The sequence below is a fragment of the Amphibalanus amphitrite genome, unplaced genomic scaffold, assembly GCF_019059575.1.
Source record: "Amphibalanus amphitrite isolate SeventyFive unplaced genomic scaffold, NRLGWU_Aamphi_draft 001032F_arrow, whole genome shotgun sequence".
Classification (NCBI taxonomy): Eukaryota; Metazoa; Arthropoda; class Thecostraca; order Balanomorpha; family Balanidae; genus Amphibalanus; species Amphibalanus amphitrite.
The window spans coordinates 113,447-165,128 of NW_024882526.1; the positions used below are offsets into that span (position 1 = coordinate 113,447).

The following is a 51,682-nucleotide window of genomic DNA, read 5'->3' on the forward strand; positions in this document are numbered from 1 at the left end:
TTTTTGCTGGCGTTACCTTAGCTGCCACGCTGAAAGGACAAACAGTTGAGCATTTTATTGTGAATAATTTAGCCGGAAACGGGGTGGCCGGGCTTCCCCCGCGCCCGGGCTTCCCCCGGCTTCCCCTACCTCAGAATTTTGATATCAGTGACATAAAGTCAGGTCAATTTTGCGAGCTCTTTATTAGTATAAATCAATGGGAGCAAATTTAAGAAGATTTAAGAAAATCTATTTTCGATTTTCGATTATCGTTCCGCATTTTCCAAGATCTTGAACTGAAGCTTGGCAATTTCTCGTGACTACTTCACCACCATGATACATGCATTTCTTAAATTGAACTTTTTGAACCAAACACGTACACATATGATAAAATGAATGTCACCATCTTGTTCCGCGCCCAAAATTACCCATAAAACATGTGTCACAGGCTGCGAATATCAGTTTTGATTTTCGGGGATATGTGCCTACCCGGTTGACCTGACCTTGACCCTGACCTATGCTTGACTGACCCCTACATGGATCTGATACTTTTGTAGGCCTTATATGAAGGATTGTGCACCGTTTTGACAGAGTTTATGACGAGAGGCGCCCATTGCGAAGTCCTGAAGTCCATGCCACCTAAAGCCCGATTTCAGATGTTTGACCTGACCTTGACCCGACCTGTGACCTCAAAATTCAACTTTAAAGTACTCATCTGAAGCGTTTCATCGCGTTCTTTCGTTTGCCGCCTCGTGTGTTTCGCTGCGCCTATTGGTTCTCGAGTTATCGGCTGGGGGCGTTAGTTAGAGTGGGCGCTTTACCCTACCCTAACCTGTATGATGGATTATCATCCGCTGCACATAAATCTGGCATTCATTTTGCTCTAAGCAATAAGCATTCATTTAGAGCCTCGGGACGGCAAAAAAAAATGACTCAATTGTTATGGCTGACTTGAATCAGAGAAGTAGGCTCTAGCAAGGATACTCCTCCGTGACACCAAATTCGCACAGGGGTCAATTTTTCTATGGGTCCACCTACCCTCTAAATTTGATGTTTCAAAATTGTCAGAAGCCGATCGCCAGTGGGATATACCAACCCCTCCCTCCCCTGACCTTCCGAGTTATGAATTAGGCCCTGGCCTGGGGCGGGTTAACGCGTATAGAAGCTATTTGCAAAAAAAAACGGGAGGAGAGGACTTTCCCTCACCCTCCCCAGCGGGTTGCGGGTGAACCACCCAGAAGTGTAAAATATTGCCCTAGGGGTGTATTTACATTACAATCGCTTACCTTTTAGATATTGTTGCAAAGCCAGTAAGGATGCTATCGCGCTGCTTGCCAACCGCTGCACACTTTTATTTCAGCTGCTCATTTTTGTAATCGTACAGCCAATTTCATTTATCTCGGTCCGGACAGGCCCGGTCCATGAGGCTGCCGACCCCAGCGTGTCCAGTGACATTTGATCCTCCATATATAAGCGTCCTCCGGGTGCTGATGAGCAACTATTGTAGCCGCTGCAGCAGCCGCGGTGGATTGCCTCCTGACTCAGCAGCCATGAACATACGCCGCAGGAGCTCCGTGCTGATACTGACGGTAAGAAGGCGGTATCTACACTTTTGTTGAGTGGTGGCCTATATCTGGGTACGTTTTAGCTCTATATTAAAGTATTTGTAACTTATTTTCCTTTTTGTCAACTTCGAAAATTGTTTCATTAAGGACAATTGGACAATTACTTTGTCAATGTTGGTAAGAACTTCAAAAAGAATCATAATTACGAGTAAATCTGGCAATCTATATCAAAGGGACAGAAAAAATAACAACAAATCGGAAGCAAACGCCATGAAAACAAAGCTGATTTTCTTGCATGGCTGATTGGTAGCTTTGCACATGTTGAAGGATGCACGCACGTAAGTTCGATGTACAGTAAATGAATGAAATATGAATGCTTTTCACGTTCATCTCCTCGCTGGACCTATTGGTTTTATACGTACGGGGACGGGTGAGCGCGGGTACGAACCCTATCGCCGTTTCGCCCCTAATTGAGCTAGGGCCTCGCAAAAAAAGAAACGAGCGTGTCCGCGGTTACGATACGCAGCGATTGATTCCCGATTTTAAGATCTCGGGTCAGCCGGTGACCTCTGAGGTCAGGTCAAGTGTCCTAACCCTCGCCGGGTCAGGGGGTTTGATGCAATTCCCTCCCCAGTAGTCAGGAGCCTGCCACTAATGGGCTTTAGGTTTTTCGCACATGGCGTAAGAACGTCGGAGCGTAGCACCGCCAAATATGTCAAACCCTCTGGAACATCCTCTCGGTATCTTCTCTGAAAATTTCAGGTCTCAGTCATTTAAGGTCATGTCACCAGGTAAAAAAAAAACGGTAAAAGGTTAGGGTAAAATTGGACTAGTTTAGCGGGAACAGAAGCACTGAGTATTTCGTTAACCCGCACCGGGCCGGGGGGGGGGGTGTTTGAACACCCCCCCCCCTGCGGTTTTTCGCAGATATCTCGCCGTTTTTGGCACACCTGTTCGGGCATCTTTTTCGCACACGTTGTGAAAATTTCAGACCCAGGTCACCTTAGGTCAGGTCACCAGGTCACGCCAAGTGACCTCACCTCAGAAAAAAATAAGAATGCTCGTCATAGCTACACCAATTGATCGATTGCCTTGAAACTTTCAGCGATTGATAAGAGCAACAATATCTATAAAATTTATATCTCGGAATTTTGATATCGGTGACCTAAGGTCAGGTCAATTTGCGACCTCTCCATTATAAGTCAAGAGGAGAAAATTGAAAAGCGTCTGTTTTGCACGAACGCTATTCTAGACACTCTCAAACATCAAGATGTAGGTAAAATTGACACACTGAACCGGAAAATGGCAACTGTAACCCCTGGTTATGTCACCGAGGTCATCTCAGGTCACGAAAAGAATCTAACAGTTTTTCGCTAATAACTTCTGAATTAGGCATGCTAGAGCACTGAAAACGCCTTAGATGTGTTCGGCTCGACGTTGCGGATCGACTGATATGCAACATGACCTTTTCCGGTCAGGTCATGACCTTGACCTGAGGTCAAATTTTCAAGTTAACCTTTCAAGGTTAAATTATAGTTCATTCGACGCGTCTCGACGAGAGGAACACGATGCTGGCAAAAGTAATGTCATGGCACTTTTGAGTCAAAAGTTATTGCTGAAAAAAAACGTTTTTCGTAAAAACGGCTATTTTTGGAGTTTTTGCCCTCTGGAGGCTAAACCGTTGACCTGAGGTCAAATCTGAGAACATTACTCAGAAAGGCCCTGTAAAAGGGCTATCGAATGCGCTTTTCTGCGGCGCTGTAGCTCTATCGGTTTCCGAGATAGCCGTTGGCAGTTTCCAAAATGTTGAAATAGTCAACATTTTTCCTTTGGTGACCTCTGGTGACCTGACCTTTGACCTGACCCAAAAATGATCGAAGTGTTTTCGTCCTTATTTTGGACGTTCTTTCGATTGCCGCTTACCGCGTGTCGCTACGTGGCCCAGGAGCCGAGTTAGAAGGGGGGGGGGTGTTCAGACACCCCCCCCGGCCCGGCGCGGAATCTCAGAGCACCGGCCCGGCGCGGGTTAAAATGTAGGGTGAGCACCGTGGCACGTAGCGCCTTCAAATTTCAGACACGGTTTGGGGCATTCATTTGACACGTGTCCTGTGACTTGTGAGGGAGGGTTCCTGTGAGGCACCCGCCCCGTCCCCTCGGCGGGCGAGGGTTAGGCAAGCTATAGTGCGTAAAAACTCCTCAGGATCACAGTTCGATGCTCAAAAGGCACCGCCCGAAAGGACTGAGTTGCTGGGCCGAAACTAGCCGGTGCGGTAAAAGCCCGTTTTGAGCTGGTTCGACACTCGTTGGATAGGTATTGGATAGGTATTGGATAGGTACGACACTCGTTGGATAGGTATTAGCTCCTGGCAGTAACGGTTGCGGCGAGTGGCATCGGTTGTAATGCAGACGATGTGATGCTGATAAGCATTTTAATTAGGAAGTTCACAGACATCACTGACAAATAGCAGCCGGTTTCATCGTTTTATTGGCATCGGCTCCATCCGTTTTTCGTGTTTATTGCTACTTTATAGGAATTGGGAATCTTTAACCCAGCGCAACAAGCACCGTGTGTCGTAGTTTCTTGTCAAGAAATAAAGACATTCACAACATTTAAATCAAATTGCTGCAAAACGCTGTGACGATTATACACGTATTGGTGCTTTTGTGTTTCAGAATCTGAAGCTAAACCAATATCTCAGAACTAGGTATATGCTATCAAAGGCCATTTCTTCATTTTATTTGTTGTTCCTAAAATGAGATTTGGGTCCAGGTTTCTGACTGATGCACCGTCCGTATTCGACAAAGGCTTAGAATGTTTTCAGTGGGAGAACACAATTTTAACGGATGGCGCTGTTCTTTTCAACAAATGAGCATTGGCTGATAAAAATGAAGCTGTTGGCGGCGCTCGCGGTCGGTTTCTCATTACCCGTCACCATTTAACCTAACGCCATGTCTGTTAGGTGCTGGCAGGGGCCGCCCTGGCCGCGCCGCCCTCAGACCCCGTGACCTCAGTCGACGGTGACACGGTGGTGACCTCGGCCGCTGAGCCCGGGGACACTCCCGCCGTCGACACACCGCTGGATGTCGAGCAGCGCGCTGTCGTGAAGGTGAGAAACGCTCCGGGGTCCACTTCCGAGTGATGGGATGTAAGCTGGCTACAGACTACCAATCACTAATTGTCATACCTGTTTGCTCTCTGTGAGAAATGTAAACGTCATCGCTCGATCTTATCTGTCTAAGCTGAAATTTGCCGAACGCCGTAACGCGTTTTACACATTCAAACTGATAAACCTGCACACCTTTACGAGAGGCTTTCATCAATTTGTTTACACTGACGTATCCGTGACAGAGACACGCTGCTCTATTCACAGGACGGTGAGGCTGAAATTGAGACGGAAGAGTCTGCTGACACTGCCCAGCCCTCGGACGAGCGCAGCAGCGGATGGAAGGCCCCCGGCTGGCCTCCGTCGTCCTCGTTTCCTCCTCTCCTGCAGCTTTCCACCGACACGCTGCGCCAGTGCACGGCCCAGAACGGCGACGGCGGCTCTGACATCGACAGGAACGGTCGCGGCAGCAGCAACAAGCCGGTGCTGCGCGCCGTGGGCTGTACGCAGGCTGTGCTGCGCGACGGCCAGCAGACCATCCTGGGCCGCCTGGAGCACCTGCAGACGGCGCTCTGGCAAAAGGTCGAGACGCTCAAAGATGCCGTTGAGGACATCCGACAGAAGGTGGACGGGAGTGGCAAGAAGGGCGCCCTGGACGACATCCAGCGCGGAGTTGACGATCTAGTCAGGTGGCAAAGGAGGCAAGATACCTACCTAGAAGACCTCAAAAGAGATTTACTGGAAGAACTTGATGCAGGGAAGAAAGGTCAAGGAGTAGCGCTTAGGAAGCTGACAGACATTCTAAGGGAGACAGAACAGCTGAATGATGATACCTCGTCGCTGAAAAAGGCCGTGGATGATATTTTGAGTGGGATAGACAGAAATACAGGTAAGCTGGTTGATGGACAAGCTGACCTGGCAAAGGCTTTCGCTTCGATTAAAGACAATATCAATGAACGCCTTGGCAACATAGAAGCAGAAGTAGCGAAACTAGTTCCTGATAATGGTGGCGATGGCAAAGACTTTAAAGCAGCCCTTCGGGAACTTAAAGCTTTTATCCGTAATTCAAATAGTGAAATCTCAGCAGCAATGAGATCCGCGTTGGCAGATTTCGCGCAGGAAAATACCCGAAAACAATCGGAGATAATCCAAAAAATTGCCGAGAAAGATAGCTTCTTGGAGAAAAGCGTCAAGGACTTGAAGAGAAGCCAGGAAGACCTGAGTTCCTCCCTTAGTAAGGTATCAGATGACTTTAAATCAGATGTAAGATTGCTTAAAAATGAGCTATTGAATGAGATTCGACCACAGCAAAGCAGTCTGGCAGAAATAAAAAACCAACTTGATGGTCTTATAGTAGGCGACCCATCTAGTGTCGTTAAAGCTGTAGAGGAGAATGGAGCAGCCATTGCCAACGTTGCATCAGAAGTAGATAAGCTTAAGGAAAACGTTGGATCTGTAAGCTCTTCTCAGCTCATGCTCAAGGAACAGATCGCAGGCCTGAACAGAAAAATGGACCGTCTATTTGACAAGGTAAATTCCATCGGCGATGGCGCCGATAGGTCCAAATGTCGGGAGAACGAGGTGCTGATCGGTTCCAAGTGCCGCCGGTGTGCCAGGGGCTACATGGGGAACTCTGACTCACGCTGCTATCGCCTCGTCTCGGAGAAGAAGACATTCGATCAGGCCAAGAGGTCCTGTGAAGCTGATCGCGCCTACCTGGCTGTGGTCGATGAATCCAACCGACAGCTCATCTCTGACTTCGCCTCAGACCTAGATGATAACCAGTTCTGGGTAGGGTCATCACCGAGCTCCCCTTCCCCCGCTATTCAAGAATCAGGAGAAGCGGATGACGTTAATGGAGCCGCCAAATGTAATGTTGCATTTTTCAAGAATGGAGAAGTGAATTTCACAGACAGGCCATGCAACTCGCGCAAGAGTTTCTGCTGTCAATCGGCATTTTTACAGCCAGTCAATGAGTAAGGGAGGTACACATGAAGACTGGGAGCAGATGGGGTTTCACGCCAGTTTTCAGTACATTCGTGTTTCTGGATTTCGCCGAAACTTTGAAGCATTCGGTGGTCACTGAGCAGAATCCTGGCTAAACAAGCCTAGCGACTTGATGTGCAAGCTTACAGCTTGCTAAACACAACATTGGTCGACAGTTTTTGTAGCTTAAATGCGATATAGCTGCTTATGAACCCGTTGACCGGTGCCTTTTTATATTATTTTGTGTATAGGAGCAGTAATACCTGTTGGTTCTCAAACTAAACGGAACGAGAAAGGCGTCCTGTTTACATAAAAAGCTGTTATTGTTGGGGCATTCCATGTCAACCGGGACAGCCAAAATCGGTCACCTCTGCGATTTTGTTCAAACTTGGTATACTTATTGCCTATTGGGTGAAACCTTTGAGGGTGAAAGGATTTTGTCATATGCCCTCGAGTTACAGAGATACAAGCCGCTAAACTTCTGCTTTTTTAGCAGAATTGGGCGTGTATCGCAATCTTGAAAGATCCATAGCTTCAACATTTTTGAAGCTATTAATATCAAACAAAGTGGAACGTATACATAAAGAGTTATACTAGCAAAATTTGGAAGTTTTTACATATTTTGAAAATTTTGAATTCATTTTATTTTGAATTAATTTCTTAGAATATAATTTGTGAAAAATGGGTACCCTTCGATTTTGCTCAAATTTAGATATTGTCTTCAACTACACGTAAGGCACACCTGCTGAGAAAATTAGAGTGGGCCAACGATAACTTTGGGTGATATAGCAACAAGAAGTGCAACGTACACGCGCAGTGGAAGGGGGCGGATTTCGCCAACCCCACCTGTTTTTCGCCAATAGCTCACGCCGTATTCATTATATTAACGTCAAATTGATAATACCTGTCCAGAATCGAATTGCAAATCTTCTGGTGCAAGCAATAGGTAAATCGGTCCACAACTTTTCTAGTAATAGCGGTGCAAAATCAAACATCCTGCCGGCGCGGCGCGGCGGCCGACGCCGGCCGATATTCGCCGCCTGAATGGTAGACTGTGCCGGCACGGGACGGTTCCATCTTTGCACTGCGTTTCTTACCGCTGATTATGATCGATTCGCGTCAAATCTTGTGTGAAGGCTTATAAATGTACAGGCAATCTTATGGTAAAAAACGAAACTAAATTGGTAAAAGTTGAATTATTAGGTTGCAAACACAATATTGTGACTGAAACGTTTCCCGCATCGGCCGACCCACGACTCTGCCGGCGACAGCTTACTCTTAGCAGGTCACTAACTGCCAAATTTATTGTTAGATTAACTAGAGATTCTCTTAACATGCTAAAACATCGAATAAATAAAACATAGGAAAATCGGCCGGTAACTCTTAGAGCTATGGGTGTATAAACGCAAAATAGTCACTATGGTAAATTTGATCACGTTTAGCCTCACTTGAGCTTGAATGTATTTATCTAGGGTCATTAAATTGGCACACGATAAAGTTCCCCACCGCCCCACCAACAAATCAAATTCCGTTTTTTTAAATACTTCTTTGGCTAAACCGGGCCTTTCTCCCCTAGCGCTGGGAGAGTCAGGCGTATTTCCTTTTTACAACCAAAGAGAGGCGCTGCCCGGATAATGCCCAATTGCATCATTAAAAAAAAACTGGCTTACATCTCAGCGATGACCAACTATCTTCGTGGCTTAGTAGTTTGTGTGCCGAATGTACCCACCTCGTAATCTATAGGTCGCTGGCTTGCGGCCGGTCAGCCTCAAATGTTCTTTTTCGCATTCGTTTTTTAAGTACCTAGCATCTGGCCGGCCGGAAACTGTCGTGAGGGCTAGTGTTAGTATCTAAGTAGCATTTGGCCAGCCGGCAACTGCCGTGAGGGCTTAACATATTTAAGCGTGTTAGATTAGGTCAGGTCAAGTCAGGTTAGGTTTGCTTTGGTGTGGGGTAGAAAGAAGCATCTCCGGGTAGCGCCTCTCCTTGGTTGCTAAAACGAAACTCGCGAATGCCAGACATTACGAAGTCCAAAAGACAGTTACGGAGACGTCGGCCCATTCTGAATTTTTCATATGATGTAGCTAATGTATGGGAGAATAAAATATGTAAAAATCAGCAAAATCGATGGGTACCCATTTTTCAGAAATTCAAAATTTATTTTTTGAATTACAATTATGTTCACTAATTAGTTAATGACGTCAATATGTTATCCTCAAATTAAAGCCTGATCTATTCCCTCCGTTTCAAACTTTGTCGCATGGTGACATGTCAAAAACTTTAAAGGTTATGACGCTTCAAAGATGGTAATGTGCCTTGCCTAAGTCAATGTTTGATGACGTGTATCTCGGAAACGTGACGTCATATCTTGACAAAAAAATGTCTCCTTTCTTTTCACATATAGATGAGTAGTTTCACAAAGTTTCGAAAAAATCGGAGGAGGTGAGGTTCAAAATAGTCATTTTTTGTCCCACTTGACGTGGAATGCCCCTGTTGTAGGTATAGATGTAGGCTGGGACAATCGGTCTATCTCATGCCTGACGTCTCTTAGTTCTGAGTGATGTTTATGCGACTCGTGTGTCTATTATCTAGGGATATTTATTACTCTATAGTTTTGTGAACGTGGTGAATGGTGTCTGCTAGTGATGTCAGTTACGGAAAATCGGAATACCGATACCAAACCAAATACCAATCAAAACCGTGGAGAAATACCGAAACCAAACCAACTTGGGAACATGAGGGAAATACCAACTTTTTACCGATTTCTTAGCCTCTTATACATTAGTGAGGGTTCATGATACCAACAAAATACCAAACACATTAGGATTGAAATACCAAATACCAAGTTGGTATCGGTTTGGTATCGGTATACCAAAAAGTCGGTATCCGATTGACATCTCTAGTGTCTACTGTGTATAGGCATTACACTGTAGTGAAATAAACGGTACGCTATTTAATCAACGAACAGAATGGCTCATTAAACCACGCAAAGCAGTAAAATCTGAACGATTGCGACTGCAGTTTCAGGCAAATAGATGGAACACACTGCCGCACGAAAGACAATACCGTCACACGAAAGACACGAAAAAACATTTTATCGTATAGCTGCAGCAGTTCTAATGTTGACAGGAGCAGCTGCTTGGTACGGTGCCAGGCCATCTCACCTAGTTCATGAGATGCTGTTCGAACGGGCTCCCTTCTCAACTGATATTCAGTTGGTTTCGGCGCACCCCCGAAGGTTATTGTATTTCCGGGCACGATGCCTACTGACTGCTACTGGTTTATTTTTGTCCTCGGTATAGTCAGAAACAGGCATGTCGTAGCAGGTCAGATGTTCGCACGAAAGGCAATACACGCAGACCTGCACGCAAACACTTTTTGAAAACAGGCACAATAGATCACAGCGAGATTAGTGTTGACGCTAAGGCAGTCGTACATGGTCACTTCGCGTGAGGCATTGAACACTAAACGGTGAACACACAATAAATGTTATCGGGTTTTTCACACGTGCACCAAAAACATGTGCAGGGCCGCACTGGTGCGGCTGATCTGAATGCTAAGTAAAAACAAGAATAAATGGTGAGGGAACTGCTGCATACCCGCATTTAGAGTTGCTTACCTACCTACTCGCCTGGCGGAGTTATATGGGTTCTCGGCGAGCGAGGGCAAACTTTATGGTACGATGCACTGCAAGAGTCCTACAACTGCAGCCACACAATTTAACAAATTTGAGCGTCGTCATCAACTGACAATGGATATGGCACAACTCAGTCTGCCTTTCTCTCTGGCATGTATAGTCGACTACAGAATGATGCTCCACTTTTCACAGGCAATTATTTGCCTGGAGTGGTAGGCTGTGCCGCATCACACGGGCTGAGTTCACAAATTATAGCTTTGTAAATGCTCACAATTGACACGCTTTTAATTGCGTGATAAACGGCACAACTTAGCGCTCCGGTCAACTGATAGCTTCTGAGGAGTGGAACATCATTCTGTAGTCAACTATACCTAACTAGGCATATCGTTTTATCTAAATGGGATCGGTCTTACATATACCTATCTGTCATTGCTTGATCGCACTCAGTGACACAGAAGGCGTTCTTCACTGCCTCACAACCACCACGGCACAAGAAAGCACACGATGTTCGATGACCAGTGATCACTGCACTGCAGGCACTGCACTGCATTGCACTGAGTGGCGCGTCGCGTTGCCATGGAGACCCAAGCTGCATTGTTTCTCGTTACCATGGCGACCCAAGTGGCGGCGCCTCTGGACAGCTATCGCCAAAGATGGCTGCGCACAACGTGAGCACTTGGCCAGTTAGCTGTCGAAGATATTTGTGCGTTGTTCTGTCAATCACTGACGGCTTCTTTTTGCACTCGAAGCCTCCCATTTCACATATTCGGTAGTGATGAACTAAGCCATAGTGTTCTCCCACGGACATGGCTTTGAAACCTGAAAATAGGGGAAAGTGGGGTAAGACGGTCAGGGTAGGTAAGACGGGCACCCCTTCTGCAGACCAAACCAATAGCGCTCCGAGCGAGAAAAATTAGGACCAGAATTGCCTCTCCCACTACACACCACCATTGAAGTCTGGGGAATTTGTGTTCAGTCAATAATCTTTTATTTTGATTTCTTTAAAACACTCATTTCATTGAGAACATCAATAATGTATTGTGCAAGCTTTTGTGTGCAGCACTATAGAGTTAAAAACTCGCAATCACTTGTGGTACACTCATAAGCCAGTTGCCACCAGTGTTCATTTACCGCGGATTTGCTTTGTCTGCATCAAATTGTCCACGCAAAAAAATCGTGCTGAACTTCTGACATTGAGTTTGGGGTTAGACGGGCAACTATGAATCCAATGGGTCTGTAATGGTGAAAATATTTTTGCTGCTGTAGGAAAAAAGGAAGCATTTCTAATAAGAATGTGTTCGATTCCGATACTCACAGACATGTTAGCAATATTCCTTCGGCACAGTTTATTCTCGAATAATGAATGTGAAAAACGATTCTACAAGACAGCGGGGCAGCGCTGCAATGTCCATGTGACAGGGAGGCAACGGCGGTTGCTTACGAATGTTGTGCTAAGAGGGATCAGACGGAATTTAGCATGATATGACTGAGGAATGAGACGAGGCTGCCTGCTGAGTGCTGACATATAGTCATTCAAGAAGAGCAGAAAAGAAAAATGACAGAGGATCTATCCTCAACAATACAACAAAAGTAGCCCATATTGATACGTTTCATGACTCGCGTCTATGGTAACACGCCCCAGCGCGGCGGTTGCTTATAAACTATTTACGAGGGACAGGGTTCACCCGCGGCTCATATCCGAGCCATTACCATCAGATCGGACAGTGATACGGACACGTTCCGCTTTCCACGGTCAGCAGCGGAATGACAGGGGACCGCGGGAATTGCTATTGATCGAGGTCAATGTTTAACGACTCTGCGACCACGTACATGACCTATTAACAACGTCCGTGCATCGGTTCTAGTGGCCATTGCCGTATACTGGCCGAAGTCGTAGCGTCTGTCTATAACTAAACTAGACATCACACCATTTAGCAAAAAAGATGTCGCAGTAATGAGTTAACATTCACTTACAAGAGTAGGTAAATGTAAATACATTTGGTATACCTATTTCTTTCTGAGATAACTTCTACTGTATGTTTAACAAATAACATTAGGCTTTGGATGTAAAAAGTTATTCAATAAATTATCCCTGTATAGCGCTACCACCCACAGACCGATGCCACCGCCCCCCCCCCCCCCCGTGCGGAGTGGGTGCTGTACCGCCGGTGACCCCCCCCCCCCACCAGCCGACGCTGCTGATGCTCTCACCTGGCACGTGCTGCCAGACCTGGTGGTTGCCCACCTCCACGGCCCGCTCGGGCGCCACAAAGTACTTGGAGCGCGAGAAGAAGCGGAACGGGTCGCGCATGCGGCGCGTCTTGAACAGGGTGATAAGGTAGGGGAAGCGGCGCTCGCCGGCTTGAGAGAGCTGCAGCTGCTCCGCCACTGCGGTGTCGTTCTCCCAGTATAGGTAGAAGAAACAGTTCTGCAAAGACAAAAGCAGGATATTTTAGAGCAGGTCTTCAGCGGCACAGGTTGGAAGTTGTCTAATGTCTTCCAATCAGTTCACCCATGTTCATCAATCTGCCTTAAAGTGGCTCGGTACCTATGCATTCCATCCCTCTCCCTCCCTCTCCCTCCCTCCCCTCCCTCCCTCCCTCCCTCCCTCCCTCTCTCTCTCTCTCTCTCTCTCTCTCTCTCTCTCTCTCTCTCTCTCTCTCTCTCTCTCTCTCTCTCTCTCTCTCTCTCTCTCTCCCTACCTTGAACACAAAAGAGCCGTAGTTAGCTCGCCGCCGGCTATCCAGCAGCTCAAACATATCCCCATAGCCGAGGTGCTGTCGCGGTACAATGTACTCGTCTACGTCCACGAGCAGCGCGTACCGGTACCGGTACATGGAGCGGTACACGCAGTCGTTGAGCGCTGCGAACATGTTCTCGGTCCGAATCTCCTTCTGTGACCTGGCGAGAGAGGGGAAAGAGGGCAGATGGTAACGGGACCAGATCAGCGAGCGGCCGATGGGGTGCTTTTGCTAACTATCATGACATTGTGTGCGTGGACCGTGGGCACTGCCTACATTTGCATTGCAAAATTCATCAAAAATGTCGATATGCGGATCTTAAGTACGTACCTCTCAAAGTCAAATGTAAGGAGGGAAGCAAGGCGTGACGCGTTACTTATGTGGTACCTACCAGCAATGTCCTTAAAAGGAAAAATAAACAGAAGTAATACGCTTAAGTGCACCCCTGCCGAGAGTATGGCCTCTCCCACCCATCCACCCTCCCCCCCCCCCCCACCCCTCACCTGAGCTGCATCTCCCACTGAATCACGGTGGCCACGCCGCGGCTCTCGTAGAAGCGCAGCACCCTCTCCACATCAGTGCCAACCGTGTGGTTGTAGAACACAAAGTGGTTGACGCCCAGCAGCCGGTGGAACTCGATAAACTCCACCAGCCACACGGCACGGTTGAACTGGTAGTGGAACGGCTTGACGCACACGGCGAAATTGCCCAGCCGCTCCACAGACGGGTCCAGGTCGGACACTGCCACCTGGTGGCGGTCACAGGAAACTGGATGAAAGGTAGCGCCGAGAGATGGCGTCTACACGCATTTTGAACGAGCGGGAAATCCGAAATGAAGTTGGCGGAAATTTTTAGTTTTATCATTTTTGATGATATTAATCAAATCTTAAAGATTTTAGCTTTTTAAAGCAAGCATCAACGCAATGGTCTGCTAGCTTTTTTAAAAGTAGGACCTGTGCATTTGGTGGACATCTAAATTTGATAGGTATGCCTGAATAAAAGAATGCGCTTATCATGTTCTGTCGGTTAACCCTCGCCCATGTAGGGGGGGGGTTGGTGTAACCCCCCCCCCTGAGGTTTTTCTTAGCTACACGCCGAACCGTTTCAGATAGCCTGCTCAAATTTTCAGTACCCTTTGGGGCATCCTTTGCGCAACTTTTGGTATTTTTTTTGTAAAGGTCATGTCAGGTCACGGAGTTATGACGTCATAAAGGGAACAACCTCCGGCCAGATTTACGCTAAATTGGACATTGCTTTACATTGGTATAAATGCCGACTGACCTGACACACTGATGGATTGTTTTAGAATCACAACTGGCTGATTTGACATTGGCACAATGTCCGTTGACATTTTGAAGGTTACTAAAGGTCAAGGTAAGGTCAGTGACCTCGGTTGACCTGTAATGACTTCTTGCACTTGTATGCCTTTTCGGGGTATTTTGATGCCCTGAATTCGAATTTGCTATCCATTTCAGGCATCGTCGGTTGTTTCTTGTAGTTCATTTTAGGTCAGGGTAAGGTCAGTGACGTCACACGCCTGACGTGACCCAATGCACAAATGACCATGCAGACTTCCGATGCTCCCAACGCATCATTTTTAGAGTTATGACCTCGAAATACACACCAAACGATAGAGAATTGATCAAGGATCACGATAGTGAAGGTTTCAAGTCGATATCTCTTACCGTTTTGCCGCAATCGGCGCGGAAATCTGAAAAAGTTAGTTTTTTCCGAAAATTTGACCTTTGACCGGTCATAAGTAGGTCAAATGTTGACCTAGGACCAAAAAATATACCACCAATCGCGAGATTTCGTTGAGAGCAATCCGTTGGTCTTTTCCGCTAAGTTCTACGACGCTCCGTTTTCAAACGCCAGGGGGGATCGCACCAACCCCCCCCTGCATGGGCGAAGGTGGCAAAACACCGTTTACGGGCGAGGGTTAAGTGACTTGAACTTGTAAATACAAAGCTGTTCTTTTAACCCTCGCCCGCACATGGGGGGGTTGCCCCCCCCCCCCCCCAGGTAGTCTTTCTGCTCTGCACTCAACATTATTAGAGCTAGAAGGCTGATTTTTCGTATAGCTGCTCCTCTATCCTTTCTTGATGTCCACTGAAAATTTCAAGTTTCTGTGGTTTTTGGTTTCGGAGATATGACCTTGTTTTTCAGGGCATGTCATGACCCAAATGGCCAATTCTCAACATCTTGCGTTGGCTATGGGCCTTGTGAGCTTTTGACACCTTGATTTCGGCCTTTTTTGCCAGTCTTACCTCCCACCTATCATGGAACATGTTGTTCGACGATGTACAGAGGTCAAGGTCAGGGTCAAGGTCAACCTAGGTCATCTAAGATAATTGCGTTTTAGGCAAGCGGAATTTACTTTTTGTGAAGTTTTTTGACTGCATTTTTGGTAAAAGCTTCTCAGATCATGATTTCATGTAATATGGACACATAAACAATCGGTGCACACATCAGTATACACACAGACACACACAGACATACAAACACATATAATTGACCTTGACCTAACTTGACCTGAAATGACCTCAGCAGCAAAAACCTGGTCGGGTAGTGTGACAAAGAGGTTCTAGCTGGCTTGACACCAGAAAACGGCATCGTCATCGGTATATGATAAGCAGCGCACTTGATATCCAACGGTGACCCAAAACAGCAACATTTGTTTAGTTTGACCTGACCTGGAAGGTCAATGACTGACCTGAGAAGGTAAAACTGGGTATCATTGGATTCGTCTCTTCCCAAAGAATCGTTTTGGTCTTTACCGCTAAGATCTATCTCCAACAGGAACGAAATGGCGCGGGGGGTGGCAACCACCCCCCATGTGCGTTCTAGGATGGGAAAATGGCATGTGCGGGCGAGGGTTAAGGACAGGGTTCACCCGAGCTCTTTGATTTGGTATGTGCACGTTATTTTCGATCTACGGTCTTTCAGTAGGTGCGACTAGCTCTGATTGTTTGTAACTGACAAGAGTCATGCCACAACCAAAGACTCACCGTGGCCGGGTTGGGATCGTCCAGTTTCTCCACCAGTGACACCCTGAGCGGGAGTCGGTCGGTGTTACAGAGCACGAACCGGGCCGTGTAGGCCAGGCCCCAGTTCTCCCGGATCACCTTGTGTTCGGCGGTTACCGTCTCCTACCAAGAGAGAGATAGAACAGATCATGTAGCCTGCTTAGACGGAGGACACTGTAATTTTGTGAGCTTCTGAGGCAGAGAACGTGCCCTGAGTGGAGAGAGAACAAACCTGCCCAGACGGAGAGGAAAGTGTCAACAGCCGAGACAAAAAATTGACCATCAGTTGCCGAAATGTAGAACAGACTGTTCACTGGCGAGAAAAAAATAGACGTTATCTACCAAGAGTAGCCTATCTACTGTCTCGGGTCCAGGGACAGTGCGAGAAACGGACGCCTACCTATAAAATTATGTGCCAAGAGAGAACAGGGAATGTGATCTGCCGAGACAGAACAGACTGTTGAATGTCCTGAGACGGCTGACAATCTAAACTTAAGAGAGAGAGAGACGGCACATCTACCTCATCTCTCCTTGAACTACTATCCACTGCCCTCACGGCTGTAAGGAGCTAACCTTCGCCCCAGTGGGGGCGGGGGGGGGGCATATGCTACCACCCTGTCGCGTTTTTTGCGTGTGAATAAAAAACCGCGGCCCGTAGCGCCGCGCCGCTTGGAATAGCTTTTTGTACGTCAATTTTAGACAACGTGTGAAATTTTTAACCCCAGGTCATGTCAGGTCAGGTCACCAGGTCAAGTTAACTGACCAAGCCTAAAAAAGTTTGCAATCATGTCCAGCCTGCAGTGTTTGTTAGAAAGGTTTTAAACTTGGTGGATTGCATGATGTTATGGGCGCCTACAATTTGAATATCTCGGATTTTTTATATCCGTGACCTAAGGTCAGGCCAGTGGCGTGACCTTACCATTGTAAGTCAATGGAGAAAAATGAAAATGCCTCTAGATCCGTGTGTACGCATAGGAACAGTCCAATTATTTCAGAATCACAATGATTTTGGTCCACCCGTGACGACCAAAGTGTCTTTTTTGCTGATAGCCTCTAGAAAGGTCATCCGAGGTCATTTGAGGCTACAAAACAGATTTTTGCCAATAACTCTCGATTGGAAAGAGATAGGACGCTGGGGATGGCCTCAGTGTGTTTGCCTTGTTGAGACGCATCGACTGATATGCAACATGACCTTTTCCGGTCAGGTCATGACCTTGACCTTAGGTCAAATTTTCAAGTTGACCTTTCAAGGTCAACTTATGGTTCATTCGACGCGTCTCGGCGAGAGGAACACGATTCTGGCAATAGAAACGCCGTGGCTTTTTTATTCAAAAGTTATTGTCGAAAAACACTTTTCGTAAAAACAGATATTTTTTAGGTTTTTGCCCTCTGGAGGCTGTACCGTTGACCTGAGGTCAATTTGACCTTATCAAAAGAAGAATTCAAAAGCTATCGATAGCTTTTCCATGCGTTTTTCTAGCTAGCAAAGTTCCTGAGATAAATGCATGTTTTCTGAAAAATGTAATGACATTTGGCAAATATTGACCTTTGATGACCTGCAGTGACCCCAATATTGCTCTAAGATGAAAAATGACCGGAATGCTTCCAAACGTACGCATTGAGAGCTATCGACTGTTTTTTACCGCGTCTTTCTAGCCCTCTAAATTTTTTAGTTAGAGGTGGGTGGTAACATATGCCCCCCCCCCCCCCCCACTAGGGCGAAGTTGGCTGAGACCGCCACTGGGGCGCGGGCTAATCAGGCCCACTCAGTTTTTTTTTTGCAGCTAGAGGAGCATTGAAACACATTTCGCTTTTATAAAAATTGCCTGTAAAGGAACGAAGAAGGCAGCATTGAATAAGTCTACAGTCTGTCTTGTGTCTACCGTCTATCAACTGTATCGCTTAGATCACTGATTGCATTCCATTGAATTTATTTATCCTTGAAAGATAAATCAATATCAACGTGTCGGTGATTCACCTCAGTACGATTCCAATTCAATTCAGATCAATGAACCCATCGATCCACAAAATCAAGTTAGATGGAAATGTAATTCAGTTGCTTGTTCTAGAACATTATACTTATTTTGTAAATAAATAAAAGCGCGCGATGCAGCACTACAAAGAACAAACAGATACTGTGATTGGCATATTTATATGAACCGGCGGGGGAACTACCGTTTTGAGTCACTGTGATATATCAAGCGGGTTCCCTCGCAGGAGGCGACTCGGTCCCCACACATGTGAAGTCCCTCACCTTCGAGCCGTCGCTGTAGTGCAGGACGCACTGCAGCGCGCGGATTGTACGGGGAAGACGTAGCCGACCCGTGGCGATAATACGTACGAACTTCTTATCCAGCCTCCTATCGAAGTAGGCGGAGAATATGAAAAACTTTCCCTGTAGGTGAGCAGAGAGCACACAATATCTGTGAATGAAGTGACGTGGCTTTGCCCAGCAAGGTAAAACGTTATCCATATCACGTCGTCCAACAATGGGTGCAGTTAATTATTGCAAGTTTCACCACACTCTTCGACAAAGTATTGTCATTTAGGTACAACTTTAACTCAATGCGTCCCTCCTGCACTTCAAAAATTTTGCAACGAAAAATGCATCTTTTTTATGTCTTTTTTCAGTCGAAATATGTGCTGATGCCCTATAGATAAGCAGATGACGTGCCATAGAGGATGCACGACCCTCACTACAGAGTAGGTGACGCTCTGCACCAGTCTAAGTGACGTCACCAACTCACCACCGAGTATGTAACGTTCTGCCACGTGCTGCGCAGCCCCAGATAGGGTCGCACGGCCTCATCAGCCGGCAGTTGACCGCTGGGCAGCGCTCGCGCCGCCAGCACGGCCCCTCTGCTCTGCCTCTCAGGGGATGGCGCGGGCTCCACCCTGACAGCGTGCACGCGGCTCCGCCCTCCCGATACTAAAATTGCCGGGGGAGTGATGAACTGGGGCTCATCCTGCCAAAAAAGGAAGGAGTCAGTCAGAAAGCTAGACGGGTGAAGACGTGGAGTTTGGAGAAAAAAGGACCCAGGAAAATCTATAGATAATAAACAAGATGATTATACAAAGTTACCATTACTCAACGAGATCATATTTTTGAGATAGGATAATACTTGTATTTGTATTTTGTGTAATATATTTACCCAGCAGACGGCAGTTGCAGTTGCTGCCACGTTTCGTCACTCACCAGTTAGAACGGGGGGGGGGGGGCGGGGTGTTAAATGTTCGGAAATTCAATTACTCGGAAACTCGGAAATCAATTACCTACCCCAGCGAGACGGACAAACATAGGCGGCGGAACGTGGAGGGCAACGGGGCACCGTGCCCCCCCCCCTTTGACTTTTGTCATTTTAATTAACATTAGCCCTATGGGCGTTGCATGGAAAGAATGGGGCCAAAAGTCGGCAGTGCCCCCCTCCCCTCTTAATTGAACGTGTTCCGCCGCTACTGTGGGAAAAAAACCTCAATTGCCCTCGGCTACGCCTCGGACATCATGCAACATTTTTTACTATTGCCCGCTACCCCGCAAAGTATTCGTTTATTATTATTATTTTTATGTGACCTCGCAAAAAAAGTTGGCCGATGGCGATAGTGACCTCTGGAGAGCTGAGCTACTATGAGATAGCTTATCGGCGCCAATTTAGTGGGTAATTGCTACCGGTCGTACTGTGGCGGGCGGTCCAGTGTGGCAATAGCTGTCGCAACACACTGGTTGCTTTGAGGCAGTGGAGTCCGCTACGTTGTAACCATCTCAACCGTCGTATATACTGGATAAACATCAAGGGTGGCGTAAGATGCCGATTCGAGTACTGCCTGCAGGTGCACAGTGTGGACCCTGAAGGACCTGACATTAGATATCCTCACCAAACACGAGAAAACTCGAGCCTCACCAAATCCCTGTCATGCAACAAGCCTGACAACATTTAAATGGGTTACACATCCATTATGAATCCGAGCAAAATCAATACAAATTCGATACCAAATCGAGGCTGAAGAGGTGGCTCATGTTTGGATTAAATTCATGTTTAGAATTGTATAACGTTAGCTTTACAATGCAATAACAATACCACTAAATAGTCACTAAACATACCAATGTGCACGTAACAATAACATGAACGCCCGTATAGCTACTAAAATCACTGAGCGCTGTTGGCGACGCTGCGGTCCCTGAAGTGGGGTCATATTTCAATACCCTCCCTTGTGTTGGAATTGCACCGTTCCTTACAGCATGTGCTCGTTATCGACCGTGGAAGGCTCACTAGGCAACACGGTGACACCTTATGACGGGCAGCCACGCCGGTGGCTGACACGGGTGCCAGCGCAGTGGTTACGCGGAGACGCGGGTGCATGCGAGCCTGAATGTGAGCCCGCAGTCGCGGCAGCGGCGGTCGAGCCCGCGACTGATGCGGAGGTCAAGTTGTGACCTCATGTGTCACTGAGCCAGCGACTGATGCGGAGGTTGACGCTGGCAGCGATGATGCCGATGGTATTGTGGGTGACATTGCTGCCACAGACGATTCGTCGGCCATCAGCGACCTGCACGCCAGAGCGGGACACCCCGGTGATCGGCGAACTCTGTACTTTGCCCGCCGTAACATTTCGCCGAATATCACGCGGAACCAGGTGCACAGTGCGGTTTCAAACTGTGATGTGCGCCACGCAAAGGACCCGGCACCCATTAAGTGGCATGGCGGGGAGCTGTGGAAGTGAGGGAGACTTGATCAGACTCGCCATTGAGATTATACACACTACCGCGATCAGTCGTAAGTGCTTATCTGTCACCGATTGCGATCCGTCGCGGTGTTGCGTGTGGCGCCCACTGCGCGGGTCGGACTAAGGCAATGTGACGGCGCAACTGCAGTATGTAGATATTTTTAGAGCGCATGGCTCCCGCAGTCGAACTGCTGACGGAAAACGGCACTTCATTCCGTAGCCGGGAATTTGCAGTGCTAACTGCGCGATGGGGGGTTAGCTGCGCTTCAGAGCCGTGCACCGGCCAACTGGGAACTCGATTGTGGAGCGGAACCACCAGTCGGTGAAGGTCATCGCTGGTCGCACCCAGTGCCCTGCGTCCCGGGCTGCACAGGTGTACAATGCTTCCCCTCATGATGGTGCATCGACGGCGTCATCCTCAGGAAGTCAGACTCTGGACTGTAATCGCCACGCCCCGTGTGGATTGTCCATGACGGTAATACAATACAATACAATACAATACAATACAATACAATACAAGTGTTGCGTGCACCTATCCTGCGCGCGACCGAGTTCGCCCAACTGTCGGGAACTGGGAGGAGGGCGGGTCGAAATTGTCCGTCACGATCTGCACCGTACCGTGATGGGGACGCAGTGCGAGTCGGAAGCCCTGGACAAGGTGCACCCTCCCTGTGCAGAAGCTAGCGGTGGTGCTCATAGTGATCCTTGATGATCAGGATTCAGCAGGGGGATTGTAGCTTAGTCAATATAACTAGTTAGTCAGTGTTCAATATACTTTGTTCGTCCAGGTACGGGACAATGGGGTGTCTAATTCAGGGCCGCTGGCAAATTAGAAGTAAGTTTTATAGGTAAAGACAAAGTACGAGCACATTTGTGTAGCTTTTGACATAGGAAAAAATACAAAATTTAATTTTGGTGACCTAAGATAGGTCAGGTCAACGACCCCGAGCTGTTTTTTTTAACCCGCGCCCTGCTGGGGGGGTGTTTGAACACCCCCCCTTGTGGTTTTTCGCAAATATCTCAAAAACGGCGGCGCGGAGCGCCGCCGTTTTTGGTACACCTTATCATACATTAATTCTACACATGTTGTGAAAATTTCAGACCAAGGTCATTCAAGGTCAGGTCACCAGGTCACTTGAAGTGACCTCACCTTATAAAAAGTTTCAATGTCTGTCATAGCTACACCGAGTGACCGATCGCTTTGAAACTTTCAGCGATTGCTAAGAGCAATAGCACGTACAAAATGTATATCTCAGAATTTTGATATCGATGACCTAAGGTCAGGTCAATTTTGCGACCTTCCCATTATAAGTCAAAGGGAGAAAATTGAAATGCGCCTCTTTTGGACGAAATACGTTGTTAACACTCCCAAACACTGAATTACAAGTGGTTTAGACACACTGAACATGAAAATGGTGTCCGTGACCCCTGTTTATGCCCTGAGGTCATCTTAGGTCACGAATGGTATCGAACAGTTTTTCGCAAATAACTTTTGATAGAGGCATGCTAGAGCGATGAAAACGCATTAGATGTGTTCAGCTAGACGATACGGATGACTGATATGCAACATGACCCTTTCAGGTCAGGTCATGACCTTGACCTGAGTTCAAATTTTCAAGTTGACCTTTCAAGGTCAAGTTATAGTTCATTCGATGCGTCTTGACGAGAGGAACACGATGCCGGTAAAAGTAAGCTCGTGCAAGGCTTGGATCAAAAGTTATTGCAGAAAAACTGTTTCCGAAAAAATCGGCTATTTTTGCAGTTTTTGCCCCCTGCAGGCAAAACCGTTGACGCTAGGTCAAATCTGAGAGAAATTACTCAGAAAGGGCGTTAATAGGGCTATCGAATGCGCTTTTCCGCGGCGCTGTAGCTCTATTGGTTCCCGAGTTATGCGTTGGCATCTTGGAAATTGTCGACATTCGACCTGGAAATCGGCGAAATTTTGCCTTCAATGACCTCTGGTGACCTGACCTTTGACCTGACCAAAAAATTGACCGAAGTGATTTCGTCATTATTTTTGACGCTCTTTCGAACGCCGCCTTCCGCGTATCGCTACGTGGCCCAGGAGCCGAGTTAGAAGGGGGGGTGTTCAGACACCCCCCCCCCCAGCAGGGCGTGGAAATCCAGGACCCCCAGCCGGGCGCGGGTTAATACCTACCTTCAACAAAAATAGGCAGTGGTGCCAACGCATTCGTATTGTCAAGCCGTCGACTAACATAATTGTTTGGAAAAATTCAGGTTTATGTTGACCTTATGCGACGTCGAATGACCTTTAGTTGACCTTGGCAGATCAATGGTCGTACTTATCCTAATGGATTCTTCAAGCTTCTGATCAAGAATCTGGCATCCATTTTGCTCTAAGCATTCATTTAGAGCCTCCGGATAACAAATTTGTCTCAATTTTTATTACTAACTTGAATCAGTGAAATAGCCTCCAGCAAGGATTCATACTTTTCCGTGACCTTAACCCGGCACCGCCTGGGCTATTTCCGTACCCACGACAGCCTGGGGGGGTCGGATCCGACCCCCCCCCTGTTATCTCGAGAACCAATGGTCGTATCGAGCCCCGCGAGGCGGCGTTCGAAAGGTCTCTACGAGACCTTCCCAAAGCACTCTTAAAATTTTAAGATTGAGGTTAACTTTCGGGTCAAGGTCAGGTCAAAGGTCAAATTCAGGGGTTTTGCATGATTAGGCTTACGGACAGCGGAATCGATAGCTGCTGCTCGAAACTCACCACAAATGACCTCAAAGACCTAGTGAAGGTACCATGTGCGTATAGGGGTCATACTAAGTACGGGTCAAGGTCAGGTCAGGTCACGAAAGGTCACGGTTTTCACTTTCTGCTACATGGGCGTGCAACACATGTTTTATGGCTTATTTTTCACGCCAAATCCGATGGTAATGGTTATATGTGACCCCAAGTCACTGTGCTGGTGATAAGTGTGCATTGATAGCATAAGAAATCGTTTATACCATACATAACTAAACGAGGGCTACAGGGTTGGGCAGATAAATTGGGACAAAATACATATTTGCATTCAGAACGCCGTAGCTTTGAAATTTGTAAACATAGGCATTTAAAATTTGGATCACATATTGTCACGCCAATTTTACACATTTATCACCAAATATGGTCACCGTGGTCCACCTGCATCAGTCCTTATCGGTGCCTGGACTGGCCGCACGCGCGGCGAGATCTCCCGTCTGAAATGGCTCGTAATTGTAGCCAACTGGCACTGCTGAGGCTCACCACAGTCACATGGGGACGTTCGTTAGACTCACCCGCAAAAACGCCCCAGCAACCAGAACTTGTTTGGGCTGAGGTTTAATGAGGAAGGGGGCATTTTTCCTTGGGTACAGTTTGCGGGATCCTCCGTTTCAGGAGATTTTGTATTTAATTTACTGTATGCCGGGGAGCTGACTCCTCGAAGAGCATCACTCCATGCAGGATGTTGCCTTCTTCCATCTTGTTGATTCAAACTGCCGGAATAATGGTTAGGTACGCTGTAATGGCGAACCCCCTCCCGATTCCGTAAAATAAGGGGGCCACACGTGACCGTCAGAAGTCACCGAGTGGAATGCCATCACCGATGTCTGCTGCATGCTTTTTGGAACTAAGATCACGTCTTCTGGGCTAGTTGCGATGTTTCATGGTGTTTGCGGTTGTTCATATGTTCGGTTATGGGGATACCATCGTCGAAAAAGACCTGCACGTGCTTGCTCGCTTCTCCAAGCCCTTCAAGAGGAAACAATCTTTTTAACGTCACAGCTGCTTCAACATCTATGTTAACAGGTTGATATGCATCAATGCATAAGAGTACATGTTTGAGGTGTGGGTATATCGCTTTCTCATGGCGCGGCTACCTTCGTTGTAAGCTCGCGCCACTGTTTTCGCGAGGATCCTCTGATTTAACTGAACTTTGCCTTTTAGCCCCCCTGGAAAACCGGGGGAGCGGCCGGTGTCAATGCAATAAGTATGTAAGGATGAGTCAATATCATCTCTTCCTCCAACGGTTACGTCTGTTCGATACATTCTACTTTCAGCCATTTGATAGTGCATAATTAGAGCATTGGCATGCATGTGCGCGCGGACGAAGTTGATAGTGGCTTGCTTAAGCCCACGTTCTGTGACCAGCCGACTCAAAATTACAACGCAACCTGCATAACATGGAAAAGTATTCATTAGCCTATATTTATGTTCAAAAATTATCTTTATCACTAAAAAATAGTCGTTTTAGAGGAAGTTGAAATTTGTCCCAATTTATCTGCCCAACCCTGTAAGAAAAAAAGTCAATTTTTCAACTTTTTATTTTTGACATAAAATGCACTTTTCTAGACGAGCTTTGTCCAAGGAATCTAGTGGTGCCATTTGTTTTCACATGCGATGTTCAGAAGTGCCTCTAATTCGCGAAAATGCTTATGACGTCACCATGCCCTATGCATGTTGGAGGTATTTTTTTTACAATTTGGGGGTCAAAAATCAAGATAGAAAGCTGAAATTTGGGACATCTAATGTTCTAATAGAGCTCTATAACATATATTCCGGTTTTTTGACAATTCTCAAAATTTTGGATTTTATTAGCTGTTTTCCAAAAAATATAGTTTTTTGAATTTTTAGAGGTAAAAAACGCATTTTATGGAAAATCCGAGATAGCCATTTTAAAGAACTCGTTGAGCTGCGTCTTTTCATGTCCTTAATTTGCAATTTCCTCAAAACCTCGATTTTTGGCGATTTTTTAAACATTTACTATTTTTTGACTGAAAACGCCATGTAGTTACATCACTAAAATCGCTATATCTCAAAAAATTGTTGAAAAATTTTTTTCTTGAAAATTGCACAGGAGACATCAAATTGATGGGGGAGAAGGTATGCCAAGTTTCAAGTTGATTACGGAGCGAGCGAAGCGAGCGTAGTCTTTCCTTAGATTAACGGAAATTTCTGAGTATGAGCGGCCGGCCGGCCGGCCGGCCGTGGTCACGCTTTTGCGAGGCTTATATCTCAGCAACCACTTGACCGATTTACATGCGGTAATTTTTGTAGGGTAGCTTCATTCCTTCTACCAAGTATTGCACTATTCCCGATGCATGTGGGTGACCCCTTATGCACGTGCCACGTGCAAAACGAAGAGGTGTCACTTTTGTAATTGTTGCAATATCTCGGTAACTACTGGGCCGATTGCGCTGAGAGTTGGCATGTAGGTAGGCACCCACTAGGCAATACATATCCATGTGCCAGAGTTGGGGTGCTGCTGCACGTGCGCACGTGCAGGGGTCGTTTCCAGATCTCGAGAACGGCTGGACCGATTGCGCTCAAATTTGGTACACGGTTACGGAGCAGTTAGTAGGGTGCCGTGCACAAGTCAGTTGGGACCCATTTTGCACGTGCGCACGTGCAGGGTGCCGCTTCCAGATCTCGAGAACGGCTGGGCCGATTGTGCTCAAATTTGGCACATCGCTAGAGACCGGTTAGTAAGGTGCCGTGCACAAGTCAGTTGGAGGTACCCCCTCGCAATTTCGCACGTGCAAGGCCCACCCTCTCGCTCGCTCCGTTAGTCGCCACAAAAGGCGTTATACTGGTAGCGCAAGCGGTTCATGAGTTATTAAAGAAAAACGGAGGGGGGGGGTCGGATCCGACCCCCCTCAGGCGGTCGCAGGTTAAACCCTGATTTTTGGCGATTTTTTAAACATTTACCACTTTTTGACTGAAAATGCCATGTAGTTACATCACTAAAATCGATATATCTAAAAAAAATGGATATTTTTTCTTAAAAATTACACGGGAGACGTCAAATTGATGGGGGAGAAGGTATGACAAGTTTCAAGTTGATAGCGTAAGCGGTTCATGAGTTATTCAAGAAAAACGGAGGGGGGTCGGATCTGACCCCCCCCCCCCCCCAGGCGGTCACGGGTTAACTTTGGAGCAGCCTTTTATGATAAGATGTGAACCACAAACAGGTGCCTGATAAGAAGCATTTCAAAACATCTTTGAATTTAGGATACAAGATATAGTTACGAAAAGTGCAAGGTTTGAGGTCAACTTTGACGTTGAATGTTGAGCACATATTCGAAATCCTCCGATTCTTTTCAGTTCATTTCACACCCATTTCAGGTGGTCTTATGCATCATGTAATCCTCTGAAACACTTACTTTGAGATCACCATGCACACATGTGCCAATTTTTGCTTTTAACGTTGACCTATGACATTGAAAATCGACCTGAGGTCAAACATTTTAGGTGCCTTAGAATCGCCTGGTAAACACCTTCCGGTTGGTACCGCTTTGGTTCCCGAAGTTTCCTTATTTACGCACTTAGACGATGGGAGGGGGGGGGGGCGAAAACGCCCCCGGAATGCAGTGGTTGAGCTAACCCCCCAGGCCCGTCCGGGTTGATGTCATTTGTAGCATTGACCCGGCCGGGCTTTAAAACATTACTTAAACGTTATGCTTATCTATTTATTAGAGACGTCAATCGGATACCAACTTTTTGGTATAGGTACCGATACCAAACCGATACCAACTTGGTATTTGGTATTTGACTCGTAATGTGTTTGGTATTTTGTTGGTATCATGAGCCCTCACTAAAGTATAAGAGGCTAAGAAATCGGTAAAAAAGTTGGTATTTCCCTCATTTTCCTAAGTCGGTTTGGTTTCGGTTATCGGTATTTCCTCGTGGTTTTGGTTGGTATTTGGTTTGGTATCGGTATTCCGATTTTCCGTAATTGACATCATTACTACTTATAACAGATACGGGAGTGAGGGCTCTGAGTGCTGGGAAAAGGAACTTCAGACTCGACTCATCGATATGTTATTCTGAATATTTCTGAAGAGAAACCACACCAAACTACTCTCCTCTTCTTTCTCCCATTTGCTTTCCCTCCAACTCTCTCTCTCTCTCTCTCTCTCTCTCTCTCTCTCTCTCTCTCTCTCTCTCTCTCTCTCTCCCTCTCTCTCTCTCTCTCTCTCTCTCTCTCTCTTTCTCTCACTGTCTCACCTGTGAGTTACCGTAGATAAAAACTGTGACTTTGAAGACAAATATGCCGGTAAAGATGCAGGCCAGCAGAAGCTTCTTTCGTGGGTGTATCCGCATCTTGTCTTTTTGCCGAAGATCTATTACGCTGCGTCAATGTTACGCATCATACACCCGGCAGACTTGAACAATGTACAACGTGGTGAGAATGAGCGAATGTTCAGAGGATGGCACAGCTGCTCGTCAAGCTGTAGCCTCGCAGAGGATCGATGTACCGGGTTGTTTTTATCAGCATCGGTGTTGCCACCAGTTTCGTTGGTGTCCTTTATTTATTAGCTCACCAGGGACGACAGCCGACCACCAGCTGACTTCAGATCCCGTTTCCTCTTCACTGCTGGAGTTTGTTAAAATATACTTAACTTGTGATTATGCGCACGAGAAGTACAATGGCAGGACGTTAATGCGTTCTTTTTCCTCCGACATGCAGCGTGCCGACGTTTTCACTGCATCGTCAGGTCACTCCGCGCACGATTGCATTTGGTCAGGAAGACTCCTGGCTCTGGAGTTACTTTTTTATGTCAGAGCAAAGGTAACGACGTCGTCTTGCTCTGCACGGAACAAGCGGTCAGATCCAAGCATCCAGTCCAATTCTGCGGCGACGGAGGTCTCTGAAGATGCACTTCTCGCCACTAACCGCTACACCGACTTCACGTCGGTCGAACTTCTCTCACATTGGCAAAGCCGTCACACTGACAACCCTCTCAATGGCTCAGAAGCGCTACGACTGCCTAAGAGGACCCGCCGAGTGACACTAGCTGTCCGTTGGGGTGGTTGCAGCCTGACTTCTGAGCTCTGTTTTCTGACGCGGCAGCTGTGCCGCTGATAGGTACCGGCTGTGTAACACCCCTTCACACAGTGTTTAGACAGGTTATACACGATGGGTAGAGGCTCGGTTATCAGTTAACAGTTATCATGCAGGTGGTCGCCGATCGGAGCTGGCAACACGTGGATGTATCTCACTTCGTACGGAAATCAGCAGCGTCCGTACGAAAATCCGTAGCGGTGACGTGAAGAACAGTGGTAGTCGCGGAGATTGCAGAGCGCCAGCTGCAGATTCCGGGTCTTACGAGCCAGATTATTAGACCGGGGAGTGGTGCCCCGGTCTTTCACAGACACCAGTGTCACCAGTGACACGCCCAAGCACCGTCACCAATGACAGGTCAGCACCGTCACCAGACCACCCGCGTGCGCGTCCGTCCAACACTGGCGTTTGCGCCGATACGGTGTTCACGCCTGTACCACAATCGCACTGCCCCCCTGCCCCCGTCCCCCCCCCCCCACCCGGTGCCCGCGGGGGACAGCCCGCGCCCCGCGCGCCGAAACTCCTCAATCGATATGGGTGGTATCACAGCAACCCTCGTGGACTGTTTGACGAACCAGCGCTGCCACATGCGGAACGGCTGGCTCGCACGGCGTAAGGGCAGACGGCTGGCTTCGTGCATGCTTTCAGACTGGCTAATGGTAGACCTAGTGCTATGGATAACCATTAGGTATAATCAATTAGACAAAGTTGCATAAGACATTGTATTGTATGAATGCTGAATAACATTATCAAAATGGAAATATGTCGATGTCAGTTGACCTTTGATGGATCTATACGATGTTCTCTCCATGCGTTGTAGCGATGTGTATGAATTCCTTACTTCTATTATTTCGTAAATAAATTCGTAACATATTCGCACAAATAAACAAACGGAAAACTTAGATAAATCAAATTACAAAGGTAAATTAGAAACGTAAAATTTTAATGGAAAATTTAAAAAGGGCAACTCAGCAAATGACCAAAACTTTTTCAGAACACTATCTCTTCATCATCATTACCTACCTCAGCAACGATGATGTCTCAATTCGCATGCTATTCCAAGCACACCAGAGCTAAAGTTTTATCCGGAATGACATGCTTTTATACATATTTTGTCGGCATCATCGCTTCGTTCGGTTTAGTCAGCTGGTGCTGGCAAACTCTCCAGTTCACAGATCACTATTTGGCTTCCCAATCCTTTTACTGCGCCGTATAGGTCGTGGTGTAGGGGCTTCACCGGCTCGACGCCCGAGGGACTACCGTGGGTGTCGTGCAGCTGGGAGCAGTTCGCCCCCAGTGTTCCCACTTCCCAGTGTCCTCTGCTGTCCACCACTGTCCTTCAGTGTCCTCAGCTGTCCTCCGGTGTCCTCTCAGCTCTCCCCAGTGTCCTCCGCTGTCCTTCTGTGTCGTCCTCCGCTGTCCTCAGTGTCATCTCGCTGTCCCCAGTGTCCTCTAGTGTCCTCCCACTGTCCCCAATGTCATCTCGCTGTCCTTCAGTGTCCTCCACTTCCTTCAGTGTCCTCTCGCTGTCCTCCAGTGTCCTCTCAGCTATCCTCCTGTGTCCTCCGCTGTCCTCCAGTTGTTCCCGCTGTTTTTGAGGGGTGGAAGAGCAGTTGGAGTTCAAAAGACAGGTGGGTTCCGCAATGCACCTGCAGACTAAGTTTATCATCCCTGTATTTTTTTACTACTAAGGAAAACAATCAAGGACGTGATCAATTTGCCCGTTTTCTGTATCACTTTGCTGCTGTTTTTGTGAGGCAAATGCCACATTACAGCAAAGGTCAAAACATGTCCAATAAAACTAAAAGTGCTCTTATTGGCATTCGTCCGCTTTTATAGGGATCGTCTTGTAATTGTTTATATTGAAGGAAAAAGTCGGAAGCTGGAAGACAAATCTCGCCAAGAAATGAAAGAATGAACTGTCTGTGCACGTAATGAATGTAATTAATTGCTGACACCGATATTTAGTAAAAAAGCAGGATCAATAAAATGCATTCCAGTTTTGTATTAAATTGGCACCTATAACTAAATCACCAACCACCTAGGTAATAGATAGGCATCAGTTTTCAACAAACAACCTGCCGCTTGCGGTAACATCAAAGCCGCTAGCTTGAATTTGCGTTTAGAGCATTCTCAACCTCATGCGATTATATATTATAGTAACATAGAAATTGAGCAGCTTATATCTGGAAGCGTAACTTACGATTCAGAATAGCCGTTTTCACGACGGAATTGCAGGTACTTTGCGTGCGTTCGGCATCCGGAAAATGTTATCCTTTGGATATTCTCGGTCGGAAAATTATTGGTAACAACCTACGTTCGATATGCCTCGTTTAGGGGAGAATCATCCGCGGGATAATATCCCTCACTTGAGCGTTCGGCATCACGGATGTCATCCCTGGACGGTCACACTGTCAAGGGCGCTATAAGGTCAAATCAAGGTCATTAACTTTAGATGACTTCAGTTGAATTTCTAGTTGTAAAATCACTTAAGATAGTTTTGGAGCAAATGAGAAACCCTTCACCACTAAGCTATCCCCGTAATGTATAGTGCGTCTTACTTTTATTGGTGCCCCTCTGCCGGCAGGCTCACGTGCCGAGATGGAAAGCACGCTCTCCGCCAGCCTACTATGTGTCTAGGGATGGACTGTTGCAAAGACGTCTACAGCCTCGCCAAGAACTAGTCTATCATCGAATACTTCTGATCCCACGGCACTGACGGGCTGGAAAGCGGCCACATCGACTGTTAGTGGTTCTCCTCTGAAGGACCACCCCGGCCCACAGCTGTGCGTCCAAACAATGCCAGCAACACCACGGCAGAACGGAGACGATCCCAGCGCAGGGCGACATCTATGGCGCGGAAGGCCCTGTCTAAAACCCTTCACGGCCACCCAGGAGACGTCTCCTGGCTCTCCCCCTGTGAGTCTCAGTGTCGGCGAGAGAAACCCGACAAGGATGGCTAACTCGGGAACCTCGCCAAACGCAGACTTGCTCGAGCGCCTCAATGCACTCAGACAAAATTTGACCCGGTATCAAAGTCTGAAAGCGGACCGAATCGGGAAAATAGCCTCCGAGCTCAGAGCTGCGCAGGACCACGTCGCTTCCTTGGCTGCCAAAATGAAGGCGTTGGAGGAAGAGAGTGAAGAGGATGCCATCAGACAGGTCATTGGCTGGGTAGAAGTCGAGCTCAGCGTACCGATGAGGGATGAGAGACGAGAGGAAATCGGCCAAATATTGGCTGATGTTGAGGAACAGTGTGAGCACTGCTGCGAAAAGTACGACAATGAGCCGTGTGCGGTGTCCAGATCTACATCTCCACGAAGCGGAGCGGTGACCCCGCAGAACAATATGCTAGTCACGAGCATTACCGTGTCGCCACCAGATGGCAACAATAGCGCGGCGCCCTCGCTGGAAGGCAGACGCTCTGTTTCTCCGATAGGGGACAGTAGCAGCGCTCCCTCGCTGGTGAAGATGGTCAGCGACGGCGCCCCGGTACCCGAAGATGTCAGAAAAGTCGCATTCTCTCTGGATGACGAAGGCAGCAGAGCTGTGTCGCCGCCAGATGGCAGGAGAGCCGCGACGCCACTGGATGGCACCAGCGTCGTGCGAGTATCGCCCCGCCGCAGCCTGGCCAGGGCGGTCGTGTTCGCATGCACGCGGCTGCGTCGCAGCGGAAGCCTTCCCGCGCGGCTGCCCAAGACGGCGATATCAGCGCCTCTGCCGGCTCCGACACGGCCGCGCTTTCTGCTGCGGTTCTCCACAGATGGCGGCACGGTCGGTGGCGCCGTGGTCGTGGAGACTCGGCCGGAGGTGGCGCCGCGGCTGGCCGCGCTGTTCGCCGCCGGCTGCGCGGGTCCGTACCGCGGCGCGCCCGTCCTCCGTTGCGTGCCCGGCTGGTGGCTCCAGGCCGGGCCTGTGGACTCTGCCGCCGCCGGCCAGGCTTCGGCCGTGTGCGCCCGGCTGGCCGAGTCTCACGAGACACGACTTGAGACACGTCCGGGAGCCGTCGAACTCCTCAGCGCGCGGCTCGGCGCCTCCGCGGACGACGAGGACGCCACCGACAGCGGGGGTGACGGCGGAGCGGCCCGACTTCCTCCCCGGGGAGGAGGGTGGCTAGTCGGACCCCAGTTCTTCATCCACCTACGCAGCTACAGCTTCACCCACGTGCTGGGGTACGTGGTGGAGGGGCTGGAGCACGTGGCGCGCTTGGCCAGCAGCGGCGACCCGCGGGCGGCCTACACCCCGCGGAGGCCGATCTGGGTGGCCGAGAGCGGCCCGCTGGGGGCGACATGGCCGCGGGACACTCTCCAGTGATGGCAAGACTTTCAGCAGTGCTAAATGATCGATCCCGCCCGTCAGCAAATACCAAACCCAGCGCAGCGCACTGCGGAGCTTACATTCCCATCGTCATTTCACGACTGAGCTCCGTCAGTCGTCAGGGCGAATACAATGTGTTATAGGTTCTGTCATTGTTAATTGCTTGATCATGCCAGATCATGCAACCGTGTGAAAGCCCCTAAAATAAAGTACTGAGTGTTTATGTTGTTCGACGGTCATCTGATACGTTGTTCGTGATGTGTTTGCCTCTCCACTCGGTTCCACGACCGTTAGGTAGGTACCTACAGTTCGAGTTTCAGGACTAGTCGAGAAGAGATATCACACAGAGTCTAACCATATACAGGGCTGTTCATAGCACTCGGTACACTTACCCTTTTCTTTTTCATGACTAGCCTGGCCGGCGCAATATAAATAAGCTCCTTTCCTATTTATTTTAGTCGGTTTTAATACTTGCACCACCGCCACACTTCTCTCTCTCTCTCTCTCTCTCTCTCTCTCTCTCTCTCTCTCTCTCTCTCTCTCTCTCTCTCTCTCTCCTCTCTCTCTCTCTCCCTCTCTCTCTCTCTTTCTCTCTTTCTCTCTTTCTCTCTTTCTCCCTCTCTATCTCTCTCCCTCCTCCCTCTCTCTCTCTCTCTCCCTCTCCTTCTCTCTTTCTCTCTCTCTCTCTCTCTCTCGGCACTATGCCAGCCTCCATGCGCTCCCCCTCTCCCGTTCTGGGTCGATTGCTGATGAAGACTATCCAAGCAAATGGCCATCGCCCATCCGTCATACTGCCGTTCTGGGACCTGCTTGGTAAGCTGTTTTGCCGCTCCTTTGCACATCGACATACCTTCATAGTAGTACCAAAATGTTATTGCTGCGGATCTAGATTACCGACACCGACTTAAGTGCTCTAAGCGGACACAGCATGCACCGTTATAGTGTGCAGATGTGAGCCGTATATTATGACAAATTTTAGCTGATTCATGGTGACAGTGGCAATGATACAAGACCCCTCCTTCTATAAATGCTGTCATTCACAGCTGGGGTCAAAGGAGCGGCCGCCATGAGCCACTTGGCCAAAGATAAACTGACCTTCGACGGCAGTTGCTGATGGACGGGGGGACGGTGGGGGGGGGGGGGGGGGCGGACGCCGGCGCAGGACCGGCCAAGGTCGTGTCGATGTGCGCTGCGCCGCCGCTCAGTGCTGGGAGGGCGGTGGCCGGTCCGAGACTGCCGCGCTGAGGTCTGTGCCTCCCTACCGCCGCCATGGAGACTGTGGTGCTTCTGGTGCTGTCTCTGGTGGTGCTGGTGCTGTTTCTGATCTACCGGCACGGCACTCGGACCCACGGCACGCTGGAGAAACTCGGCATTCCCGTCATCAAGCCCTACCCGTTCGTGGGGAGTTACCTGACGCCTTGGACCAAGTACACTGCAGTAGAGGACCAACGCAACGCCAAGCGATTCGGGGCAGTGTGGGGCCAGTATGACGGCTTGGTTCCCTATGTGTACGTCGCAAGTGTCGAACTGGCCAAGTGTGTCATGATCAAGGACTTTGAGTACTTCCAGGATCGACCAGTCTCAATGATGGACTACGAATACGCACGGGACATGCTGGACTTCTTGAAAGGTGAACAATGGAAGCAAGTCCGCAGCCTGTTTTCAAAAACCGTCTCCTCGGGCTCCAAACTGAAAGCCATGATGACCACCGTAAAGAAATGCACTGAAGACGGCTTTAAACGCCTGGACGCTAAACTAGAGAAAGAAAATGAACTTGTAATTCAAGACGAACTCTTTGGCCCCATAGTTCTGGATGCAATGTCGCAGTTTTCGTTCGGCATAAAAATTCCAATGGAGGACAAGTCAAACCCATTCCTACAGCATGTGAACATTTTCACAGCTGGTGATTACGAAACCCCTGCTTGGAAGGCTGCTTTTAGACTGATCTTCAAGCCCGGCAGCGAATTTGAAATGATTGTCCCCGCTTTTAAGTTCATGAACGAAGTGATGAGAAAGTCCATAAAAGAGCGTCGTATAAGCGGTGGCAGTAAGGGTGACATCGTGGACATCATGGTTGACGCCATCGACAACAAGGTGCCGACCAAGGAGTTCCGCGACCTGAACATCACCGAGGACATCATCGTGACGCAGGGCGCCGAGCTGCTGATGGCCAGCTACGGCACCACGGCAGCCGTGCTTTCCTTCTGCACCTACTACCTCGTGCGGTACCCGGACATCATGGAGCGCGTCGTCTGCGAGGTCGAGGACGAGGAGGAGCTGACGTACGAGTCGGCGCAGCGGCTGCCGCTGCTCGAGGCCGTCATGTACGAGGCGCTGCGCCTGACGCCCTTCATCCCGCGTCACATCCGGACGTGCACGCGCGACTGGGAGCGCGACGGCGTGCGGATCCCGGCTGGCACCAACGTGGTCATCTCGGCGAGCACCCTCCAGATGGACCCGGGCGAGTTTCCGGAGCCGGAGAGTTTCCAGCCGGACCGGTGGCTCGCCGACGGCGGCCGCAAGCTGGGCCAGTACCACTGGATGCCGTTCGGGTTGGGGCCGCGCGCCTGCCTGGGCACCCGGCTGGCCACGCTGGAAGTCAAGTACATCCTCGCCAGCTTCCTGAAGCGCTACCGCGTGTCCACCTGCAGCAAGTCGCGGCTGGAAGTAAAGCCGGGGCTGTCGTTACTCGCAGATTTCTACTCCATCTGGATCAAGGTGGAGAAACGCTAGGGCATCGAACCTGGAGGGATGGTCAGCGAACATTACAGCGTCGAGTGAATTCATAGCATAGGGGTCATAAACTAGGGTCTGACCCTGTTGACCCTGTTGCCGCTGGCTTGCTGTTCAACGTATATAAGGTAGCTTACATGCATTGGCATCGACCCCACCTATTCATTCAGAAGGTGACTGTAAGTTTATGCATATGCTGACTCAGCTAATCGATACGCCTTTCAATGCCTGGCATTCTGAAGACGCTATGCGAGATGCGCTTCTGTCAAGACTTCGTAATAAGTGCTCGCATTATTGTGTGACGACATTGATGTAGGGTAATGGAAATAGCGCACATTGGGCACAATTGATGGCGCACAAGGTACAGATATGGATAAGAGATACCTTGTCTCTAATCCATGGTACAGACTAGCTGATTCGTTCAACTTATGTGCACATCAAATAAATAAAAAAACAACTCAGGTACCCAATGCAATCATGACGTGGAAGGCTCACCCATAGCTCATGGACTCTACACTGAGAGAGAGAGAGAGAGAGAGAGAGAGAGAGAGAGAGAGAGAGAGAGGGAGAGAAAAAATATTGACCCTACCCCTACATCAAAACACCATATTTCGTCTTGCTGATTCTGCAATGCCAGTACCGGTACCTCTTCTTTAGCAAACTGTAGTGTGAGAATTGAGTGTAGGAGTCTGTCGCCACGGCGCCGCGGGGAGCGTCGGCCGGCCGCCGTCTGCCCCGTCCCCTCCGGTGTGGACGGAGGGGCCCATCTGGCGTCGGAGCGGTCCCGGCGGCCATTTGTGCCAGTTTCGGGGCCATGCTGACGCGTCGGCCGGGACGGAGGGGGAGTCGTGTCCGAGCCATGTGACTGGACGGTCGTGTGCGAGGTCAGTCGACAAATACAAGGCCATTTGGCGAAGACAACATTTTACACAAACATTGGGATCAATAAGCTTTTGTGGGTGATTAGGGATCCTGGTCGTGCATGAATGCATTTATTAGCGAAAAACTGTTAGATTCTGTTCGTGACCCGAGATGACCTCGGGGACATAACGAGGGGTCACAGTTGCCATTTTCCGGTTCAGTGTGTCAATTTTACCTACATCTCGATGTTTGAGAGTGTCTAGAAGAGCGTTCGTGCAAAACAGACGCTTTTCAATTTTCTCCCATTGACAATGGGGGCTGTCAACCGGGACAGCCAAAATCGGCCACCTCTGCGATTTTGTTCAAACTTGGTATACTTATTGGCTATTGGGTGAAACCTCTCAGGGTGAAATGATTTTGTCATATGCCCTCGGGCTACAGAGATACAATTCCTAAACTTCTGCTTTTTGAGCAGAATTGGACGTGTATTGCAATCTTGAAAGATCTATAGCTTTAACGTTTTTGAAGCTATTAATTTCAAACAAATTGAAACGTGTACACAAGGAGTTATGCTAGTTAAATTTGACAATGTTTACAATTTTGGTGATTTTGAATTTATTTGATTTTGAATGAATTTCTTAAAATGTAATTTGTGAAAAATGGCTACCCTTCGATTTTGCTCAAATTTAGATATTGTCTTCCACTACACGTAAGGCACACGTGCTGAGAAAATTAGAGTGCGGCCAACGATAGCTTTGGATGATATAGCAACAAGTAGTGCAACGTAGCACGGGCGGTGGAAAGGGCCGATTTCGCTAACTCCACTTGTTTATCGCCAATAACTCACGCCATAATTATTATATCAAAGTCAAACTTTCAGTATCTGTCCATAATTGAATTGCAAATCCTCCCGTGCAGGCAATAGGTAAATCGGTCGACAACTTGTCTAGTAATAGCGGTGTAAAGGCAAACATTCCGCGCGGCGGCCGGCGCCGGCCGTTGCCGCCTGAAATTATGGTACATACCTATAGACATTGCCGGCGCGGGACGGTTCCATCTTTGCACCGCGCTAAGCGCTTCTTACCGCTAATTATGATCGATTGGTGTCAAATTTTGTGTGAAGGCTTAAAAATGTACAGGCTATCTAACTTTCAAATAAATACGAAAATCAACTGGTAAAAATTGAATTATTAGGGTGCAAACAAAATCTTTGACTGAAACGTTTCTCGCGTCGGCCGATCCCCGCCTCTGTCGGCGACATCTTACTCTTATCAGGCCACTAACTGCCAAATTTATGGTAAGATTATCTAGAGATTTTCATAACACTACAAATGTTGTATAAAGGAAGAAATAGGAAAATCGGCCAGTAACTCTCAGAGCTATGGCCGTATAAACGCAAAATAGTCACTACATATAGCAAATTTGATCACGTTTAACCTCATTTGATCTTCAAGATATTGATCTAGGGCCATGAAATTGGCACACGATAAAGTTCCCCACCGCCCCACCTACAATTCAAATTCCGTTTTTTTTTAATACCTTTTTTGGCTAAACCGGGCCTTTCTCCCCTAGCGCTGGCAGAGTCAGGCGTATTTCCTTTTGCAACCAAAGAGAGGCGCTGCCCGGAGAATGCTCAATTTCATCATTAAAAAAGAAAACTGGCTTACGATGACCAGCCATCTTCGTGGCTTAGTAGAAAGTGTGTCGAGTGTACCCACCTCGAAATCTAAAGGTCGCTGGCTCGCGGCCGGTCAGCCTGAAGTGTTTTAACACGCACACGCATTCGTTTTTTAAGCAGCATCTGGCCAGCCGGCAACTGTCGTGAGGGCTAATGTTCGTATCTAGGTAGCATTTGGCCAGTCGGCAACTGCCGTGAGGGCTGCACATATTTACGCGTGTTAGATTAGGTCAGGTCACGTCATGTCAGGTTAGGTTTGCTTTGGTTTGGGGTAGAAAGAAGCATCTCCGGGTAGCGCCTCTCCTTGGTTGCTAGAACGAAACACGCGAGTGTCAGACTTTACAAAGTCCAAAAAACAGTTACGTAGACGTCGGCCAATTCTAGATTTTTTATATGATGTAGCTGATGTATAGGAGAATAAAACCTATGTAAAAATCAGCAAAATCGAAGGGTACCTAGGCAGGGAAAAGTGGGGTAAGACGGACACCTTAACCCTATTAGTGGCAGGCTCCTGGCTACCCCCATTAGTGGCAGGGGGGGGGGCTGTTTTCGACCCCCCCCCCTGATGTCTCGAGATCTAACGGGCCGATTTGCAAAATTCAAACGGCATTCGATTTCGCTCAACGTGATCTACATTTCTAAAAAAAATAAAAATTAAAAAATGTCAATAGGGGGGTAGAGGGGGGTAAAAACGGGCAAATTGCAGATATATTTTAGACTGTTTATCACGGCCAGGTTTCTGAACCAATCTTAACGCAACTTTTGCCGATCGATAGAGAATGAACCAGGAATTCACATGAATCCTAAAAATATGCATTTTCAAAAATCATAGGCGGATACAGATCATTGAGATTGGGGGTACACAAAAAGTATAGTAAATAAGGTTTTTGTTGGTACTGTTTCTAAAAAGGGTGGTAATGGTCTTGTTATGTTACAATTTTCTTATGAGAAGACGACTACAATTGTATTGGTCATGCATAGGCGGTGTCAGGGCACCTATGTTGGGAGGTAAAACATAACCCCCCTTTTTGGACGCCTGGATCCGCCTATTATAGCAAAAACGTGTCAAAAGAGGATGCACAATAACTTTGTATATGTTATCACATGATACCTTTCATTCACTGTTCGTAAAACTGGTGCATACAGTTATAATACATCAGCATCGTGATCTTCGCCCAAATGACTCGCTTCACGAATAGGACCCCCCAATTCCCAGTGCTCTGGAGCCGCCCCTGGTAAAGGTATGAACTTGAAATTTTCAGGGAATGTGTCCAATTTAGTTTTAGGAAAAGTCAGAAAATTTCAGCATCGTAGCTTCAGCGGTTTCGGAGATATTCCCGAAAAACCTGAGGGGTGAATGAAAACAAGCCCCCTGCCACTAATAGGGACTTCGGAGCCACACTTTGGACTTCGGAGCCATTTTTCGACCGGTTAGAAACATCGTAGAAACGGGAAACTGAATGAAAACCTTTTTTTAGACATTTTACTTCCATTTGCCAGAAAATTAGACTTAGACCTGATTCAACAAATAAATTGCAGCCATTTTTGCAAAACCTTGCAAAATCCCGTCTTACCCCACCCCATAGGGTAAGACGGTCACATGGGTAGGGCAAGACGGCCAGCTTCTTTCACCGACTAGCACAGCTCGCAACAAATGCCCGAGATTAGCCGCATTGATACAGTCGCTCGTTAGTGCTTCGGAAATGGCAGTATACGAGATTCGCGCAGAAGGCGTATGCTCGTATATAGGCCCTAGTTCAGAAGCCATGTAGAACAGTTTAATCAGGCATCGGTAAAATCCTTTTTGAAAGGATTGCATTCCCAATCCACATTCCTAGTGCCGAAGTGGATTGCATTCCTACCCGCAATCCCCTTTTTTCACTTGGATTGTGATCAAATCCGCAATCCTTTTTTGCAATCCTGTTGTATTATTATGTGCACTAGTGGATCTGGGGGAGGGAGGGGGGCATAGGGCCGTGCCTCCATCCCCAAATCACCCATTTCTAGTACCTAGTCTTGCGAGTAATTCCTATCTAAGGCACAGGTATTTTATGGGAAATATGTTTTGCCTCAAACACCCCCACATTAACCCGGCGGCCGCTGGGCCTCCGCGCCACCCGCCGGCCGCTGGGGGGGGGGGGGCATATAGTTGCCCCCCCTTTACTTCCGCGACGATATCGTCGCAACGCGAAGAGATAGAGAAGCGAAACTTTGCACACATCTTTCTGAATACCTAGCCGAGGTTGTGTCCAAATTTGGTGTCGATCCCATTTGAAATGACGTCACAGTGACGTCATAAGTCAAATTATAGATTTGCGACTCTCAGTTTCCTCACGATACATTAGATATATGGGACCGAATATAAAGTGCCGATTATTGGTCAGGAACTAGATGGAAGTGTACTTAGATGTTTTAGGATGACAGCAGGTGCTGTTTAGTTCATTTACAGTTGAGTTTCATGCTCAGCGTCATCAGAAACGGTCCATATCGAGAAACGACAAAACTTTATGACGTCACTGTGACGTCATCTTTGGTGCTACAACCACCAAACTTTCTCCAAACATTGCCTAGGTATTCATTCGAAGCTATGCCAAGTTTCACGTTCGTAGCTCATCAGGTTTCGGAGATATTCCACAAAACGTAAAGGGGGGGCAACTTTATGCCCCCCCCAGCGGCTCGTGGGTTAAAACCTCTACCCAACCAGTGTTTTATATTTTTAAAACTCGCCCTCAAATACGTAATTTTGCCCTTCCTATGTAGTTCAGCAGCGTATATTATTTTGAGCGTTTAAATTAAAAGCGTTTAAATTATTTCAAGTTTCGATTTAAAGCCCTTGATAGCAAATTACATGAAGCCGATGAATCCGATCTCATAATTTTCAATCGCAACAAACCATTTCAAAGCACTAATCAAACACAATCCGGATTGGATTGCAAAAATTGGAAGTACGATGCAATCCAATCCGCAATCAAATCCTGTTTTTTGGGATGGATTTCAAATCCAGGTGCAATCCACCAAAAAGGAATGCAATCAGGATTTTGCAATCCTGCAATCACAATCCTACCGATACCTGACAGTTTTTAACATTCATTATTCGAGAATAATCTGTTTCGAAGGAATACTGCTAACATGTCTGTGAGTATCGGAATCGAACATATATTCTTATAAGAAATGCTTCTTTTTTCCCACAGCAACAAAAATATTTTCACCATTACAGACCCATTGGATTCATAGTTGCCCGTCTTACCCCAAACTCAATGTCAGAAGTTCAGCACGATTTTTCTCTGTGGACAATTTGATGCAGACAAAGCAAATCCGCGGTAAATGAACACTGGTGGCATACGAGTGTACCACAAGTGATTGCGAGTTTTTAACCTTCGCCCCAGTGGGGGGGGGGCATATGTTACCACCCTGTCGCGTTTTTTGCGTATAAATAAAAAACCGCGGCGCGTAGCGCCGCGCCGCTTGGCATAGCTTTTTGTGCATCAATTTTGGACAATGTGTGAAATTTTTGACCCCAGGTCATGTCAGGTCAGGTCACCAGGTCAAGTTAACTGACCAGGCCTAAAAAAAAGTTTGCAATCATGTCCAGCCTGCAGTGTTTGTCAGAAAGGTTTTAAACTTGGTGGATTGCATGATGTTATAGGCGCCTACAATTTGTATATCTCGGATTTTTTATATTCCTGACCTAAGGTCAGGTCAGTGGCGTGACCTTACCATTATAAGTCAATGGAGAAAAATGAAAATGCCTCTAGATCCGTGTGTACGCATAGGAACAGTCCAACTATTTCAGAATCACAATAACTTGAACCACCCGTGATGACCAAGGTGTCATTTTTGCTGATAGCCTCTAGAAAGGTCATCCGAGGTCATTTGAGGCTACAAACAGTTTTTTTGCCAATAACTCGCGGTTGGAAAGAGATAGAACGCTGGGGATGGCTTCATTGTGTTTGTCTTGTTGAGACGCATCGAATGATATGCAACATGACCTTTTCCGGTCAGGTCATGACCTTGACCTGAGGTCAAATTTTCAAGTTGACCTTTCAAGGTCAAATTATAGTTCATTCGACACGTCTCGTCGAGAGGAACACGATTCTGGCAATAGAAATGTCGTGGCTTTTTCTAGTCAAAAGTTATTGTCGAAAAACACTTTGCGAAAAAACAGCTATTTTTTGAGTTTTTGCCCTCTGCAGGCTAAACCGTTGACCTGAGGGTCAATTTTGATGTTGACCTTATCGAAAGAAGAGCTAAAAAACTATCGATTGCTTTTCCATGCGTTTTTCTAGCTATCATAGTTCCTGAGATAAAAGCATGTATTCTGAAAAATATAATGACATTTGGCAAATTTTGACCTTTGATGACCTCCAGTGACCCCAATATTGCTCCAAGATGAAAAATGACCGGAATACTTTCAAACGTACGCATTGAGAGCTATCGACTGCTTTTTACCGCGTCTTTCTAGCCCTCTTAGTTTTTGAGTTAGAGGTGGGTGGTAACATATGCCCCCCCCCCCCCACTAGGGCGAAGTTGGCTGAGACCGCCACTGGGGCGCGGGTTAACTCTATAGTGCTGTACACAAAAGCTTGCACAATACATTATGGATGTTTTCAATGAAATGAGTGTTTTAAAGAAATCAAAATAAAAGATTATCGACTGAACACTAATTCACCAGACTTCAATGGTGATGTGTAGTGGGAAAGGCAATTCTGGTCCTAATTTTTCTCGCTCGTAGCGCTATTGGTTTGGTCTGTTTGGTCTGCCCGTCTTACCTACCCTGGCCGTCTTACCCCACTTTCCCTATCCATTTTTCAGAAAATCAAGCTTTGTTTTTTGAATTTTAATTAAGTTCACTAATTAGTTAATTACGTCAATATTGTTATCCTCAAATTAAAGCCTGATCTATTCCCTCCATTTCACACTTTGTCTGGTGGTGATATGTCTAAAACTTCAATGGCTATGACGCTTTAAAGATGATAATGTGCCTTGTCTAAATCAATGTTTGATGACGTGTATCTCGGAAACGTGACGTCATGTCTTGACAAAAAATGTCTCCTTTTTTCACACATACATGAATGAGTAGTTTCACAAAGTTTTGCAAAAATCGGAGGAGGTGAGGTTCAAAATGATCATTTTTTTCCCCACTTGACGTGGAATGCCCCAATGGAGAGGCCGCAAAATTGACCTGACCTTAGTTCACCGATATAAAAATTCCGAGATAAACATTTTATAGATAATGTTTCTCTAATCAATCGCTGAAAGTTTCAAGGCAATCGATCAGTCGGTGTAGCTATGACGAGCATTCTTATTTTTTCTGAGGTGAGGTCACTTGGCGTGACCTGGTGACCTGACCTAAGGCGACCTGGGTCTGAAATTTTGACAACATGTACGGAAAAGATGCACGAACAGGTGTGCCAAAACCGGTGGCGCTCCGCGCCGTCGTTTTTGAGATATCTGCGAAAAACCGCTGGGAGGGTGGTAAAATTACAAATACCCCCCCCCCCCCGGCCCGCGGCTTTCCCTCGTCACGGGCAACACGCTCGTTTTTCCGCGAAGCTCTAGTTCAATCAGGGGCCAAACGCGATGGGGGGCTTGTGTCGTGCCTACCAGGCAACCCCCCCCCCCTCCCTTGTGCCGTCGAAGGACGCAAAACATGGCCTAGTGTCGGCGAGTAACTCGCGTAAAAAGCTGCCGATCGCGACGAAACTTTCAGTACCCTCGCATTGATCAATTTTACACCTACCCTGAAAATTTCATGACCCTGACCCAAATGACCTTTGACCTGTGACCTCTTGACCGAGACCATGTTTGGCGGGAATCTCGATTCGGCGTATGTCGGCTCGCATTAGCCGCGCGTTTGCCAGCTTTTCGTAGTTTCAAACGTTCAAACATGTCATTTGATGTTGCTCCCATGCATTGGGGTGGGTGTCAAGGTCACCTGAAGGTCAGGTCAGGTCATTGACCTTTGGTGACCTCGGTTCACTTTTTCGAGTTTTACATGTTTCTAGGCTAGTTTTTGGAGCTGAATTCGAATTTAGCAACCATTTGAACATTTACGAAGTAGTTTAGGTGCCTTCGTAACATGCTACGAAGCTGTCAGAGGCGGATGACAGGAACTACGAATACCCGTCACGACCCCTACCGGTTGACCTGACCTGACCTGACCCGACCTGGTCTAAACGCTTAACGACATCATCTGTGATCAAAACTAACACGATATTCGTGATCAGCACCCCGGAAAACCCCTTAGCAGCCACACTTTACGACTTTCTAACAGGTCCCGATATTCCCGGTTTTTGGGTCATTGACCTGACCTGGAAGGTCAACCGATGACCTAGGACCTTAAAATTGGGTATCATTGGCTTCCTCTCGTGAGGGGCAACACGCTCGTCTTTTCGCGAAGCTTTAGCTCCATCAGGGGCCAAACGCGAGGGGGGGGTCGTACCCCCCCCCCCCCTTGTGCCGTCGAAGGACTCAAAATGGCCTGTGCCGGCGAGGGTTAAAACGACCCCTCCCCAAAACAACCCCCAGCCCCCTGGATGGTGGGACATCGGCATGGGATCTTTCCATGTCATCTTTTCACAGGGAGTAGGTATAAAAAGCAATGCACGAATAGAGATAGAGCATATGGACGTAGGAAGGACTAAAACATTGTGGATGCATGGGTGCAGAAATCCAACCATATGGGCCGATGCCCGGTGGGGCGGGGGGGGGGGGCGGTAAGGAGCGGCACCGGGTATCGTGTTCCCTCTCGACTTGTAACAAGCAAAATCAAGCAAATTTCATACCACATTTTGTATATTGATGTGTTTCCAATGCTTACCACCTGAATTTATGGCATTTTCCTTTTGTTAGACTTCCCTTGGATTAACCCTACTCCTGGCGGGCTCCGCCGGGACAAGAAACTGGCGGGGGGGGGGCCGATTCGGCCCCCCTTCAGATCTCAAAAACTACACATCGCAGCGACAAACGGCAAACGGCGTTTGATAGGTCGTTTAAAGATCTACAACTTTTACATAAAACATTTTCAGGTCAGGTCGATATCAAGGTCACCAGAGGTCATCAACGATAAAATGTTTTGGAATTAGTTACCTATATAACTTTTAAACTAAGAAACATAGAGACATAAAACCAATACATTTTTTGTTGCTCTCGCCGAGGCGATGCGAAATAAGTATGTGATGACCTTCACAGGTCAATTTGAAATTTGACCTGAGGTCAAGGTCATGTCATTCATCAATGAGGTTGTGGGGTATGGTCATGCTGCATACCAAACGACGCGCCTTGACCAGGCGAGCAGTTTGGTACCACTTACAAGTCTTAACCCGCGCACCGACGGGGGGGGGGGGGGCGGATAGGGTGCGTATTATTTAGGCCAGGGTTCATAATGTCCAGGGTACGATGTGTCCAGTGCTCGAAATGGCCAGTGCCTTGAATTGGCCAGTGTTCATATTGTCCAGGGTTTGCATGGTCCAAATGTGGCCAACTGGCTGCAGATAGGGTAAATTCAAAGAGGCCAGGGTTCATAATGTCCAGGGCACGATGTGTCCAGTGCTCGAAATGGCCAGGGTTCATAATGTCCAGGGCACGATGTGTCCAGTGTTCGAAATGGCCAGGGTTCATAATGTCCAGGGCACGATGTGTCCAGTGTTCAAAATGGCCAGTGCCTTGAATTGGCCAGAGTTCATAGTGTCCAGGGATTACACAGTCAACCAAACCAAACCAAACCAAACCAAACCTAACCTAACCTAACCTAACCTAACCTAACCTAACCTAACCTAACCTAAGGTAATGATGTTTGCCTACCGGGGATAAGGAAATAGTTTCTCGCATGAATAGATTGCAAGCAATAGTAAATCAAATATTTTTAGGTTAAGTGGTTATGCATCAGGCTTCAGGCCTTCGGCCTGAAGCCAGATACATAACCACTTAACCTAAAAATATTTGATTTACTATTGCCTGTAATATCTCCTAAGGCATTGCCTTCGGCACTGCACTGCTTCGCATTGAGCTGGTTCCGTGTTTTTACATAATGACGTCACTTTCAATGACTATGTAATCCCTGGACATTATGAACTCTGGCCCATTCAAGGCACTGGCCATTTTGAACACTGGACACATCGTTCCCTGGACATTATGAACCCTGGCCATTTCGAACACTGGACACATCGTGTCCTGGACATTATGAACCCTGGCCATTTCGAACACTGGACACATCGTGCCCTGGACATTATGAACCCTGGCCTCTTTGAATATACCCTATCTGCAGCCAGTTGGCCGCATTTGGACCATGCAATCCCTGGACATTATGAACTCTGGCCTATTCAAGGCACTGGCCATTTCGACACTGGGCATATCGTACCCTGGACATTATGAACCCTGGCCAGAATGAATGTTCCCCGGGCGGATATCCGCCCCCCCCCCCTGAGGTTTTTCGCGAATAGCGGGAAAACCGCGGCGCGTAGCGCCGCGAAATTTGGTACGACTATTCCCTCATCAATTTTCCACATGGTGTGCAAGTTTGAACCTCCTAACTTTTAAGGTCAGGTCACCAGGTCACTTTGAATGACCCAACCTCAAGTCACTTTTTTGCAACTTTGTCACCGTGCCAGAGCTACAGTAGATGTCGGAGGCCTTTGAAAGTCGCAGGATGTTATAAGGTCATTAGTAGCTACAATTTGTTTATCTCGGAATTTTGATATCGGTGACCTAAGGTCAGGTCAATTTCGCGACATCCCCATTATAAGTCAATGGGGGAAAAATCAACTCCCTATTTTTACCACTAAAACGGGTCGGAATGGCCCCATATACCATACATGACTTCACATACGATCAACCTTCACTACCTTGAGGTCTGTTTTGCTGTTGGGCAGCTGTGAGGTCATGTGACGTCATCAAAGGTCACCAAAGGTTTTTGGCCAATAACTCCGTACAGGAACAAGATACAGCCGCGTGGATGGGCTCATTGTGTTCAGCTCGTCAAGACGCATCGAATGATATACATGATGACCTCGAGGTCACGTGACCTGAGGTCAACCTTTGACCTTGACCTTTCGAGGTCAACATATATATCATTCGATGCGGATTGACGAGAGGATCACGATGATGCCCTTAGTTTGCTCCTATCTTGACTAATGCGAAAGTTATTCGAGAAAAACTCTCTCCATATCTAGCGCCGCCATTTTGAATTTTTCGACCCCTGTGACGTCATCTTTGACCTGACCTGAAAATGACCTGTGTAAAAATTGTAGATCTTGACCGTGCGTATCCGATGCCGTTTACCGCTTGTCGCTATCTTGCTTCGTTCTCGAGATCTCAGGGGGGGGGGGTGGTCATTCGCCCCCCCCCCCCCCCGTCGGTGCGAAGTTGGCGCAGACCCCCGTCGGTGCGCGGGTTAAGCACCATCATGTCGTGATTTATTGACAGAAAAACGATTTATGACGTCACATGACCTCAGATGACCTTTGCCGGTGCCCCTGTCAATTAGCGGCACCAGGATCATCACCGATGAGATAATCTTCCATAATACTAAAAGAATTGGGTGGTTTTGACTCGTTTACACGAAGCAGGAGGCGTTTCAATATTTTCCCATAGGCTTGCAATGTAAAGGTCACGAGTCTAGCCTGACCTCAGGTCACAGATATGAAAATTCTGAGATATACAAATTGCACATACTGGTACCCTAACTAAAACCTGAAGAGAAGAAATTGATCGGTCAAAAACTCTAGCTCTGGCGTGATTGCAAACTTTTCTGAGGTGAGGTCACCAAACCGCCTCTGGTGACCTGACCTGACCTGACCCGGCAAATTCTTGGAGCGCTGACCGCCAGCGCGGATGGTTCAGGTCTGCCGAGATGGAAATGGGCGTGTCACCTTAGAGCGGCAACAATGTTTGCAGGACGGCGGTGTGGTCAGTCATGGTCAACTGTATCTCTGGACAAAAAAAAACTGCCCTCTGGAAAGGTGGAAACCCTATGGGCTGACCCATCGATCGCTTTGGCTGCATATCCGTAGCGGGACAGTTTTATACCGGCGCCTTGTCAGCCGCCGCAGCTCACCGGTCACTGGTAGACTCACCCAAATGCTTCCTCCGCATGATCCTCTCATCTCACGACTCTGACATGGCTTGCTAGCCTACTCACAATCCATCCACAGAAGAAAAAAAAACGTTAAGACCTTAACACTCGCACCGACGGGGGTCTGCGCCAACTTCGTACCGACGGGGGGGGGGGGGGCGCATGCTTCCTCCGCATGATCCTCTCACTCACGACTCTGACATGGCTTGCTAGCCTACTCACCCTCCATTCACAGAAAAAAACGTTTAGGCCTTAAAACCACGGCCTTGGCGTATTTTGTGTTCCATTAATTCACTGATGAGATAAATTGACCATTGTCTAGCTTGGCTGCAAGCTGCCGACGTAAAATGCAATATGACAAAACAGAATGCCCTTTATCGATATTAAATGCCCCTGCCGTTGATCAATGACCCTCGTCGAATATAAACCCGCGCGGGGCTGGGGGGGGGGGGGGGGGTAAATCCCCCTCCTCGCGAATTTTTGAAATGTCTCAAAAACGGCGGCGCGCAGCACCGCCAAACTTTCAGTACCTTTTCTTACATCAATTTGACACGTTCCCTGAAAACTTGAGCGAAATCCGTCGGAATTTTTTTTTTTGAGAAATTGACGTTTTAGTGACGTCATGTTCGCCATTTTCGCCTCAAAAACGGCAAAATTTCAAACGCCGCTAACATCTTCATTTTTAAAGGAATCAAGACGTAACAAAAAAGTTATACGTAATTCTACTTTGTCTATCAAATGGCCATCTCGGTTTTTTGAAAGTTTTGGATTTTGGCCCATTTTTTTTCAAAAAACTGACTTTTTTGGGAAAATAATTATAAACTCCAAAATTTTGAGTGTATCGAAAAAACCGGAATATATGTCAGAGAAGTGGTCTATGTGCACCTACATACCAATTTTTAGAAGAATCGGTTGAAAAATGTGGGAGTTATAAAAAATTTTATGACGTAACGACACACAAAAATTTTGAAAAATGCTTCTTTGGAAGTTTTAGACTTCGTACGGAAACAAAAATAGCATCTTTCGATTCGCCGTGAAAAACCCTGGCGGGCCTGTGGTGCCCCCGAGCCCCAAGGAGGGGGTCATGACCCATGTGACCCCCCCCCCCCCCCTTGGATCCGCCACTGCCTCTAACTGACCTCAGGTCAGTGACCTCAAAAAACCCGAACTATATGTTATACACCTTTTTTCGATCCGAATCGGCATCTGGTCAGTTAGTTTCGGCAGATCTGCATTAGGAACGTCAGCTGGAGTGCGCTTTCGACAAACCACGCCTCAAACTCGGCATAGTGCAGCAGCGTGACATGGGGCATTTAATGTCGACAATGAGCGTGATTTCGACACTGGCCAATGGATTTCGGCACACGGCATAGGACTGTGACATCGGGCATTGGAAAAAGGCAAATTTCATTTTACAATGACAATGGTCATGCAGTTTCGTTGGTGGTATAACAAGTTAAATCGAACAAATTTCAAACCATATTTTTTATATTGATGCGTTTTCAATGCTCACCACTAGAATTTATAGCATTTTTCCTTTTCTTAGAATTCCCTTGGATTAATGGAACACAAAATACGCCAAGGCCGTGGTTTTAAGATCTAAACGTTTTTTTTTCCTGTGAATGGAGGGTGAGTAGGCTAGCAAGCCATGTCAGAGTCGTGAGATGAGAGGATCATGCGGAGGAAGCATTTGGGTGAGTCTACCAGTGACCGGTGAGCTGCGGCGGCTGACAAGGCGTCGGTATACAACTGTCCCGCTACGGATATGCAGCCAAAGCGATCGATGGGTCAGCCCGTAGGGTTTCCACCTTTCCAGAGGGCAGTTTTTTGTCCGGAAATACAGTTGACCATGACTGACCACACCGCCGTCCTGCAAACATTGTTGCCGGTCTCCGGTGACACGCCCATTCCCATCTCGGCAGACCTGAACCATCCGCGCTGGCGGCCAGCGCCACTCACAATGTGTCGACAGATCGACACAAATGAAAAAATCAATATTTTTGTTTTTCATGCAAGAACTACGGCTAAAACATTGTCAACTTTAGATGCGTTGAAAGGAGCGAGGCCCCGAATGACCCACGTCAACCTTCGGATTCGCCAGTGCTTCCGCATTGTCACAGAGTGACGCAAGGATGGTGACCTCGAATGAGGTCAGCTTGTGTGCCGGAGGCGTGTGATGTTAGGGACGAACCGGTGTTAAGGTTCCAGAGCGACTGACGAAATTAGGTGCCCGTTGCCGTATTCCAATGAACGGTTGCCGATTCGGATTGAAAAAGGTGTGGTTTCTTAGCAACCAAGCGCCCATATTGAGTGTCTCTTTACAGTACCGTGGAACATTTTAACGCACATTCTTAAAATGCCTTTCCGAAAAGATAAGAGTTGCTTAATTCACTGATGAGATAAATTGACCATTGTCTAGCTTGGCTGCAAGCTGCCGACGTAAAATGCAATATGACAAAACAGAATGCCCTTTGTCGATATTAAATGCCCCCGCCGTTGTTCAATGACCCTGGTCGAATATCAACAGATGCTAGTCTAAATCCGTGAAACGTGTCGAAATGCGTGCTCCAGTGTCGAGTTGTTGGAGTGCCTGTCGAGATAAGGTGCCCGCTGCCGTATTTGAATGAACGGATGCCGATTCGGATTGAAAAAAGGTGTACAACTCGGTGAACTTAGCACACCCTGAAAGTTTGAAGGATATCAGTCAAGAACTGTGAGTTGGACAGGTGCAAACAGAAAATTGAAATTTGACCATGACCTTGTACCGGTTTTTCTGACCTGGTGACCTGACCCAAGGTCACCCGGACCTGAAATTTTCAGGTCATATGTGAAAAGGTTGCCCCATAGGCTGTGCCAAATTTTTCGGCGCTGCGCGCCGCCGTTTTTACGCTATCTTCGAAAAACCTAAGGGGGGGTCGCATCGACCCCCCCCCCCTGCCAGGGCGAGGGTTAACGCACATTCTTAAAACGCCTTTCCGAAAAAATAAGAGTTGCTTAATTCACTGATGAGATAAATTGGCCATTGTCTAGCTTGGCTGCAAGCTGCCGACATAAAATGTAATATGACAAAACATAATGCCCTTAATCGATATTAAATGCCCCTGCCGTTGTTCAATGACCCTGGTCGAATATCAAGAGATGCTATTCTAAATCAGCGAAAAGTGTCGAAATTCGTGCTCCAGTGTCGAGTTGTTGAAGTGCCTGTCAAGACAAGGTGCCCACTGCCGTCTTTGAATGAACGGATGCCGATTCGGATTGAAAAAAGGTGTAGAAAACAGTTTCAGGGGAAGGCTCAAATTGTGACTGCTTCAAGGGGGTGCGGTGCACCATGTCAGAAAAGCACCCCAAAATTCAATTTCAAGGTATTGACGTTATGACGTAAATAATTTACGGAACTATGACTTGCCTTCCGCAAAATGTAATGGAATGCAT

General features: G+C 47.6%; 2 protein-coding genes across 2 annotated transcripts; one reads left to right on the top strand and one right to left on the bottom strand.

Moving 5' to 3' along the window:
• Positions 1-9,901: 9,901 nt before the first annotated feature.
• On the bottom strand, positions 9,902-21,093 carry LOC122369400. Its single transcript, XM_043344122.1, has 8 exons — positions 21,049-21,093; positions 18,786-19,004; positions 18,293-18,433; positions 16,021-16,161; positions 13,516-13,760; positions 12,974-13,172; positions 12,483-12,699; positions 9,902-11,090 (listed from the first exon to the last, which is right to left on the bottom strand). The coding sequence occupies exons 1-8, from the start codon at positions 21,091-21,093 to the stop codon at positions 10,876-10,878; spliced, it is 1,422 nt and encodes a 473-aa protein (XP_043200057.1). The 3' UTR covers positions 9,902-10,875.
• A 12,994-nt stretch (positions 21,094-34,087) lies between these two features.
• Positions 34,088-36,097, top strand: LOC122369406 (cytochrome P450 3A41-like). The gene has a single exon (XM_043344129.1). It carries the CDS (start codon positions 34,176-34,178, stop codon positions 35,637-35,639), a length of 1,464 nt encoding a protein of 487 aa, XP_043200064.1. The 5' UTR covers positions 34,088-34,175; the 3' UTR covers positions 35,640-36,097.
• Positions 36,098-51,682: the final 15,585 nt, after the last annotated feature.

Bases quoted from the DNA above. Each gene is read 5' to 3' on its own strand.
- LOC122369400 (XM_043344122.1), bottom strand. From the start codon at position 21,093: ATGACCTTCACCGACTGGTGGTTCCGCTCCACAATCGAGTTCCCA. The intron at 13,173-13,515 runs GTGAGGGGTGGG...CTCTCTCGCCAG, and splicing joins CAGTGGGAGATGCAGCTCAG to GTCACAGAAGGAGATTCGGA. The intron at 11,091-12,482 runs GTGAGAGCATCA...CCCTATTTTCAG, and splicing joins GGTCTGGCAGCACGTGCCAG to GTTTCAAAGCCATGTCCGTG.
- LOC122369406 (XM_043344129.1), top strand. From the start codon at position 34,176: ATGGAGACTGTGGTGCTTCTGGTGCTGTCTCTGGTGGTGCTGGTGCTG.